General features: G+C 39.8%; 1 pseudogene across 1 annotated transcript; it reads left to right on the forward strand.

Moving 5' to 3' along the window:
• The first annotated feature begins 33284 nt into the window (after positions 1–33284).
• On the forward strand, positions 33285–34608 carry LOC308430416 (tubulin alpha-1C chain-like; annotated as a pseudogene). Its single transcript has one exon. The product of its transcript is annotated as a tubulin alpha-1C chain-like (transcript).
• Positions 34609–72089: the final 37481 nt, after the last annotated feature.

The raw sequence follows: 72089 nt of genomic DNA on the forward strand, positions 1-72089 counted from the left end.
TCTCTCACACACACACAAACATACACACAAACACACACATTAAAAAAACAATTAAATCACTATGTTGAAAGTTCTGAATTCAAACATTCATGGTAACATTAGAAAATAAACAAGATTCAAAGAAACCAGCATCTGTGGACAAATACATAAATATTGTATACACACACACACACACACACACACACATACACACACACACACATATATATACATATATATACACACACACACACACATATATATATACAGTAGACAAGGGTTTATAATTAACATAGAAAGAAATTCTATTACTTACAACAGCATGAATGAACCTAGAGGGTACTTCATTCAGGAAAAGAGGCCAAGCACACAAAAGTTAATGGTCCATTTATACATTTATAGGTAAAATATTAGAAAAGCAAATGTATGGAATGGGTAAAATGATACCGCCTAGAAATGAGGCTGAAAACAGCATGGCAGACTAGTGAAATGTTTACTAAGTGCTACAAAGCTTCTGTTAAATAAGATAATTTAGTTCCGTAGGTTCTTTGCACAATATAGTTGCTCCAGTTAGTAAGAATATATTGTAAACCTGAAAAATTAATGAGATATTAACTCTTACCTGTTAACACCACAAGAGAATGAGGTTACGTGAGATGACAGCCCTGTTCATGAGCTTATTATAACCATTAGCCAGTGTACACTGGAACCAATGTGTTAGGATATACAAAACAAATATATATTTGTATTTGACAATTATACTCCAAAAAAGACAGGAGAAAGCTTTAATGAATAATTAAAAATAAAAATTATTATAATATAATCCAAGCAACAGAGACTATGAAGAGCCTAAACAGACATCATGCAGACCCTAAGAGAGCACAAGTGCCAGCCCGAGCTGCTATACCCAGCAAAACTATCAATCACCATTGATGGAGAGATGAAGATATTCCAAGACAAAATGAAATTTACACAATATATGACCACAAACCCAGCACTACAATGAATTATAGGTGGACAACCCAATACAATGAGGGGAAACAGCTCATAGTAAAACCAAGAAAACTCCTAAGAAAAAAAACCGAAAGAAGAAAGAGATACAGACACAACTCAACCTACAAAAGCAATAATAGCAGGAAACAGCAACGACTATTCCTTAATATCTATTAACATAAATGGATTCAACTCCCAAATAAAAATATATAGACTATCAGACTGGATACATAAACAAAATCTAGCATTTTGCTGCACAGAGGAAATTCATCTCAGAGACAAAGAAAGACACTATCTCAGAGTAAGAGGCTGGGAAAAAACTTCCAAGCAAACAGCCCCAAAAAGCAAGCTGGAGTGGCCATTCTAATATCAAAGGAAGTAAATTTTAAACCAAAAGTTATCAAAAAAGATAAGGAAGGACACTTTTTACTAATTAAAGGGAAAATTTGTCAGGAGTAACTCTGAATCCTTAACATATATGCTCCAAATACAAAAGTACCCATATTCATAAAAAAACCCTACTACAGGTCAAAAAATACATTGCACCCAACACAATAATAGTGGGAGACATTAATACCCCACTCTCACCAATGGACAGATCATGGAAACAGAAACTGAACAAAGACACTGTAAAACAAACAGAGACTATGAACCAAAGGAATTAATATATATCTACAGAACATATTATCCTAAAACAAAAGAATACACCTGCTTCTCAAAACTTCATGGCACCTTCTCGAAAATTGACAAAATAATTGGTCACAAAATGAGCCTCAATTGATATAAGAAGATTGAAATACTCTCATGCGCCCTTTCAGATCACCATGGTCTGAGGATGGTCTTTAATAACAACAAAGACAAAAAAAAGCTCATATACACATGTAAACTAAACAACTCTCTATTAAGCAATAGCAGGGCCAAAAAAGAAATAAAGAAAGAAATTAAGGATTTTCTAGAATTCAATGAAAATGAAAACACGACATACCCAAACCTATGGGATGCAAGAAAAGAAGTATTGAGAGGAAAATTCATACCTCTGAGTGCTTCCAAAAAGAAACTGGAGAGAGCATACACTAGCAACCTCACAGCACAGTTGAAAGCTCTAGAACAAAAGGAAGCAGATACACCCAAAACGAGTAGACTGCAAGAAATCAACTTAGGGCAGAAATAGACCAAATAAAAACAAGAAAAAAAAAATTCAAAGAATCAACAAAACCAAAAGCTGGTTCTTTGAGAAAATTAACAAGATTGATAAACCCTTAGCCAGACTAACTAGAAGGCAAAGGGAGAGGAACCAAATTAACAAAATCAGAAAGGAAAGTGGAGAAATAACACTGAAACTGATAAAATTCAAGAAATCATCAGATCCTACTACAAAAGCCTATTCTCAACAAAGCTGGAAAATCTGGAGGAAATGGATGAATTCCTAGACACATACAAGATACCAAAGCTAAACCAGGATCAGGTAAACCATCTAAATAATCTCATAACACCTAAGGAAATAGAAGCAGTCATCAAAAGCCTCCCAACCAAAAAAAGCCCAGGTCCAGATGGGTTCAGTGCAGAATTTTATCAGACATGTATTGACGACCTAATACCAATACTCTTCAAACGATTCCACAAAATAGAATCCGATGGAACACTACCTAACTCATTTTTTGAGGCTACAATAACCCACATTCCTAAACCACACAAAGACCCTACAAAAAAGAGAACATCAGAACAATCTCACTTATGAACGTTGATGCAAAAATACACAACAAAATCCTTGAAAACAGAATCCAAGAACACATCAAAACAATCATTCACCATGATCAAGTAAGCTTCATCCCTGGGATATTGGGATGGTTTAATATAAGGAAATCCATCAATGTAATCCACCATAAAATCAAACTCAAAGAAAAAAACCACATGGTCATCTCACTAGATGATAAGAAAGCATTTGGCAAAATTCAGCACCCCTTCATTATAAAAGTCTTTGAAAGAACAGCTCTTGGTTTTGCTGATTCTTTCAATGGTTCTTTTTGTTTCTATTTGGTCTATTTCTGCCCTAATTTTGATTATTTCTGCTGTCTACTCCTCTTGGGTGTATCTGCTTTTTTTTGTTCTAGAGGTTTTAGCTATGCTGTCAAGTTGCTGATGTATGCTCTCTCCAGTTTCTTTTTGGAAGGACTCAGGGCTATGAGTTTTCCTCTCAGTACTGCTTTCATTGCATCCCATAGGTTTGGGTATGTTGTGTTTTTGTTTTCATTGAATACTAGAAAATCCTTAATTTCTTTCTTTATTTCTTCTTTGACCCTGCTATCATTTAACAGAGCGTTGTTTAGTTTCCCTGTGTAAGTGTATGTTGTCTTTGTTGTTGTTAAAGCCCAGCCTTAGACCATGGTGATCTGAGAGGATGCATGGGAGTATTTCAATCTTCTTATATCGATTGAGGCTTCTTTTGTGTCCAATAATGTGGTCAATTTTCGAGAAGGTGCCATGGAGTGCTGAGAAGAAGGTGTATTCTTTTACTTTAGGATGATATGTTCTGTAGATATCTATTAATTCCAGTTGGTTCATAGTCTCTGCTAGTTTTACAGTGTCCTTGTTCAGTTTCTGTTTCCATGATCTGTACATTGGTGAGAATGGGGTATTAAAGTCTCCCACAATTATTTTGTTGAGTAAAATGTATTTTTTTTAGCTTTATTAAAGTTTCTTTTATGAATGTGGGTGCTTTTGTAATTGGAGCATATATGTTAAAGATTGAGAGTTCCCCCCGACAGATTTCCCCTGTAATGAGTAAAAAGTGTCCTTCCTTATCTTTTTTGATAACTTTTGGTTGGAAATTTACTTTAATCGATATTAGAATAGCCACTCCAGGTTGCTCCTTGAACCTTTTTCTTTGAAATTTTTTTTTCCAACCTTTTACTCTGAGATAGTGTCTGTCTTTGTCTCTGAAATGAGTTTCCTGTATGCAGCAAAATGCTGGATTTTGTTTATATATCCAGTCTGATAGCCTATGTCTGTATGTTGGGGAGTTGAGTCCATTCATGTTAATAGATATCAAGGAATAGTGGTTTCTGTTTATTTCTATTATTGCTTTTGTAGGTTAACTTGTGTCTGTGTTTCTTTCATCTTTTGGTTTTCATGCTTAGAAGTTTTCTTGTTTTTACTAGGATGTAGTTCCCCTCATTGTATTTTGATTCCACCTATAATTCATTGTAGTGCTGGGTTTGTGGTCAGATATTGTGTAAATTTAGATTTGTCTTGAATTATCTTCATGTCTCCATCTATGGTGATTGATAGTTTTGCTGGGTATAGCAGCTTGGGCTGGCACTTGTGCTCTCTTAGGGTGTGCATGATGTCTGTCCAGGCTCTTCTAGCTTTCATAGTCTCTGTTGAGAAATCGGGTGTGATTCTGATTTGTCTGCCTTTATATGTTACCTGACTATTTTCCCTTATTGCTTTTAGTATTCTTTCTTTGCTTTGGGAACTTGGTGCTTTGACTATTATGTGTTGGGAGGAATTTCTTTTCTGGTTTATCCTATTTGGAGTTCTGAAGGCTTCTTTTATGCTCGGGGTCATCTCATTCTTAAGGGTAGGGAAGTTTTCTTCTACAATTTTGTTGAAGATATTTTCTGTGCCTCTTAGTTGATATTCTTATCCCTCTTCTATTCCTATTATCCTTAGGTTTGGTCTTCTCATTGTGTCCTGGATCTCCTGGACATTTTGGGTTAGGAACTTTTTGGTTTTTGCATCATCCTTGGCTGTTTTGCCTCTGCTTACAATTTTGTCTTCGGCACTGGAGATTCTCTGTTCGATCTCTTGTAGTCTATTGGAACTGCTTGCTTCTGTGACTCCTGATTTCTTTTTTAGGTGTTCTACCTCTAGGGTTATCTATTTTAGTGTTTTCTTTATTGTGTCAATTTCCATTTTAAATTCCTTCTTCCATTTCTGCATCTCTTTGGTTCTGTTTTTCTCTAGTTCTTTGAGTTCTTTGAGTGTTTTTTGTTTCCTCTTTAAATGCTTCTGATTCTTTTTGCTTTTCCTCTGGTTCTTGTTTAAGGACCTTTATCATCATCTTGGAATATAATTTTAGGTCTATGTCTTCTTTTTCTGAAGTGTTTGGCATTCCAATGTTTGCTGTGATGAGAGAACTGGGTACTGGTGTTGCCAGGTTGTCTTGGTTTCCTTGGGATATGCTCTTTTGCTTTCTTTTTGCCATTTTGTTGTCAGTGATATGTTTTTGCCTTTCCGTTGTACCTGGTCTGTGTCCCTGGATCTTTGCTGATCCAAGTGGCAATTGTTCCGAGCCCTGTTCTTCACCCCAAAGCAGCCGGGTGGGAACAGAGGTTTCAAGGCTGGGTTCCTGGTCTTTGGATCAGGCAGGGCAGGGGCGTGCTTTCTGTGTGCACTCAGCAGAGATCTCTCTGCTCCCTGGCTGCTCAGATCTCCTTCTCACCAGGCCTTAACCTTTGGGAACTGGTTGGGAGATTTTGATGACTCCTTCTATTTCTTTAGGTGTTATGAGATTATTTAGATGGTTTACCTAGTCCTGGTTTAACTTTGGTATCTAGTATCTGGCTAGGAAGTCATCCATCTCCTCCAGATTTTCCAGCTTTGATAAGTATAGACTTTTGTAAAAGTATCTGATGATTTCTTGAATATCTTCAGTTTCAGTTGTTATGTGTCCAATTTCCTTCTGATTTTGTTAATTTGGATACTCTCTCTTTGCCCTCTAGTTAGTCTGGCTAGGGGTTTATCAATCTTGTTAATTTTTTCAAACAACCAGCTCTTGGTTTTGTTGATTCTATGAATGGTTCTTTTTGTTCCTATTTGGTCCATTTCTGCTCTGACTTTGATTATTTCCTGTCTTCTACTACTCTTGGGTTTATCTGCTTACCTTCATTTTAGGGCTTTCAACTGTGCTGTCAAGTTGCTAGTGTATGCTCTTTCCAGTTTCTTGTTGGAAGCACTCAGAGGTATGAGTTTTCCTCTCAGTACTGCTTTCCTTGCATTCCATAGGTTTGGGTATGTTGTGTTTTCATTTTCATTAAATTCTAGAAAATCCTTAATTTCTTTCTTTATTTCTTCTTTGACCATGATATCTTTTAATAGAGCATTGTTTAGTTTCCATGTGTATATGGGCTTGTTGTTGTCTTTGTTCTTAATAAAAACCAGCCTTAGACCATAGTGATCTGATAGGATGCATGTGAGTATTTCAATCTTCTTATATCTATTGAGGCTTGGTTTCTCACTGTTTATATTGTCAATTTTGGAGAAGGAGCCGTGAGGTGCTGAGAAGAAGGTGTATTCTTTTGTTTTAGGATGATATGTTCTGTAGATGTCTATTAATTCTGATTGGTTCATAACCTCCCATATTTTCACCCTGTCCTTGTTCATTTTCTGATTCCATAATCTGTCTACTGATGAGAGTTGCATGTTGAGGTCTGCCACTATTATTGTGTTGGCTACAATGTATTTTTTGAGCTTTAGTAGGGTTTCATTTATGAATATGTGTACTCTTGTATTTGGAGCATATATGTTAATGATTGAGAGTTCCTCCTGACAAATTTTCCCTGAAATGATTAAAAAGTGTCCTTCCTTATCCTTTTTGATAACTTTTGCTTGAAAATTTAGTTTATTCGATATTAGAATGGCCACTCCAGCTTGCTTCGTGGGGCCGTTTGCTGGAAGCTTTTTTCACAATCTTTTACTCTGAGATAGTGTCTGTCTTTGTCTCTGAGATGAGTTTACTGTATGCAGCAACTTGCTGGGTTCTGTTTATGGATCCAGTCTGATAGCCTATATTGTTTTATTGGGAAATTGAGTCTATTTATGTTAACAGATATTAAGGAATAGTGGTTGCTGTTTCCTCCTATTTTTCTTTTAGATGTAGAATTGTGTCTGTGTGTCTTTTTTTCTTTTGCTTTTCTTGCTTAGGTATTTTCTTGTTTTTACTAGGATGTAGTTTCCCTCCTTGTATTGTATTTTCCACCTATAATTCATTGTAGTGCTGGGTTTGTGGTTTGATATTGTGTAAATTTAGTTTTGTCCTGGAATATCTTGGTCTCTCCATCTATGATGAGTGAGAGTTTTGCTGGGTATAGCAGCTTGTGCTGGCACTTGTGCTCTCTTATTGTCTGCATAATGTCTATCCAGGATCTTCTAGCTTTCATAGTCTCTGTTGAGAAGTTGGGTGTGATTCTTATTGGTCTGCCTTTATATGTTACATGACCTTTTCCCCTTACTGCTTTTAGTATTCTTTCTTTGCTTTGGGGACTTGGTGTTTTGACTAATATGTGTCGGGAGGTATTTATTTTCTGGTCCAACCTATTTGGAGTTCTGAATGCTTCTTTTATGCTCGTGTTCATCTCATTCTTAAGGGTAGGGAAGTTTTCTTCTATGATTTTGTTGAAGATATTTCCTGTGCCTCTTAGTTGATATTCTTTGCCCTCTTCTATTACAATTTTCTTAGGGTTGGTCTTTTCATTGTGTCCTGGATCTCCTGGATATATTGGGTTAGGGGCTTTTTGGCTTTTGCATCTTCTCTGACTGTTTTGTCTGTGTTTTCCATTTTGTCTTTGACCCATGAGATTCTCTCTTACATCTCTTGTAATGGGTGACTCCTGATTTCTTTTTTAGGTTTTCTATCTCCAGCGTTGTCTCTTTCAGTGTTTTCTTTATTGTTCCCATTTCCATTTTAAATTCCTTCTTCAATTCCTTTATCTCTTTGGTTCCATTTTTCTCTACTCTTTGATTTCTTTGAGTGTTTTTCTTGTTTCATTCTTAAAAGCTTCTATTTCTTTATGCTTTTTGTCCCCTTCTTTTTTCAGATCTTTATCATCATCTTGAGGTATGTTTTCAGGTCTGAGTCTTCTTTTTCTGGAGTGTTTGGCATTCTGCTGTTTGCTGTGATGGAAGAGCTGGGTTCTGGTGTTGCCAGGTTGTCTTGGTTTCCCTTGAGTAAATTCTTTCACTTTCCTTTTGCCATCTTGTTTTCTGTGATTATAAGTAGTCTTGTTGTAGGTGATTAGTTCCTGTCTCTCCCGTGTACCTTACCTTTGTCCCTGGATTTCTGCTGTTCCTAGTGGCAAATGGCCTGAGCGATTGTTCCACAGGCATGGGCCCTCTGGGTCCCTATGGCAGAGTTCCTACTCCCCTTAACTAATCAGGGGTGTTGGGCATGGTTTCTACATGCTCAGCCCAGACCTCTCTGTACCCTGGCTACTAGCAATGCAGTCTCTCCAGGCCTGTTTCCCTGGCTCTCCATTGTTCCTGGTGGCAGATGGTCTGCGGCATTTTTGGTTTTAGTCATATATCTTCCTTATAATTTCAACTCAGTTATAAACTGTGAACTTGGATTGTCTAGGAAAATTTACTTTAAAAATTTGGACCATAGTAACACATTTCCTAGTTCTGCTTGTGTATGAAGAAGGTAATAGAATGTTGATGAGGTGGCATGCTTCTCTGCAGCTTTCTGACTTGAACTGGGGCCTTGAAATATTGGGTAATACAAACCATCACACAATTTGCTTTGGATGTTTGATTACAAGAATACTTTTGCTACAACAGAGCGTGACTCTTGCAATCATGTCCTGGCTTTGTAAGTACAGAAATCATGGTGTGATTGCCATTCAGAAGCAGAGTCAATTACACAGGTTTTGTTCTGAGTTTGTAGATGACACGCTAATCAGGGCTCGATAGAAGATTTGAGGGAGGACTGTTGGAGTGGTAAAGGACCCTAGCTCAGGGACAATGTTCTCACTGGGCGAGTTGCACCTGAAATGTGCAAAACATGAGGGTCCCCATGTATCAGGGACAGCACTCTCACTGGGTGACTTGCACCTCTTGGAAGGAATGGTAGAAAGGTGGAGAATGAAGAGGGAGTATGTTGAATTAATGCCCTGATCATAGGTCGATCATAAAATTTACAAAGCCCCTGGACATTATATGGACCACTGTCTCTGACATGCTTTGTTTAATATCAGAAGTTAAACTACTTGTTTTGAATGCAGTAACCCAATAGTACTGACTTGGGACCAGTTTTTGGTGGAATAGGAAGATATTCTTTGTTGCCATCACTGAGGGCATCCGTTGATGGTAACTGGTACTTAGAGGCCAAGGGTGCTGCTAACAATCCAGGGATGCATAGCACCTTCCCACCGCAAAGAATGGCTTAGTCAATATGATGGTGGTATTGTGAAAAGCACTTCCTCCAACTGTTGGTGCAGAAGTGACTTCAGTAGATGATGTTTTCTGGTCCTGTGTTCCTCCATTTTTTTTTTTTCTTTCCTATGGTGAGAGGCAGCACACCCATAGATTTTGGAGCAGCTGCTCTGTACTGTTGTGCTGTTGTGATCATGAGAACCTGCTGGGGATGGGTACCAGGATTAAATGTGATCAAAGTTGCTAGGGATACAGAGCAAGCATGGGTGCTAGTTACCATTTTAGCAGCCTGGGGACCTTGAAAAGTTAACCTCTACTTTCAGTAGGATAAAATGGACACAATGAGACCTTGTAGAATTTTAGTGCGGATTAAATGTTAAATAGTTCCCCACTTATCTGTCACAATAGGAAATCAGCATGTAATAGCTGGTATTGTTAACTATTGTGACTATTCATGTCCCAAAACATGTTTATGACCACAGTTAAAGACAGATGTCAGAGGAGACAGTATGGACATATAAAAAAATATGGAAACTGAAGCCGTCTGCATCCAAATTGTTAGCCTTTAGAAAACTGGACTTCATTTCCCAGTTGAACTGGTTTCTATTTCTTGAGAGTACTGACTGAGAAATATGAAAGGCTAACTTACGTTCAGTGTTTGGAGAACATTGTTTCACCTTTATCCATCTGTTTGCATTTTCTGAATTAGAATATTATAAAGGAGAATGACTTATAAAAAGGCTTGCATGTGAGTTTTTAAAATGTGATTGCATGTAGCCGAAGCTAAGAAGAGCAGGGTGTGGTTCAGAACTATCCTCCAACAGGAGTAAGGAGCTTGCAGTTCTCCATCTATTTGAGTCTCTCATTGGTCAAGTGGAACCTTTTGGTTCTGGTTTCCCCAGGTGAATGAATGCTTGTGGAATGGTGGTAGAGTTCACATTGGACATTCCATGCAATCTGTGGCAGGATGACATCTCAGTGAGGCTGATAAAAGCTGGGTACCACTCTCTCTCAGAAAGTCTGAAGGACATGATGTAGGCTTGTAAACATGAAGGAGTTCCTGGAGGGTGGATGATGCAATGAATTGACCTGGTGTCTCCCTGTCTAGTGGAACTCATCGGAGAAGATTCGGTGCAAAATTTCCATGGCAAAGTAGTGTCTGAACTGTCCTAGTTTATTTCTGTCCCTAAAGATTTAATGGGAGTCACATAATTGAGGAGAGTTTTACTTCACCTTGCAGGTTCAGCATTTCAGTCATGGTTGTTGGGTCCCATGTGCTTGAACAAGACATCCTGGCAGTGGAAGCATGCTTGAAGACCACAGTCACTTCGTGGCAAATGGGAGAAGAGGGGGCAGGAAAGAGGCAGGGATTCTGAACTCCTTAGGACTAACCCTAATGGCCTATGTCCTCCTGTGAAGCACCACCTTCCAAGGTTTCTGAAATCTTCCAAAATAGTACCACTAGTCCAGGGCTAAGAATTCAAAGCATGAGGCTGAAGGGAACATTTTGTCTTTTACCCACAATATAGAAATTACTATTTAGATTAATTTTAAAAACGAAGCAGCAAAATCTACTTGAGGCAGCTGAGCTCATACAACCAGTATAACACATGTCTGGTAATTTGTCCTGTGATGAATTTAAAATTTTAAAATGACCTATGAAGATGTTGAATCTCTATGTACTTTCCTTTGTTAAAAAATTACTTTTAAAATGTTTGATTATGTGTGTATTCAGTACTAACAGACCCAGGTCCTCTGCAAGAACAATCAGTACTCTAACCCCTGAGCCACCTTTCCAGCCCCATATCCTGATGCACTTTCCATGCTTTGAGTTCTGTGGTGAATTTTAAGTTATTGGCACACATTTTAAACTATATATCTCAATTCAATTATATTTTCAATATGGTGGTTTGACTAAGGATGGTTTCCCTAAACTCCTGTGTTTGAATACTTTGTTCCCACTTGGTGGCACTCTTTGGGTAGTTTTGGGAGGTGTGGTCTTGCTGGAGGAAGTGTAACACTGGAGGCAGCCTTTAGGTTTCAAAAGCCACTTGGTCATTTGAGCTCATTCTCTTGCTTTGTTCTTGAACTCAAGGTGTAAACCCGAGTTCCTTATTCCTGTGGCTGTCTTTACTCTGCCACCATGGACTCTAACTCTCAGGACCATAAGCCAAATAAACCCTTCCTTTTATAAGTTTCCTAGGTCATGGTGTTGTATCACAACAATAGGGAAGTAACTAATATAAGGTAACTTTGTGTGTTTGAAATAAGTTTTTAAAATATTTTCATTTATTCTTTGAGAATTTCATACATTGTATTTTGATCATATTTATTTCCAACTCCTCCCTCAGCTCTTCCCAGATAACCCATAACTCCCCCAGCCAACCTCACATCTTCTTTTTGTTTTTAATATCCCATAAATTAATTTATGCTGCATCCACTAATCCAGGATCAATCTTCCAAGAGGTATACCCTGAAAGACAATTGACAATTCCTTCACAAGAAGTCACGAGTTGTCCATAGCTCCTCATTTAGGGCACAGGGTTCATGGACTCCTTCCCATCCTCACTAGAATGCTGGAGGGCTTTATGTTAAATAGGCAAGGACAGCTGTCGAAACACCTTCCTAACTGAAGGGATGTGGGTTTGAATTGTGCTGTGTATCTTTCTTACTGTGGCAATGTATACTCCCCAATCTGCTACAGTGTTGTTTTTGTCCCTTTTACTCAAGTGAAAATAAAATAGATCTCAGAAAATTAGTCAGTGTGTTCCATATTGTTATGCATAATAGTTGTTTTAGATATAGACAATTCTTTCTTTCTGGTATCTGGTGTCCTAAAACCAGACTCTTGCTTCACCTTCCTTCTTAAAGTGGTCTTTCTGCCTACTGCCCTTTTATTCTTGGATCATACCTTTCAACTCTTTCTATGTGTTAACAATTCTATGATGAGCTATTCAATTTTGTAATTCCTCAAGGCTCAGACCATGTTTATTTAACTTTCTATCTCAATTAATTTAATTTGTATACAAACTCCAGTCCATTTTAGTCTCTTTTTCAATTGCTGGGATAAAATGTCCCAACAAAGGCAGCATATAGAGAAAGCATTGGCTTTAGTTCACAGCTTCATATTATAGTTTTTTATATGATGGAAATCTCATAGGCTAGGAGTTTGAGAGAACTGGTCACATTTCATCCACAGCCAATAAGCAGAGAGAGAAGAAAGCATGCTAAGCTAGTTGTTCTTGCACTATCATATAGTGCACAGTTCCCCACAATCAAGATGAGTCTTCATAGTCAGATAATCCTCCACAGGCATGCCTTGTGTCCCATCTCTCAGATGGTTCTAGAATCTATCAAGTTGACAATTAATGCTAATCACCGGACAGTCAAAACAGTGCCATGCATCAACTGATTCACAAGACCCTTGGATCACTTTTCACTTGATATTTCTATGGATGTATTTCAATGGTATATCAAATAAAGTGCATTCAAAAGTAGTCATGATATATTCCTTTCCCCAAAACTCAGTCATGTTCTTTTGTTCCATCCCTCAGAAAATGCTCTGTCTATGTTATTGTTGCCTTAGCAGATATTTAAAGGCCTTTAAAATTTACTTTTTAATTTTGACAGTTAATGTTATTATCTGACTAACTGATATGACAAATATCAGTTACCCATGGATTCTTATATTTGTCTATTTCTCTGTACATTGTGTTACTGAGAACCAACTCCCTCAATCCTGGATTTTTTTTCTATATCTATTCCAGCATTAAAAAAATAAAAATAAAAATAGAGCTGAGTGCTTCCACTCCATTATGCAGAAAACTGCCAAAAGAGTTTTTTGTTTTTTTTTTTACAAATGCTAATCTGATCATGTCACTGTTCATTTTTACATATGCATGTTACTTAATAAATATTCATTGGAGGAACACCTGGATGCTTTACCTCTTTCTGACATTTAAGGAATCACAGCTAAACATATAATTTTGTGATATAACAAATGGTCTCACAAATAGCAATAATTAATTAAATCAACAATGCTTGTAATTTTAAAAATCAACCTGTAACTAGTCAGGGCCTAGGCCCTAGAGAGAACCTACAGTTATTATTATGATAATTGAATGTAGTACTAATCAACTTCTAATGACTTATTGAGACTTCTAGTGACTTGTTCCCATAAATCAGTTCACCTTTAACCCTCTTCAGAGACACTTCTATTTGGAATAGATGGCGATTGATACCGACAAACACAACTGCTCAGGGTGCAGAGACCAGGGGCCTGCAAAGTGCTCAGTCCCAAGAGAGATGTGTGTCTCATGCCCTTCCTCTCAAGGTTGGGGAATCATTGTGGAAGAGGACATGGGAAGGGTGTAAGAGCCACAGGTGACAGATGACAGCACTGAAACTGTCTTGACACAGATGGGCAGTGAACATAAGAATTCACTGCAGTGTTGAGAGCATGTACAAGAGCTGTGCAAGCCCACAATGAATCAAACCCAAGCCTGGAGAGAAGAGCTGTGCACCAAATCCAGCTATGACTTCTGGGAGAGTTTTATTTACATGTAGAACCTCCATTGCTCTAGCAGAAGGCTGCATGCCCAAATTACCTGAGCTTAATAGTTCTTTTCTTTTTTTTAAGGTCCTAGGGATTTGTGGAGAGAAAAGGGATTGAGATTGGAAACTGTGTGAATATGACCAAAACGAGCTACTTGATATTCTCAAGAAATTAATAAAAATAAATTTAACAGGCGCAGGACAGGGCTCAGGCCATCTGCCACCTGAACCAGCAGCTCCCAAAGGTAAAGGCCTGGTGAGGAGATCCGAGTTGTCAGGGGTCAGAGAGATCTCTGCCAAGTGCACACAGAAAGCACACCCCTGCCCTGCCTGATCCAGGGACCAGGAACCAAACATTGGGACCTCTGTTCCCACCCGGCGCCTGTGGGGCGCAGAACAGGGCTTGGTCCATCTGCCACCTGGACCAGCAGTTCCCAGAGATAAAGGCCTGGTGAGAAGGGGATCCAAATAGCCAGGGGGCAGAGCAATCTCTGCCGAGTGGGCATGGAAAGCTTTCCCCTGCCCTGCCTGATCCAGGGACCAGGAACCCAGCATTGGGACCTATGTTCCCACCCCGCAGCTTTGGGGCGCAGAACAGGGCTCAGCCCGTCTACACCTGTTCCAGCAGTTACCAAAGGTAAAGGCCTGTTGAGAAGGAGATCCGAGTTGCCAGGGGTCAGAGAGATCTCTGCCGAGGGCACACTGAAAGCACTCCACTGCCCTGCCAGACCCAGGGACCAGGAACCAAGCATTGGGACCTCTGTTCCCACCCAGCCGCTTTGAGGTGCAGAACAGGGCTTGGACCATCCGCCACCTGGACCAGCAAAGATCCAGAAACACAGACCAGGTACAAGGGAAAGGCAAGAACATATCACTAACAACAAGATGGCAAAAAGAAAGCAAAAGAGCATATCCCAAGGAAACCAAGACAACCTGGCAACACCAGTACCCAGCTCTCCCATCACAGTAAACAGCAGAATGCCAAACACTCAAGAAAAAGAAGACACAGACCTAAAATCATACCTCAAGACAATGATAGAGATCCTTAAACAAGAACTGGAGGAAAAGCAAAAATAATCAGAAGCTTTTAAAAAGAAAACAAGAACACTCAAAGAACTCAAAGAACTAGAGGAAAACAGAACCAAAGAGATGAAGGAATGGAAGAAAGAATTTAAACGGAAATCAACACAATAGAGAAAACACTAAAATAGATAACACTAGAGGTAGAACACCTAAAAAAGAAATCAGGAGTCACAGAAGCAAGCATTTCCAATAGACTACAAAAGATGGAAGAGAGAATCTCGGGGGCCAAATAAACATTGAAAACATAGACAAAACAGTCGGAGAAGATGCAAAAACCAAAAAGCTCCTAACCCAAAATGTCCAGGAGATCCAAGACACAATGAGAAGACCAAACCTAAGGATAATAGGAATAGAAGAGGGAGAAGAATATCAACTAAGAGGCACAGAAAATATCTTCAACAAAATTGTAGAAGAAAACATACCTACCCTTAAGAATGAGATGACCACGAGCATAAAAGAAGCCATCAGAACTCCAAATAGGATGGACCAGAAAAGAAATTCCTCCCAACACATAATAGTCAAAACACCAAGTGCCCAAAGCAAAGAAAGAATACTAAAAGCAGTAAGGGAAAAAGGTCAGGTAACATATAAAGGCAGACCAATCAGAATCACACCCGATTTCTCAACAGAGACTATGAAAGCTAGAAGAGCCTGGACAGACGTCATGCAGACCCTAAGAGAGCACAAGTGTCAACACAAGCTGCTATACCCAGCAAAACTATTAATCACAATAGATGAAGAGATGAAGATATTTCAGACAAATCTAAATTTACACAATATCTGACCACAAACCAATCACTATAACAAATTATAGGTGGAAAACCCAATACAATGAGGGGAACTACATCCTAGTAAAAACAAGAAAACTCCTAAGCAAGAAAACCAAAAGAAGAAAGAGATACAGACACAACTCAACATACAAAAGCAATAATATTAGGAAACAGAAACCACTATTCCTTGATATCTATTAACATAAGTGGACTCAACTCCCCAATAAAGAGACATAGGCTATCAGACTGGATACATAAACAAAATCCAGCATTTTGCTGCATACAGGAAACTCATCTCAGAGATGAAGACAGACACTATCTCAGAGTAAAAGGTTGGGAAAAAAAACTTCCAAGCAAACATCCCGTAGAAGCAAGCTGGAGTGGCTATTCTAATATCAAATAAAGTAAATTTCCAACAAAAAGTTATCAAAAAAGATAAGGAAGGACACTTTTTACTCATTACAGGGGAAATCTGTCAGGAGGAACTCTCAATCATTAACATATATGCTCCAAATACAAAAGCACCCACATTCATAAAAGAAACCCTACTAAAGCTCAAAAAATACATCTCACCCCACACAATCATAGTGCGAGACTTTAATACCCCACTCTCTCCAATGGACAGATCATGGAAACAGAAACTGAACAAGGACACTATAAAAGTAACAGAGACTATGAACCAATTGAAAATAATAGATATCGACAGAACATATCATCCTAAAGTAAAAGAATACACCTTTTTCTCAGAACCCCATGGCACCTTCTCGAAAATTGACCACATAATTGGACACAGAACGAGCCTCAATCGATATAAGAAGATTGAAATACTCCCATGCATCCTCTCAGATCACCATGGTCTACGTCTGGTCTTTAACAACAACAAAGACATCAAAAAGCCCACATACACATGGAAACTAAACAACGCTCTGTTAAAAGATAGCAGGGTCAAAGAAGAAATAAAGAAATAAATTAAGGATTTTCTAGAATTCAATGAAAATGAAAACACAACATATGCAAACCTACAGGATGCAATGAAAGCAATACTGAGAGGAAAACTCATAGCTCTGAGCGCTTCCGAAAAGGAACTGGAGAGAGCATACATCAGCAACTTGACAGCACAGCTAAAAGCTCTAGAAAAAAAAATCAGATACACACAAGAGGAGTAGATGGCAAGAAGTAATCAAACTTAGGGCAGAAATAGACCAAATAGAAACAAAAAGAACCATTGCAAGAATCAACAAAACCAAAAGCTGTTTCTTTGAGAAAATCAACAAGATTGAAAAACCCCCATCCAATCTAACTATAGGGCAAAGAGAGAGTATACAAATTAATAAAATCAGAAAGGAATGTGGAGACATAGCAACTGAAACTGATGAAATTGATCTCTTAAAAGAGTTATAGAGAGAAATTAAATCATAGAAATAAAAGTGTAACTCTTATTATCCTCTGTAAATTGTGGGGTTTTTAATTTGTTGAACTATCTAAATTTCTCTAAGTATCAGCTAAATGAAATGCACCAAGGGACCTGCCTCAATTTTTTCCCTATTCCCTGACTCTGCCATGAAAATTCTATAACTCATAAGAACAATTCAGACTCAAGAGAAATACTTTACCACACATATATATTATGTTCTGGAGTGACAATAAAAAATAAATTTCTGAAAATCAGTATAGCCATATTATAGCAAACACTAATTTCTTAATTGTCTATCTTCAAACTTTGCTAAAATTGGGCCCAGTTGAGAACTACAGGCTTCTGGTATTTTAACCAAAACATTAATTCTGTGAGTGAACAAAACATACCAGGATTCACAGAAGAACATCACTGTCTTTTCTAGTTAATGATGATTCTCCCTCCCTGCTCCCCCTGCTGTCAGAGACCTCAGAGGTCCTGGTTAGTTGAAATTGTTGGTCTTTTTATGGGGTCACCCCCTCCAGCTTCTTCCAGTCTTCCCCCAATTCAACCAAAAGGGTCCCTGACTTTAGTCCATTGGTTGGCTCTAAGTATCTGCTCATCTCAGTTAGCTGCTTGTTGTCTCAGAGGACAGCCATGCTAGGCTTCTGTCTATAAGCACTCCTATACCAATGAATATGAGGATCTATCCCACTTTCTCTTAATTAGATTCAGTGTATCTGGCTTTATGTTGAGGTCCTTGATCCACTTGGACTTGAGCTTTGTGCAAGTTGACAAATACAAATCTATTTTCATTTTTCTACATACTGATTGCCAGTTAAGCCAGCACTATTTATTGAAAATGATTTCTTTTTTCCATTGTATATATTTTCGCATCTTTGTCCAAGATCAAATGTTCATAAGTGTGTGGTTTTATTCGGGGGTCTTCAATTCTATTCCATTGATCGGCATTTCTGACTCTGTACCAATACCAAGTAGTTTTTATTACTATTGCTCTGTAGTATAGCTTGAGGTGAGGGATGATGATTCTGCCAGAAGTCCTTTTATTGCTGAGAACTGTTTTCATTATCGAGAGTTTTTGTTTTTCCATATGAAATTAAAAATTGCTCTTTTCATGTCTTTGGAAAATTGTGTTAAAGTTTTGACAGGGATTGTGTTGAATCTCTTTATTTCTTTTGGTAGGGTGGCAATTTTTACTATGTTAATCCTACCAATCCATGAACATAGGATTCCATCTCTCCATCTTCTGAGGTCTTCAGCTATTTCTTTCTTGATCTACCCAATTTTTTAAAAAGAGATTCATTTTATTATATTAATTATAGGTTTGTGTGTCTCTGTGTGCATTTTTACATGTGAGTGTGGGTGCCCATGGGAGTGAGAGGAGTCAGGTCCTCTGGAGCTAGAGTTACAGATGTTGTGAGCCAGCTAGCAACATGGATGTTAGGAAATAGACCTATGTCCTCAAGAGGAGCTGCAAGTGCTCTTAATCAATGATCCATTTCTCCAGACCCTCTAGAAGCTCAACTAAACCTACCTGAAGGGGATTTGGTTCTATTTTCTGAGTTTGAGGCAAAGTTTGAGGTACCCTACCAAATAGCTTCTTCCTCTGATCTTTGCATCTATGCTGTGAAATGTCAAAAGCATTGAAGAGACATCCCAAATCCACCCAGGCTTCACCACATGTGGGGGTCACTTCCTGGCTTCTTTGTCTACAGTGGCTGACTACTCCACGTTCTAGGAAACAGCCCATGTCTGATCTGCCTCACTCTACACGTGGCACATGAATTCGGTACAGATGGGAACTCTTCAGTGCTGTCAAAGACAAGGAGGCACCCTTGTTTACTATCTCTCTGTGCCTGGGGATGCTTTCTTCATCATCTGTCTAACAGCCACTTTGTGCACTGCTCCCACATCTTCTTTTTCCCATTTCTATATAGTGACTCCTGTCTACTTGCTACAGATGTTTTTTAATATGTAATTTCTGTTATAAAGGGTTTGAAATAATATGGAATAAGGAGCAAATAGCATTCCTTCCACAGAGCCTGTAACTTCCAAGTCATTATTTTTGTGCATCTGAAGACTGAAGGCCAGCCTCATAACAAGCAAAATTACAGACAAAAATGTTCTCCTGGGGAAGAAGAGGGTAAAATCAAGTCAGAAGATGACAAGAATGATGGTAATAACATTTAATAACTGAAATTTCAAAACTTGGTTTGTATGATGATGCTAAGTGCTTTACATGTACAAAGTACCAACCTAAGGAGGAACTTTGGTGAGAAGAGCCAAAACCAGAAAGCTGCTACAAAAAGGTAACTTCAGAAATTGAAAATCTGGGAAAAGGGAACTAGGACTAAGACCCCATTGCATCGCGAACAGTTTAGGGTCACAGAAGGCATCATCAGGACCTGGAACCCCATTGCTTGTTGTTAGTCACATTAAATGATGTTTTGCCCTGAGCTTTTACATTAGAGAATATGCTTATGACGGGTGGTGATTAATACAGAAACTCATCATTTGTCAAAGGTCAGCTGTAATGCTCAGCTGTAAATGAGCATCTCTATCTCTCCCCTTGGATTGGTGGAGTGGGTAATGTAAGAGCCAGAGTTGAGAAGAAATGCTGCAAAACAGTGCCAAGGCCTTCACACTGCTCAGCTTACTGCAGAAGATGCGCACAAGGTTAGGCCCACTGGCATTTCCTCACCCATCCGGGAGGACCTCAGGAGGCCCCTCTCACTGAGGGCTGTAGGTGGCTAATATACACTAGGAGAGGGCTGTAATCTTCCTCAGGGATATAGCTACTGATAAGTTGTCCTTGTTCCTATAAATATCCTCCCACTCATGCTCATATTAGCAACCACAATTCAATTCCATGTGCAAAATATATCTGCAAAGGCATCATAATAAAAAGGGTGTGACAGAGAGGTACAGTGGGGTAGGGTCGATGAGATAGAGGATTAGAATGAAAATGACCAATATTCTGTATGTATGTATGAAGTTGTCAGAGAATAAAAACTTTAAAAAACTGAATCCTCAATTTTAAAAATTGAATTAGACATTATAATCTTAGAAAAATTGCTATTTCACCTCTAATGTTAAGTCCTGTGAAGACAGGACTATTATATTATTCATAGTGTGATTCCCTGTCCAAGTGCATTACTTGGTCCATAATGTAAATATCTGTGATATTAATGCATATGGTAAAATTAAAAATGATCATATGACCAAAAATAACACAGAACTAGAAGATACCACAAAAAGCACAAATAAAATATTCTAAATCCCAAGAAACATGACCCAACCTAGCACGACAGGCTAATGCAAAAGGTGGTTTAAGATGGAATACAGTGTCAGTTCAGAGAGAAATTTGAAATCTCATGTAAATCAGGGACAAACTGAGACAAACACTGTGCATGGTGCCTGAGCAGTCCAGGCAGGGTAGTGTGGGGCCTATGCTGTAAAGTGATGGGTAATAACTCTGGAAGGTCAGGTTGCCTTTGCAGTACACCGTGAAGACCATGTGAGACATTCATGCCAACTTGAGGGGATGAAGAGCATGCTTCAACTAAACCGTGAGTGATTAGAAACAAAAACCAGAAGAAACTGAAATAAGGAGAAATAAGAGGCAGGCAGAGAATAAGAAGAGGATTGCTGTGCTCGACTCCACCTTGTTTAAAGACAAGGACTGGGGAATGATGCTTGATTTCTAAGATGATGAGGTACGAATTGCAGGGTGCTAAATGGATCTTGGGCATTTCAGGAGTCAGGATAGAAATGAAAACTAACATGCGATTTGTAATACCCCAGATGCTGAGGATGGTTCCTGCTGATGTCAGAGAGAGGATGCAGAGTCCCTGGGTCAGAAATCCTGCTGATGTCAGAGAGAGGATGCAGAGTCCCTGGGTCAGAATTCCTGCTGATGTCAGAGAGAGGATGCAGAGTCCCTGGGTCAGAATTCCTGCTGATGTCACAGAGAGGATGCAGAGTCCCTGGGTCAGAATTCCTGCTGATGTCACAGAGAGGATGCAGAGTCCCTGGGTCAGAATTCCTGATGATGTCAGAGAGAGGATGCAGAGTCCCTGGGTCAGAATTCCTGCTGATGTCAGAGAGAGGATGCAGAGGCCCTGGGTCAGAATTCCTGCTGATGTCACAGAGAGGATGCAGAGGCCCTGGGTCAGAATTCCTGCTGATGTCACAGAGAGGATGCAGAGTCCCTGGGTCAGAATTCCTGCTGATGTCAGAGAGAGGATGCAGAGTCCCTGGGTCAGAATTCCTGCTGATGTCAGAGAGAGGATGCAGAGGCCCTGGGTCAGAATTCCGAGGGGAAGAATGTGGAAGAGATAATGAAGATACAAGCAAACAGCTAACAGAATCAAGGCACAGCCATATTAGCAGACAGGGTAAGGGATTAGGAAAAGAGGTGACCAGGGCTGTGGAATATGGCTAAAAACAGGAGAGATATAAACTCTGAAGGCAAATTACAGACCCAAGCAAATAAGACTCAGATGGGACACGAAGAGACATTTCAGTCAGTGAGGTAAAATGTTTCCCTTGCAAGCATTAGAACCAACATTTCATCCCCAGGACATACGTAAGACAAAATAAACATACAAACAAAAACATACAGTGGCATGCCCTCAATTTCAATGCTGGAGAGGTAGAGACAGGATCTCTGGAGCTGGCCAGCAGTTTGCACAGACTGATCATTAGGCTCCAGGCCAGTGAGAGATTCTTTTCAAAAAACCAAGATGTGTGGCTCTCAAGAAACAACACCTGAGGCCTCTAACACACACACACACACACACACACACACACACACACACACACACACCACAAATGGTCATTTAATCTTTCACATAAAATAGTCAGGTGTCTTAGTTAAGTTGTCTATTGCTTCAATGATACACTATGATAAAAAAGCAAGTTGGGGAGAAAAAGAAAAGGATTTACTTGGCTTACCTGTCCATATTGTTGTTCACTACTGAAGGAAATCGGGATTGGAGAGAGTATGACTCCCGGTCCAGGGTAAGGGTCATGCAAACAGCACTAGCGGGCCTGAGAGTCAGCAGGATCTGTGTTTAAAGACAAAGAAAAGTGAATTTCCTAGCATAAGAAGAGAGAAAAAAATCACCCTTTCTTTGCTTTTTTTTCTTCAAATTTGGCATTCTGAATAGTGTCTTTCTGCATTAATGAGAGTGTGTCTTCATCCTGTGGTCTGCTCACCTATCAGTCTCTTGTAGGCACCCCCCACCCAGACACACTTGGCTTCACTAGCCTCTTGGCATCTCTTAACCAAGTCAAGTTTATAGTGTTGTCTTCAGACACCCTGACCAAGTCAAGTGTACATAGGAAATTAACTATCACAGATATATGATCAATATCAAAAAGATAATGACTGGGGAAAATACAGAATAAACCAAGTTTCTTGTCTTAGGCAATTCACTATGCTTATTAAAATCATAATGGAAGCACCATGTGATAGTTTTAAAAGTCAACCTGACAACCTAGAATCACCAAGGAAGAGCATATCAACTGAGGAATTGACTGGATCAGGTTGGCCTGTTCACAAGTCTGTGAGGACTGTGGTAATTACCATTAATTAGGAGAGGAAGACAAACCCATTGTAGGTGGCACCATTCAATGGTTTTGGCACCTAAACTGTATTAGGACAGAGACCATTAGCTGAGGATGAAGCATGCATACAGCATTTATCTCTGCTCTTGGCTGTGACCTGCCTTGATTTTCTTGTTATTACGGACTCTAACCTGGGATTATAAGCCAAATAAACCCTTTCCTCAGATATGTTGCCTTTTCTGTCGGTATTTGTAATAGCAACAGAAATGAAACTAGAACACTTTATTCAAAAGAAAATAGCTAAATGTTTAGAACATCATGTTAAATTTTAATGCCACTGTAATAGTATTTAGTACTTAAATTTTGAAAGTTAATAATACACTAGGAACAAGGATGGCTTCTACTTAGTAAAACATCCCTTTCCACTGCCATAAAGAAAATACTTTATTGTGTTTGTCTAAGACGATGATTATACAATTTAGTACCTTTTCTGAATGATAAACAGGGTGACAAAAGAGCTCCTGACCTCAAAGAGATCTTCAGTCCCATCACAGTCCCTACTGGTTTTGTAGGCAGTTATAAATTTATAATCATCATAAGTAGGATGCTTATCGTATACACATGCATGCATAATCACTTTCTGGTGTTAGTAAATTCTAAGGCTATTTATTCATTACTGACTAACAGTCGTTACCAAAAATTTTGTCCTGCAGTCCAGCTGACGAGAAAAGCAGTTGACCACCTACAAAGCTTAATGGCTACTGGCCCATTGCTTAAGATAATGGTTTCTGGTCAAGCATAGGCTTTTACTGCAGTCTCCTCTATTGAAATAGGAATCCTGCAATTCCAGTGTTGAAATTAAACATGTGAATTGTGTCACTGCATTGTCACCACAGAGAACTGAGACCCCTCCTATGAGCAAGGCTGATGTTACCCCAAGCACAGAACCAAGCTGTCAGGAAAGACTGGAGCCAAAGTTCTGCCACTCTGTAAGCTCTGTGTCCCAGGAAGGGCATGGTGCTCATCTAATCATGCAGCTTAAAAGGCCCATAGCCTAAGGGTCAGAGGCCCTTTCCTGGAGTCTAACATCTGTACTTGCTAGATCTCTGTGCAGTGCCCAGCAATGCAATGAGCAACAGGGGACTTGTTATTGCTCCTGTATCCATGAGTTTTCCCCATCAACACTGCTCCAGCCGGCCTGTGCCTCTGCTGCTTGGCCACTTGCCTTTGACATACAAGCACCAACGATAAATCAGACACTGGAGATACAGAAGTAAACATAGCAAAAAGTCCCTGCCCTCAAGCTTACATTCTCCTGGGAAGAGAGTGAGCCAATAAACAAACAAATGGATAATGTACCAAGTGGCAACAAAGGACAGAAAGGATAATAAAGCCATGGAAGGAGATACAGCAATAGTCCGCATGCTCCAGGGAGTCAGCAGCCACAGTTCTTTTTAAGGTGGGGTCTGAGCTGCGACCTGAAAGAAGCAAGGGATTAGGCTGTGAGCTTAGACAGGGAGAAGTATTCCTGGCAAAGACAGCAGAGTTTAGAATCTGAGGCTGGAGAGTACTCGGTGTGCTCAAAGATGGAAACGGGCTGTTCCTGGAGAGACTGGATGTAGGAGAGAGTGACAGGGTAGAGCTGTTAAGTCCACGGCAGAAGCCTTGCATTTGACTTTGAGTCGGATGGAAAGCTACTAGAAGGAACTGCCTCAATTTCCAGACAGATTCCTTGGGCTCTCTGAGTCAACGTGGCACTAGCAGCAGAGGTATCAAATGGAATGTGGGAGCAGGAGATGGCGGTGAGACAGACTATGTAACCTCCGCAAGAGAAGTGATGGCCTAGGGTAGAGCAGAGTGCAGACTCTAAGCATCATAAGAAGGTGGATTTGGGGACTGTTTTCAAGATAGTCCTGACACAGCACTGAACAGAGAGTAAAAGTGATGCGATCTTTCCGTTTTTAGGTTTGCCATCGTACTGTTCTCTGTTTAGGTTTGGTTTTTTGGCTCAAATAACTGGAAGCTGTTCATGGACACAGATGACCAAGTTTAGGAGAACAAGTTGAGTTCAACTTGAGACATATAAAGTTGGAAGTATCCTTTAGACCAAGGATGCTACATCCATGACATGTGTAAATCTGGCACCCAGAGCATTGCCTTTGGGAATCACTATCATATCATGGGAAGAGTCAACCAAACACATATAGAAAATATATATATATGGGGACAAGGATACAGTTTTGTGAATAAAGTGAGCACCAGTCATGTGAAAAACCAGAATTCAAATCCCAGAAGCCACGTAAGAGCTGAGCAGCCAGTGGCTGACCATAATCCTTATGCTCAGGAGGGAGAGACAAGATCCACAAGGAAGATGAAGAGCTATACTGGTTCCATCAGCAAGCTCTGGAATTAGCAAGAGACCTTGCCTCAGTAAATAGAGTAAAAGGAAATTAAGGAAGACAATTGATATCAACCTCTGTACTAAAAACTCCACACACACACACACACACACACACACACACACACACACACACATACAAAGGTACATGCATGCTCACATACACATGCGTACACACACTTATATATACACATAAACACATACATTCACAGCACACAGTGAAAGAGAGGAAGAGAGAGATGGAGGGGAGTGAGAGAGAGAGTGGGGAGAGAGAGAACTAGAAATTTCTTTATTTACAAACTAACTAAATAATAGAATTTTAAAAAGAAGAAGAGTTTGAACAGAAGTTCCCTTCATGGCTGGATATTGCTGCATTCAGAAGCCACAAATAATTACACAAAAATCACAATGCCAGATGTGTGATGCTTTCCTATAAGCTGCTGGCCAAGACATCCCCAGAAGCTCCCAAAACAACACAAGATATTGTCATTATTTTTGATTGGACAACTGAACTACATGTTAAAAACCTCTCAACAACATTGAAAGCACTACATACTTTAGGGAAAATACACAAAGAAATCAAGCAGGACCTGAACTAGAAACTTCCTCTGTGGCAGCTAGCTGTCCAGTGTATTGTAAAGTGCTTTCAGGTCACTGAAGGGGGGAAAAAAGATAACAACAATCTTAGCCCTGTCATCAACCTTGAACCTGTCAGGCAAGATAGCCTTCGTTGGTTAAATATAGGTATAACTGTTTGGAGGCTAACCAACCACTTTTTTATTGGACTTAAGACACATTCAATGGACACCCTGGTATAATAACTCTGTCCAAAAGCCTATGACTGACTGGAGATCACAGGTCATATCAGATATTTATGTTCATACCCATATGTATAAATATTTATGTCCATACCCATAGATCAATTAGTGCTGTTCCTAGACTGAATAAGAAAAGCTCCTTTCTATAGTGAGTGACAGTAAATGCAGACAATTCTGGCTAGAAGTGGTCTAAGTTCTGGGAATAAATGTGTTTTGAGTATTCACTCTAAATAGGATATCTCTATTCCCCCCTCCTCCAAGCTATGGGGCATATGGCAAAAAAGGATATGAAAAGTCCATATGAGTCATAGACTGGAATGAACTGAAAAAAAAGTCTTCTACACATGACATAGCTACTACAGTACAGAAAAAAAGCAGGAACATGAGGGAAATAAGAGAGAGTAATGGAGGGTAGGATGTGCTCAAAATACATTACACACTGTCTTAGGGTTTTACTACTGTGAACAGACATCATGACCAAGGCAAGTCTTATAAAGGACAGCATTTAATTTGGCTGGCTTACAGGTTCAGAGGTTCAGACCATCATCATCAAGGTGGGAGCCTGGCAGCATCCAGGCAGGCATGGTGCAGGCAGAGTCGAGAGTTCTCCATCTTCATCTGAAGACCGCCAATGGAAGACTGCCTTCCAGTAATAATAGAAATAAGCAGGTTTACCACAAGATCATTTTTAAGCATTAACAATATACAGAATTCTAAGACCAAAGTTTGTGAATGTCTAGGAAGTATAAAGAGGTGAGAAAGAAAGCTAACCTAAGAAATAAAGTGAGGTGGCTGAGGTGGAATTAACAGGCAGAGCAAGGAGAAGCTGTTGTTGAGCGAGGGGAAAAGCTCTCATGCCAGAAGCCATGTAAGAAAAGCTTGTCAACTATAGGCTATAATTTGTCAAAACCTACTTTAAAAAGAGATCTTAATCGATCTCCCTTCTATCCCACTGACCAAAGATGAGGAGGAAGGTGGCTAATAGGACAAGAGAGACATGAACCTGTTTAGAAATAGTTTTATTTTTGTGAAAAGTCCAGTCTTCATTGTCTGTAGTCCAGCCCACTGGCAAAACACCAAACACAAATCCGCAGTTAGCAGCCCAATCCAGAAGAAACCCCAAGGCTCTGATGATCAGCATAAGTTGTCCAAAGTAGTAAGAAGATTTCTGAACACCACCGGAAGTTCTATGGTGCATTTCTGTCTCTGAAGCAATGACAAAGATTAGAGAAGAAGGCAAACCAATACCAGAGTATTGTCCATTGTATTTTGGGTTATACTTATACTCTTTCCAAGTGTCACTTAATCCTCTTAATTATCTGCTCCATCAAAATGTCATATGCCCTTTCATCAGGCAACTTCCTGAAAAATGCCTCATGTCTGCTTCAGGAAAATATTCTTTCATAAGACACTTTCCAGAAAAATATAACATGACACAATTTGGTCTCCAACAAAACCAGAAATTTCCATCGGTCAACTCTATCACATGCTTCAGAAACTGAAGAAGGTAAAAACCAAATCTTGAACTTGACAATAGAGAGGTCACACATTATTTGGTAAGACTGTTTTATAGGGGTCTTGGGAGATTGCTCAGCAGTTAAGAGCACTGACTACTCCTCCAGAGGTCCTGAGTTCAAATTCCAGCAATTGTATAGTGGCTTATAACCATTGTAATGAGATCTGATACCCTCTTCTGGTGTGTCTAAAGACAGCTACAGTGTACTCATATCTTATAAATAAATAAATTTTTAAAAAAATTGTTTTTTACACATGACAAACTTTAAAAAGAGTTAAAGGGATTATTAGAGAAAAGGAAGAAGGAAGTACAACCACATGCAAGCTAGGTAACACCAGAAGAAGGCTTCCCAGAAGAAGACTATAATGATGTATTTTGCTTTGGAAAGAGTCATCCAAAAATGTCAGAGTGGTAGAATTTAGTGATGAATGAGACAGGTGTGCAGTAGAACTCGTGTAAAATACAGAAAAGGGATCCAGTGCATTGAAAAGCTGCATGTTTGGTTCTTTTACTCTTACTGATCAGAAAGAATAAGCACATTTACAGCTGTGATAGGTTTGATGGGTGTCTTAGGGTTTGCATTGCTGTGAATAGACGTCGTGAGCAAGGCAACTCTTATAAAGGATAACATTTAGTTGGGACTGGCTTACAGGTGCAGACGTTCAGTCCATTATCATCAAGGCAAGAACAGGACAATTTCCAGGCAGGCATGGTGCAGGAAGAGCTGAAAGTTCTACATCTTCATCTAAAGGAAGTCAGGAGCAGACTGTCTGCCATGTGGCTAGGAGAAGGGTATCAAAGTCCATCTCCATGGTGACAAACTTCCTCCAACAAAGTCACACCTACTTCAACAAGTAGTACCACCCCCTTGGCCAAGCATATTCAAACCACCACATTTTATTCCTTGGCCCCCATAAGCTTGTTCAAACACATGAGCCTATAAGAGTCATATCTAGCTATAGCATAATGCAAAATAGATTTATTCCAACTCCAAAGTCCCACTGTTTATAACAGTCTCAATGGTGTTAAAAGTTCAGAGTCTCTTCTGAGATTCACCTAGTCTTTTATCTGTAATCCCTTTAGAAGTCAACATAAAAAGGTAGATTACACACATCCAATATCATGCAGGACATACATGGAACAATAATATATTATTATTATTATTCTAAAATGTCATGGTGAGGAAATACTAAACTAAAGCAAGACAGAAAACCACCTGGACAAATTCCAAACTCCACATCTCCATGTCCGATGTCAAAGCACTCTGTAGACCTCCAATTCCTTTCATCCTTGTTGACTGTTGTTGGCAGCTATAGCATTCAGCAGCAACAAACTTAATTCCCTTGGGCTGGTTCTACTACTTAGCAGACATCCCATGACTATAAAATCTCTAACACAAAGGCAGAATCAATTTTACAGCTTCTTGTCACCAATAACCTCTCATAGGCTCCTTTCATCGTGCCAAACCTCAACTTCTTTGCATGACCCCTTCAAAACTGTACCATCAACTGCAACTGAGGCTGCACCTTTGCCAATGGCCTCCCATGGCCACTCACAATGCCAAGCTCAGCTGTTCTCCATGACCCCATCATGCCTACAAACCAGTACCACGTGGGTGATTCTTACACATTACCAAGTCCTGGTGCTGCATGAGGTAACCCTTGGCAACCTCTGAAACGCAGCTTCTTTATGCATTCAGAAAGCACTTCCAGGAATATTTCACTTCAGTTATTCTGGTTTCTTCTTAATCCTGGCAATTTCTTAGCTCCAGCTAACCAGCATCAACTGTCCCAATATTCCCTTCTATTCTTGACTCTAACGCCAGAGCCATATGGTTTAAGGTTCTGAGCTCTGCTTCTTACTGGAGCTGCAACATGGTCTAGTTACTCCAGCTTTCTGCTTGCCAACTCTTTCATTGACTAAGTTTGACTGTCCTAGAACTTGCTCTATACTTTACCTTGAACACATAGATCTGCATGGCTCTGTCTCCTAAATGCTGGGATTCAAGGAAGGTGCTACCAATGGCTGGATTTTAACCTTCCTTCACCTAGAACCTGCTCTGCCCCAGGCTGACCTTGAATTCACAGATCTGCTTGCCTTTGTCTCCTGGGATTAAAGGTATGTACCAACATGCCTGGGTCTAACATTCATGGCCACCATTCCTCAAGGCCCATATCAAAAAATGTATATGTGTCCTCCATTTCTAGATTGTAGTTCATTTCAGATTAAAATTCCAAATAACCAAATAATAATAATGCCTAGATATGATTATCCCTGGTTCAACTGCAAAAGCATAAATAGTAAACTTAGCTGGGTGGGTTCTTGACCTCAGGTCACCACTCCCTCAATCTGTTTTTCCAACTAAGCTACACCTGTTCCATCAAGGCCACACCTAATAGTGCCACTCCCTGTACCAAGCATATTCAAACCACCACATTAGGTATGGAAACAGAAATGTACAGCAGCTTCTTCTAGATGCTTTCTATTTTCTATGTATAAAGTAGACTCTTAACAGCACAGGAAATAAGGGAGAGAAGATGTGAGCACAAAAGAGACATTATGAAAAGCATTCATATAGGAAAGCATGAGAATGAGCTGGGGCTGGTGATGCAGGCATGTAATCCCAGTTATGCAGGAGCCTGGGGTGGAAGGGTGAGAAGCTCAAGGCCTTTCTGGGCTCCAGATAGTTCACAACTGCCCTGCTCAACTTAATGAGATTCTACCTCAAAACAGAAAGTGAAAGAAAGAGGTTGAGATTTAGCTAGTGGAGTGCATAACATATGGGGATTCAATCCTGAATTGGGGGGGAGGGGCGGGGGAGGGCAGGAATAGGTACTAGTATGAATCCCCAGAGAAGACAAAGTGCTTATGAATTTGAAGTGATGCCAGTTGGAAAATGGGTCCTAATCACATTTAACTAGCAATACTCATCGATGACCACACATCTCAAATCATCAACTTGAATTTGCTCTGAGGTTATTTTGAACCCATTATTCTATGTGTTGCATGATTCTCTGTCTGCCTTTCTCTTTCTTCACTTTGTAAAGCAACCTGAATTTTGATCTACCTAAAGGATGGCAACATTTGGTTGGGATTAAGCAGTCAAGCAGTAAGACTGTGTCTCTGCTCCTAAACCACAGATACGATAAAGAATAAAACCTAAGCACTATTAGAAAGTCATGTTTCATGGGTCTGAAAGGATAAAGTATCAATATTCCAATCTCACTAGGATATCTCCCTCTTACCCCACCACACCCCACTGACTCAAATGTGTGCAATCTAAAACAATTCACCCTCAACACTACAATCCCAGACAATTATGCCCTAGGTTAAACATTCATTCTGTCTTCCGGGTGTTGTGTGTAGCAATGATGATAATTAGAACAACAGAGGTCATATCTATATTCTCTTAGCTCCCAGCCATTCAGTTTATTATCATAACTGACAGCTCTGGCCAGAAGCACTAGCTAAGATCAGCTGAATGCTGTAATGCCGATGTTCAAGAGAAAGAAAATGTGCTGGTCATATTTCTTCACCTCCCCATTGACGACTGTGACTAACTATTTGAGTTTTTGAAAAAGCATCTGAGTTCCAGACCTAATCAAAATCTTCACACCACAGTGCTAGAGGTAATCAGGGATTCTGTTTCCCTGAAACACAGATGATATCTGAACATCTGTTGTCAACGAACATGATGTGATTCTCTGTACCTTCTTCATTTTGGAAATGTACAGCACCAGTCTTAATCTGCTGGTGAGTCTGATAATGAATTTGTTTCTAAGGAAAACTGTCTTTTGAAAATAAGCAATAAGGTGGTTTCTGAACCCTTGTCCAGTGAGGCTGCTTCCAGCCGGTCCTCGGAGTTAATATGTGTTGGTCGGCACCTCTACCCCTCCTCTGCACATGGGCTTACACAACAGTCACTAGGAAATCTAGTGCTCAGAGGCAGGGTTGGCAATGAGGAATGTAGATCTAGTGTCCAATAGGTTTGGTAAGATAATCCTATTCTGGAGGTGGATGGGGGTGAGAGACACAAACTAATGAGGACGCACTCAATGCAATGAAACTGTATGCTTCAAAATGGGTAAGATGGCCGTGTTTATTACAGTTTTACTACCATTTTTAAACAGCAGACATTGAACATCTTGAGAGTTATTTCTCCCTATCCTGTTCATAGAAACCTCCATTTATCTGGCTCGTACTGAGTACTTGTCACTTGTCTGAGTGGCCAGCATGCCTAAGACAAGCTACTTGTATGTGGGAGGAGTTCTGCTGTATGATTCCTTCTCAAGGTACAAGGCAGCTGGTGCTGGTACCTGCTGCTCCAGTACCATCACCGGAAGCTCTATGTCAGCCCTCCAGTGGAGCCTTCCAAGGGACTGGGCAACTAGATGGAGTCAAACTGTGGTGGCATCCTTTCTCTGGCTATGGGGATTACCTTCACAGTAAGTCATAATGGACTTTCTAGCATTTGGAGACCTAGATTGGAGAGATGAGCTCACATGTTAGAGACAGTAGTGGGATTCAAACTGAGCATAGTGTTTTTATAGTTGTTCCAGACTGCATAATGTCCATGACCGTTGCTAGCTGTCCAATGTCAGGGCAGCGATAGCTTTTAGAATAGTGTTTTCAAATACTGTTCATAACCCATTTGGTTATAAAGTTAATTTAGAGAGTTGTAGCCTGTTCTTTAAGAAGAAACAGAATAGAAACACATGTCTAAGTCTCCTAGTATAAAAATAAAAACATTTTGTTTCATTTATATATTAAGTCATACAGATATATGTGAAAACTAGAATAGGTTTGTCATAACTGAGAATACTAGTCAACGCTTCATTTAACAAACCCTACCATGGACTCTGTTGTTTGCAACTAAAAACCTTTGTATTATTTTGACGTGGAATCAATGAAATGGTACAGTCACATCCTCATTTCCAACCTTTTCCAACTCTACTGAATCACCGTCTGGTGGCATGAGGGTAATCACTAACCACACACCACACAGAATAATAGTTCATTTGTAAAATGTGTGTCACAGGCTATACCAAGGACAACTAAAGTAAAAACAGCATAATGCTCAAATATATAACTCATATAGACATTTATATCTGTAATGTCAGTTACACCTGCTCTAAGTTTACTCTTATTGCATTTATTTTGTATATGTGTGCGTGCATGTGTGTCTACTGTCATGGCACATGGGTGAAGGTCAGAGGGCAACTTGCAAAAAAAAAAAAAAAATCCGATTGTCTCTCTCCTCCATGGGCATACAGAATATTGAACTCAGGTCATCAGGCTGGGTGGCAAGTGCCTTTACTTACTCACTGAGCTGTCTCACTGACCTGTTTTAAGATTTTTCTAAACTCAACTTATATGAATTTGGAATTGGAGTCCATTATAACTAATTGTGTGTGTGTGTGTGTTTCTTTGTAAATGAAATTCCCTTTCTCTTTCTAGAGTATGCTAAACACCCAAGTGAGTTGGGGTGGGCTAGGTAGGTATCTATCCTTGTGAGCTTTCCAACTGAACCTACTCCTAGCCAGCTGAACTTAATAAGGTATGTGTTTCTGGTTTCTTGTATAGCCAGTAAATCACTCGTTATAACTGTGACTCTTATAACGTGAACATATTGCCATGAAATATTTATCAAACAGTACAAGCTTTGGAATGACTAAACAACGTATATATATTAGACTCACCCTACATTATGCCAAGTTAGCAGGGTTGTATCTATACAGTGTTCATATTGTTCCTTTATTGGATTGTTTTGTATATGAGTAGGATACCTTGCACCTTAGGAATTAACCCAGGTTCTCTTTAGTTACCCTAGTGCAATCTTTTTTTAAATTTTTTGTATATTGTTTCTTTACGTCTTGCAAAGTGCCTTAAGGCATTTTTGAAATAGAATAAATCAAAAACAAAGAGGCAAATAAATGACACAGCTTCTCCCCCAGACTCCTTGTTAGTCGCTAGTGAGAGATCTTCCGCACCCTCCCTAACCTTCCTCAGTTTTCATGGACCACTCCAAGGAGTAAATATGTGTGAGTGCATCTCCATCTACGTTGGCCAGGCTGGTGTCCAGATCGGCAGTGCCTGCTGGGAGCTCTACTGCCTGGAGCACGGCATCCAGCCTGATGGCCAGATGCCAGGAGACAAGACCATTGGGGGAGGAGACGACTCCTTCAACACCTTCTTCAGTGAGAGAGGAGCTGGCAAGCATGTGCCCCGGGCAGTGTTCATAGACCTGGAACCCAGTTATTGATGAAGTTTGCACTGGCACCTACCACCAGCTCTTCCACCCTGAGCAGCTCATCACAGGCAAGGAAGATGCTGCCAATAACGATACCTGTGGCCACTACACCATTGGCAAGGAGATCGTTGACCTTGTCTTGGACAGAGTTCGAAAACTGGCTGATCAGTGCAACGGTCTCCAGGGCTTCTTGGTTTTTCACAGCTTCGGTGAGGAAACTGGCTCTGGGTTCACCTCCCTGCTGATGGAGCGACCCTCTGTTCATTATGGAAAGAAGTCCAAGCTGGAATTCTCCATTTGCCCAGACCCCAGGTTTCCACTGCTGTGGTTGAGCCCTACAAGTCCATCCTCACCACCCACACTACCCTGGAGCACTCTGATTGTGCCTTTGTGGTAGACAATGAGGCCATCTAAGGTATCTGTCGTAGAAACCTCTGCATCAAGCGCCCAACCTACACTAACCTTAACCATCTTATTAGCCAGATTGTGTCTTTCATCACAACTTCTCTCAGATTGGATGAGGCCCTGAATGTTGATCTGACAGGAGTCCAGACCAACCTGGTACCCTACCCTCAAATCCACTTCTTTATGGCCATTTATGCCCTGTCATCTCTGCTGAGAAAGCCTACCATGAGCAACTTACTATAGCAGAGATCACCAATGCCTACTTTGAGCCATCCAACCAGATGGTAAATACATGGCTTGCTGCCTGCTGTACTGTGGTGATGTGGTCCCCAAAAATGTCAATGCCACCATTGCCACCATCAAGACCAAGCATAGCATTCATTTTGGGAAACTGGTGTCCCACTGGCTTCAATGTTGGCATTAATTACCAGCCTCCCACTGTGGTGCCTGGTAGCAACCTGGTCAGGGTCCAGAGAACTGAGTGCATGCTGAATAACACCACAGTCATTGCTGAGGCCTGGGCTTGCCTAGATCACAAATTTGATCAGATATATGTCAAGCATGCTTTTGTGCACTGGTATGTGGGTGAGGACATGAAGGGGGGGAGTTTTCTGAGGTCCGTGAAGACATGGCTGCCCTAGAGAAAGATTATGAAGAGGTTGGGATAGATAGTGCTGAAGGAGATGATGAGGATAAAGAATATTAAGTCATGTATTGCCATTTTACACTTCTGTGGTCTTGTCTTTGTCTTTGTGTGTGTTTAACTGTCATAAACTAACAGTAAAGGTGTTTCCAGTTTAAGTGGTGTCTTAATCGGGGTTTCTATTTCTGCATAAACATCATGACCAAGAAGCAAATTGGGGAGGAAAGGGTTTATTCAGCTTACACTTCATATTGCTGTTCATCACCAAAGGAAGTCGGGACTGGAACCCAAGCAGGTCAGGAAGCAGGAGCTGATGCAGAGGCCATGGAGGGATGTTACTTACTGGCTTGCTTCCCCTGGCTTGCTCAGCTTGCTTTCTTATAGAACCCAGGTCTACCAGCCTAGGGATGGCACCACCCACAATGGGCTGGGCCCTTCCCCATTGATCACTAGTTGAGAAAATGCCTTACAGCTGGATCTCATGAAGGCATTTCCTCAACTGAGGCTCCTTTCTCTGTGATAACTCCAGCTTGTGTCAAGTTGACACAAAACTAGCCAGTATAAGTTGGGGGGAGAACAAAAACAAAAAAAAACAAAAAAACAAAAAAAGAAGCAAATAAGCCCCTTTTTTCCTCCGGTCTACAGACACTGCACATAAAGGCTGGATTTAACATGTGCCTCGATTACTGTAAAAGCCTTCTGGCTGGTTTCCCTATTTTCTCCCCTCACAAATGTTGAATTTCTTTTCTTCAATATTGTTTTCATCACTCCACCCAGCTGCTCAGAATGCTCGGTTGCTTGGCAATGCCACTGTCGGTAGGTACTGTCTTCAGGCTGACATTCTGGATCCTCCATCAGTTGCCCACACATTTCCAATTTTATCTCCCATTTGACTAACAAGGTGGGTTTTGCTCACATAGTACAAAATAATTGCCATTGTCTCTACCTGTGGCTTGCAACTGGGTCATGCCCAACTCTAACAACTACTATTTGTTCCTTTTCTGAACTTCAGTGTCTTCAACTGGAAATATGAGAATAACCCTTTCATGGATTTTATGCACTGAGATAGCACAGGGAAGTGCCTATATTAGCTAATGGGGGAATTGCATAGCTCTTAACATGTGCATCAAACAACTGCCACTCAATTGACTGCAATTCGGAGTAGTCTGTCCTATTGTTGCTTCTGCTATTTGCACAGCCCTAAAAAGTTCTGTCCTTCAGCATTTGTATTGCTCAGACTCTCAGGGGTTTTAATCCTTAGTCATCTGCCTCCACGTTTCAAGGCAGATGGGTCTGGTAAAGAGAGATGCTCATCTCATGGTGCCAGGAAGCCGACAGAGACAGAATCATGGGTAGCCAAAGCAAGATACATCTCCCAAGCACAGATATGTGCCTCTGTTGACCAATTTCCCCTAAACAGACTCCACTTTCCAATTTTGTTCATTAAACTTATCAGAAGATTCATTCATTGATTAAGTTAGTGCCTTTATAATCCAGTGCTTCTCAATGATTGGCTTCACCAGCTGGGACAAAGCTGTCAACACAGGGCTTCTTTGAAAAGCACATCATGTACAAGTCAAAACACCTTCTTATAACCTTCTCATATTACCTTTGTGTATTCAAAATGTAGCTAGAACTTGAAATAATTCTGAGTTTACTAGTCGGCTGAATACAAGCTTTGCAATTATTAAACTTGCATGTAAAAATGATTTTATGGAGAATTCCCTATAATGTTAGTAAAACATATCTCTGAGTATGTTATATCTAAGATAGGATTCTCAAAAGAATTGTAGGTGGCACCATTTCATAAGGCTGGAGGCCAAGAAGGAATAAGGGGGAAGCAGGAAGACTCCAGTGAATGCCCTGATCCTTTCTCTATGCTTTCTGGCTGCGGTGATGGGAGCAGCTCTACCCCAGCACCTCTTCGCCATCAGAAGGAATCCTTCAACCTTCCTGTCATTTTTCTGAAGTATTTGTCAGTCTCAAAAATTTAAAAACAAAAAATTTAATTTAATTAAAAAATTACATACTACAAATTATAAAGGCACTCCTCTCTGCGATACAGCAGTCTCGTAGGGAGCTTTTCTTGTTCATCAGCAGCAAGGACACTCCATGAAAACAATTTCCACTGGCAAGATCTCCACTTACAGATCCTGTTAATTCTGATACCATATCCCCTATAGTTCCTAATTAAATCCCCGCCTACAGTTGACACTGAAAAAAAATTTCAAAGCACCACTGCATCATTTTGTATTATAGTGCAATACTATAGGTTGGCAATTTAAAATGAACAAAAACAATATTGGCTTATAGTTCTATTGACTGGAAAGTCTGAAATGAGAGTCCTGGAATTTGTGTTCTGTCTTGCTTATAGTCCCACAGAAGGCAAAAAAAAAAAAAAAAAAAAAAAAAAAAAAAGGTAGACAAAGGTAGATAAACAAGAGTGAACTAATCATGTCATTTCATCTTCACAACCTCATTACATCCTCATAGACCCGACCTCTAACAGTGTTACACTGGGGGCTTTGTTTCCAGTACTTTTGTGGGTGACACTGTCAATCCATAGCAGTTCATTGTAAAGTTTCCAACCAACTGTAAACTCAACATGAATAAATATTAATTCATTCTTGCTATTCTCAGGACTCTGTCCTCAATTTACCATGCCTATTTTTGTCTTAGATAGGGTTTCTATTCCTGTGATGAAAGATCATAACCAAACACAGTTCGGGACAAAAGTGTTTACCTTGCTTATACTTCCCCATCAAAGTTCATCATCAAAGTAAGTCAAGACATGAACCTGAGGCTGTACCTAATGCAGAAACTGTAAAGGGCACTGCTTACTGGCTTGCTTCTTGTAGCTCGCTCAGCTTGCTTTCTTTCACACTTGCTTTCAACACTCAGGACCACTTGCCCAAGGGTAGCACCTCCCACATTAAGCTGGGCCCTCCCACATAAAACTCAACCAAGAAAATGTACCACAGGTTTGCCCATAGGCCAATCCATGGATAGTACTATCTCCATTGATAGTCCCTCTTCCAAAATGACTCTAGCTTGTGTCCAATTGATGTAAAACTATCCAGCTCAGCTCTAGCTTACATGATATTGTGACTTATTGAAGGAATCATACCCAAAACCTATGCTGTACTTTTATTCTCCGTACATATACAGCAACCGCTCACAATAAAACCTTATTGTAAAACAAAGTGGTTGCAGATGCATTTAGTTATGGTGAAGTTACACTACAGGAAGATAGCCCCTTGGTCTGCCTTATACCTATTTGAGTGAGGAGACAAAGAGATGAGCACTGTAAAGACAGTGAGTTAAAAAGATAACCATTTGAAAACGGAAAACAGAGATAGGAGGTGTTCCAGAAAGAACGCAAGACCCCCAGAAATTGAAAGAAACAAAAAGACTTCTCTGGATGAGTTAGAGGGTGCAGAAAAACTCTAGTGAGAGTCTTAATTTCCTTGATGCTTCCTGGTTGCTGTGATGGGAGCAGCTCTACCACAGCACCTCTTCCTCACCAAAAGAAATTCTTCAACCTTCCTGTCGTTTTTCTCATGTATTCGTCACCGTCTCAAAAACTTGCCATGGAAACATGTAGATATTGTACTCTTTATCTTCAAAACTGTAAAGCAATCCAACCATCATGTTTAAAGCCTCCCAGTGTTTATTGTTTTGTTTTGTTTTTTATGGAAGGCCTGGAAAACTACTGCACAGAAGAGCTAAGTGTAAAATCCCAGAAACGTGCAGAAATTGGCCGCACCCTCTTTCCCTAACATGACAGTGAGCAGTCTTCCCTGAACCATTTTCTACATCCTTAGGTTTCCTGCCTCCTGACATACAAAAAGTGCCAATGAACTGATGGTTGGTTGCTTTTCTTTTTTCTTTTTTTTTTTTTAAATGGATATTCTCTGAATTTACATATCAAATGCTATCCCCTTTCCCACCTCTCCTATTCACCCTTCCCCTTCCTCTAAGAGGATGCTCACCGACCCACTCTCAACTCACCACCCTGGCATTCTCCTACACTGGGAAAATGTGCCTTCACTGGACCAAAGACCTCTCCTCCCATTGATGCCCAACAAGTCCATCCTCGGCTACATATGTGTCTGGAGCCCTGGATCCCTCCATGTGTACTCTTTGGTTGGTGGTTTAGTCCCTGGGAGCTCTGGGGGTCTGGTTGGTTGATATTGTTCTTCTTCCTATGGGGTTACACTCCCCAATTTTCTTTCCCACCAGCCAAGAAGCGATGGGCCAGTGTGTGGCATTTCACAGCAGGGATGCCCAGTCAGTGCACAGAGGCTACAGTAAATTCTCTTCTCATCATCTCTAGATGTCATCTTCTGGAGTGACTGACTCAAATACTCCCAATACTGTCAGGGAAAAAAAAAGTAAACAAATTCAGCAGGCCCAGACTCCAGAGAACTTACCTAAGCTTATCTGTCCTGGTTAATTCAAAGAGTGACTAGTAACTGATCATCCTCCTCTTCTGCAAAAGGGGAGCTGGGAAAACAAAAGCCATCTAAGATCTGCTCCTTTCCAGGTGACCTGCTCCCACTCAGGTGAGGCAAGAAGCCTGGGAATACAAGAGCTAGGAACCCTAAGCTTTCAAGTTTTCCTTGTTTATATTTTTAATTATAGTCCAATTAAGTAAAAGGCAGCACATACAAAATGCAGATATAACTTTTTAAAACCCAGATGTCAGAACAGTTCCTGCCTGCCTTTTAAATTAATGGAGGCAAACAATGCTGTTTCCCTGTTAACAAAGAACATCCTCTCCTCAGTATTTGGTGCTTCTTTTAGACACTTTGGGTTAATAGCCTGATCCACCAGACACATTTTCTCAGGATAGAACCAGTGCAAGTCAGCCAGTTCCTTTATGGGAAATGACATTCAGTAGCCAGGCCCAGATTTCTGTAAGCTCCACATACTGTTGAAGCAGCTCGGAGAATGTGTGTGGATCAGTCAGATGGTACCCACAGCTGCTATCAGTTCTGTGAAGTGTTCTGACCTCCTGTGTCTGATGTTCCTTGTAAAATTCCGTCCTGTGGCCCCATGTTTGCACTAATAAGATGTTCTCTGACAACCCTTGGTCAGGAATAAAAATTGTAACAATAAGCCTTCAGGGAACATATTAATGGAAAAGAGAATGAGATATATTTTGCTGGGATTTTTTTTTTTTTTTGATAGAAAGGACTTTTTTTCCTTTCTTCTTCTTCTTCTTCTTCTTCTTCTTCTTCTTCTTCTTCTTCTTCTTCTTCTTCTTCTTCTTCTTCTTCTTCTTCTTCTTCTTCTCCTCCTCCTCCTCCTCCTCCTCCTCCTCCTCCTCCTCCTCCTCCTCCTCCTCCTCCTCCTCCTCCTCCTCCTCTTCTTCTTCTTTTGAAATCTCAAGGTTCAATACTGTGATTAGCATCTGGCACTGGGGAGGATCTATCAGAGCAAACAGTTGGTCTCAAGGCAGCTTTCCACTTGTTTTTTCCCACCTGGCAAGCAAGATCATGAAAAGGTTTGGTGGGTTGGGGCTTAGAAAAAAATCGGTGCTCAGTGCAAAGCCGTCAGAGTATTCAGTACTCAGTTTAGGGTTGCTTTGTTTACTTTTGTTTTTTAGGTTGAAGACCTGTAGCCACACCAAAGGTGGAGCAAGATGAGGTGGAGTTAACTTATGCATGGTTGTTTTACCATGCCATCTTGTAGCAGTTATTCTGAGGACTTTGAGTGAGTTTGTTGACAAGGGAAAAAAATGGGTCAGAATAGTTTCACACTCTACCATGACAGTCCTATTTTTTATAGACTTTAATTTAGGTGAATCATGTATCATGCTTCAAAACAATGACACAAAAAAATTGGCTATCCTATGTGCTCTCTCTCTCTCTCTCTCTCTCTCTCTCTCTCTCTCTCTCTCTCTCCTTTATCATGACTATTACCAATGATTTTGTCATACCAGATCATTTCTATTTTGCCAGAAATTGATTGTATTGAGAAAAGATTCTGTATTGGAAAAGTTTATTAAGCCTTTGATGAAACTTTTAAGTGGATTCAAGACTTTCCCAAACACACATAGTTATATCATTTATAGTTAAAAGGAATTGAGAATATTAAAATTCTGACTCTGAAGAGTCGTGTCATAGAATGCATGGATTGACTCTACAGTCTTGTAATCTAGGGTTGAGAGAGGAGGGAAGTGGTGTAATATGCTACCACAAAATGATAGGTTCAAGCACATTTTTTATAATCCTTGAAGAAAATGACAATTGTGCCTGAAAATGCAAAAGACAAACAATTCAATGAAGCATGCAAATCCTGAAATCAGCGTTGTCTTTAAAGGTGATTGTAATATACTATCAGATATTATACAGTGGGGATAAAAGAGAACTTGGCTTACTTATTGTGTGCCATATGACATCATGGTATAAGTTTAAAACAGATAGTGGCCATTGCTGCATATGAGGTATGGTGTAGATGTGTTCTACAACTCTTTTGCCATATTCAAAGTTTCTCCAGCTCTGCTTTAAAAAATCATTTTTATGACACTGGTTCACTTTGTTTCCCTGGCTAGCCTATAAACTCAGTCTCCTGAGCTGTGCAATTTCAGATATGCACTAGTGTACCTGGATCTAGTCCCTTAATCATGAGCTGCAGAATACAGTAGTATTCAATTCACTTCATAGAACTGTTATGAGCATAATCTGGGGGCATTCAGGATAAAGTACTGTTCTACCCCATTCCTGGCACCAACGACTTTCTTAGTTATGGTTTCCATTGCTACAAAGAGACACCATTACCAAGGCAACTCTTATAAGGAAAACATTAAATTGGGGCTGGTTTACAGGTTCAGAGGTTTGGTCCATTTTCACCAAGATGGGAAGTATGGTGGGTGTCCAGGGAGGCATGGTTCTGGAGAAGGAGCTGAGATTTCTACATCTTGTTTGAAATGGTATTATGAGAAGACTATCATCCTCAGGCAGCTAGGAGGAAGCTATCTTTGCTCATTTGAACAGTGACACACTTTGTCCAACAAGACCACACCTACTCCAACAAGGCCACAGTTACTAATAGTGACACTCCCTGGGCCAAGCATATTCAAACCACCACATTCCACTTCCCCCTAGGCTTGTTCAGACACATGAATCTATGGGGGCCATACCTAGCCATACCATAATGCAAAATACATTTAGTCCTATTTCAGATTTCTCCATAGTTTATCACAGTCTCATCAATGTTTAACAGGCCAAAATTCAAAGTCTCTTCTGAGATTCATGTAATTTTTTTAACCTTAATCCCCTATAAAATCAAAATCAAAAAGATCACATATTTCCAACATATCATGGCACAGTATAGATATATATATGTATGTGTGTGTGTATGGATGTATGTATGTATGTATGTATATGTTCCAAAACATCACAGTAAGGAAATACTGGACCAAAGCAAGAGCAAAAACCAGCTGGACAAACTCTAAACTCTGAGCCTTCATGTCTGATGTCAAAGTTCTCTTCAGATCTTTAACTCCTTTCAACCTTGTTGACTGATGTTGACAGATCTGACATTAGGCAGCAAAAAAACCTCCCTTCTTTTAGCTGGTTCGACTCCCCATTTACAGTTTTCTTCAGCAGATATTTCATAGCTCTGACATCTTTTAACATTTTGTGGTTATACTAGGTAACTTTGACTTTACAGCTTGATGGTCCAAAGTCTGGGATCCACACATGACCTTCTGGACTCCTCTATAGTACACTATGGTCTGGTTGACCTACTCCATTGCTGTTGCTGTTCTTGGTGGTCATTTCATGGTACTGGCATCTGAATATGCTGTAGTCTTCCAATGCAACTAGACTTCGCCAACAGGCTTTCATAGGTTCCTTTCATGCTGCTAAGCGTAACCACTTTGCATTATCCCTTCAACCTGGGCTGTCAACTGCAAATTTTGGTCATTCAGAATCAAGGCCCTTGTCTTATTTAAAAATCCTTCAGAAACAGAAAACAAAGAGAATAAGCGTACGTGTTCTCCCTTGTTCTAGGTCCAGAAGACATTATATTAATACACCTACCATGCAAGATGCTAACATTCAAATGGCCTCTACTATATAATCTCTCTCTTAAAGTGATTTTGCGGCAGTATTCGTGGTATAAACAAGACCTGATCTGACTAGTCCCTACAGTGTCCCTCCAACTATTTTCTGAGAAGCAACCTCATGCATGATATATGGATTCATTTCATTGACTAAATGAAAGGATGCAGAATCATCATGGAAACACAGTCCTGGGTATGTATATGTATATTTGTATGTGTATGTATGTGATGTATGTGTATGTATGTGATGTATGTGTATGTATGTAATGTATGTGTGTATGTGTATGTATGTGATGTACGTATATGTGCATGTATATGATGTATGTGTGTTTGTGTATATATGTGATGTGTGTGTGGATGTGTATGTGTGTGTGGATGTGGATGTGCATGTGCATGTGCATGTGCATGTGCATGTGTACATACATATATGTATAGGGAGGATCACCCTGAGTATGAGTTGCCCCATTCCATGGACTAGGGCCCATGACCGATTAAAAAATAAAAATAGAAATTAAAAAACGAAAGAAAAAGAAAACTGCCCTGAGCACCAGCTTTCCCTTCTATCTGCTTCCCTGCTGCAGACACAGTGTGACCAGCTGCCTCAGACTCAGCTGCCATGACGATGATAAGCCCCACAACGATGCCCTCAAGCTGTGAGCCAAAATGAACCCTGCCTTCTCCCATGCACGTGTTTTACTGGGCATTTTGTCATAGCTACAACCAGCACGATGAATGCATGTTACAGGTCTTTCCCCCATCACCCTAACTCCTCCAGTTTCTCAGATTCTTAGGCCTTTAAGCCCCACCTTCCCTCCTACTTCAGACCAGAGAATGGAGAATACCAGAGGAGTTTAATTTTGTGCTCATTGAACAGCCTCAAAAAAAAAAAAAGGTGCTTGTCAGCAGGACCTTATAAATTACCAACACATTTATTCTTGTTACTTCAGAAGATCTCCTCTGATGTGAAGATTATACCAAGGAACTCTAGCAACCTACAACGTGCTACCCAAGAGCCATGACAACAGAAGCAGGTCTTCTCCCTACTCTCATCCCATATGGATCACCTATCTAGAGCCCACTAGGTTTTCATGTTAATGGTTTTCATCTTAATTCAGGAATAACCTGGATGCCCATCAGGCTGGGGTGTGGACACTGGCACAGTCCTGGTAAACTCTCTTAAACCTGCCTCTGCTGGGAACAAAACACCTCAAAGCACGTTTGTTACACATCACAACAATGTGTCTAAAGGTTGTCCAGGGTATATGTAAAAAATCTAATGAAAATATCTGATAAATCATGATGATAGCGTCCATATTTCTTTGTTTAATTCTCAGTTTTCTTATGAGCCCTTCTTGAAGTTTGGTTGTAATGGATCATTACATCCATAATGTGCTCAGTGTTGGAGTGAATTTTGAACAGTTTTTAGGCTGCATACTGTTTTCTTCCAGATAATTTACTGGATTAAAATTAGCAGTGTGAAAAGCTGTAGAGAAATCTAAATGTCTGCCAAATCAAAGAAATAATCACATTTTTATGAATATTTAATATCATAGTCATGGCAAATAAGGCAAGTAATTAGTACTTACCATAAATTTGCAAAGTATTATTTTATGTAAATGTTACATTCTACTAGTTTGATATGAATTATTCATTGTATACCCAGACACTGACACAAACCAGTAAACATTTAAATCTATGTGCTATTAGCTTGGTTACCTTCAATGATTCTGCACAAGATATGTACATATTGTTTGTCAGAAATTCATGTCTCCCCTCATGTGCCCCTCAAAAGGACATAAGACAATAAAAAATATGTCCAAAGGCATCTACTGCATACTCAATAGTGAAGATGCTTACAATGTACATGTCAAATATGTGGGCTCAAATATGTCATATTTGTGTACAGATGTGGCATCCCAGCTCTGTGCCTGCCTCTTCGTTTATCACATGCATTCGTAGAGTGTTACGAAGTGTGAACATTGATAAAATCATTGCAGTGTTGTGAAAAATTAAGCCTGTACAAGGGAGAGGAGGATTTTGCCCTTGCTCTTGTTCCAAGAGGTGAACTTTGGGCTCACTGAAGGTCAGGATTCACAGGATCATATTTGTTTTCTAGGAGGAATTGGCCACCAGACATTCTGACAATGGAAATTACAATGTGTAACATAGTATCTGCTACTCTTTGAAGAAATGGGAGCTGCCTAACTTCCAGGATTAGATACTGAAGGAAAGCCACATAAACAGCATGTCAGTGGATACCTGAGCTAGATGAACTGCCTGTGTCTAGCGCTGCTTGTGTGGTCACATATGACTGGCAGGAGGAGGTAGCTCTGTCCACCACAGGGAATGAGACAGGCTCACTGCTTAGACTTCCAAATTCTGCCCTCTATGTCTGTTTCCTTGGTGCTCTTATTCTGAAGCCTTTTCTTGGAATAAATCACAGCCATGAATACAACAGTGAGTCCGTGTCAATGTTATTTCTACTGTAACTAAACGCCTGACAAAAGAAAGTGTTTGCTTATATCTTGATGGCATAGACCATCATGCCAGGGAAGGCATGGCAGCAGAGTCATTGGTCATATCGCCTCCACAGTTAGAATGCAGAGAGTTGAATGTTGATGCTCTACTCTTCTTCCATGCAGTTCTTAAACATGGAGCCATGCAACATCCCATGGTGCACCCATATTTAGGGAAGGTCTTTCTGTGGGACAGTGGAGTTGGCCAGGAATCTTGGCAAGGTAGAGCAGGGCTGAGTCCCTGGAAACACCAAGTACACACCTGAGATGGTAGGCAGCTCCCCGCTCTCTGTTTAGATTACTGGCCTGAAACACTTGTCACAATTCCCACGCAAAGAACTGACCTGTGGTCATGTGGGCCCAGAGCAGAGTTCTCCATGCTAATGAGATACCTAGAGGCACCGAGTTTAGCCAATAAGCTCCCCTTCCCAGACATTCCTCCCTGCAATAGGTAATCTCTGTCCACCCTGAGAAGTTAGTACACATCCATTTGACACAATGAACAACCAATAAACACTTTGGAACCAAAGACTGTCTTATCTACCACCACCATAGGAAGCTTGGAGAAGGGCTTTACCTACATAGCTTCAGTCTCCATTGGAAGGCCTCTCTGCACTTTGAGACAACCACAGCTGCCTTTGCTGATGAGCTAAGCCACCCTGACCCCGAGCTAGATGCTGTTCTCAGCCCATGGGTCCCCAATGGCCTTAGCTTCATTTCTGGCCTGTGGGGCCCAGATACTTTGTTCCTGGCTTCTCTGTGTGGGTTTACTAGTGGCGACTACATGACCTGGCGTCAGGGACTACCATCTTCAGCTTTCCCACATATCAGTCTGCATTTTTCTACTCCCAAAGCAGTGTTTCGGTTCAACTGACTTCTTGGTCTCTTTCAAGCCAGCTCAAGAATCACCTTTCCATCTTGGCCTTGTTGAGATGATCCATGGATGTAACTGTAAAGACCACTGGGATTATTCAGGTGGTCAGTTTCACATTTACCTTTTCCTGTATTTAGAGAGCTAACAAAACATGGTTACATGGAGCCCGTCCCAGGTCTGTAAGTATTAATCTGAGTAAAGAGATTCTTACTTGGCTGCTAAGAAGGGAGCTTCAGACTTTACATTATATGGAAGATTTTTTTTAAGATCTCTTGGGGTGGAGTAATACATAATTTAGCACTCCCCTTTTGTCCAATACCTCTATGGAAATAGGATAAGGTCATTAAAGTGGCCTATCATGTCACATCGCTGGCCAAGCAAGCCTGAGTCCCACCCTGGGACCCTGTTAATATGTGGAAGAATACGTGGAAGAAAAAAGTCAACTCCACAAAGTTGTTCTTTTACCTCCAAATACATGATGTGTCCATACACATTAAACAGAACAAGTGTACATGCACAATAATAATAAATATTTTAATTAAAGTAAATAAAGAACATAAAACACCTAACATGAAGTCATAAGAATGAGACAGCATTGAAAATTCTACATCTACTGTTTTGCCGGACTTGCCATCACTCTTCTATGTGGTTTTGGTCTTACTAAAGAAGTAAACTATGAACTGTAAATTCTATAGAAAAATATACTCTAGAACCTAAATCTGTATGAACTTGAATATGTGCTAAAATCTCATCAGATAAAAATAATAATGTCAACTGCTACACATACAACTCCAGCACACGTACACACCAGGTATTCAAATACACACATGGAAATGTGTGCACATGCACATATACTCACACAATGTTATCAACAAGGACCCTCTGGCCTCTTCCAATCAGTACTCAGCACAACACTTGAAGCAGCATAGATTGTTCCATAAGTGTCAGCTATTTAAATGTTGGTATCTTACTTCTTCCATTTTTTTCTTCTTTATATTTTTAATGTATTCTTCTCTCATACATTATACCTCAACCTCAGTTTCCCCTCCTTTCAATCCTCTCAGTTTCACCCACCTCCTCACTCCCCCAGATCCATGCCACCTCCATTTCTCTTCAGAAAAAGCAGGGCTCCTAAGGATTTCAACCACACATAGCATAACAAGTCATAAGATTAGGCACAAAACCTCATACCAAGACTGAACAATGCAACCCAGTAGAAACAAAGGGTCACAAGAGCAGGTTAAAGAGTCAGAGACACTACCAAATGGCACTCTCACAAGAGCATCAAGTTATACAACCATAGAGCATAGATAGATAGATGATACATAGATAGATAGATAGATAGATAGATAGATAGATAGATAGATAGATAGATAGATAGATAGATAGAGATTAGAGTGGGAAGAGGAGCAAGAGGGGAGGGAGATGGGACCTAACTCAGATCCATGCAGGCTCCCTGATTACCACCTTTGTTTTTGTGAACCCCCATGAGCCCTGCTTAGTTAATTCTGTTGGCCATGTTCTATAGTGTCCTTAACCCCTCTCGCTTCTACAGTCTTTTCTCCCCTTCTTCCACAGGGTTCCCTGAGCTACTTCTTTTTTTATGTAATTTTTTGTTAAAGACCATCCAACCTGTCTTAGTTAGGGTTTTACTGCTGTGAACAGATACCATGACCAAGACAACTCTGGTAAGGACAACATTGAATTGGGGCTGGCTTACAGGCTCAGAGGTTTAGTCCATAATCATCAAGGCAGGGGCACAGTAATGTCCAGGCAGTCATGGTGCAAGCTTATCTGAGAGTTCTACATCTTCATCTGAAGGCTGTTCAGAGAATACTGGCTTCCAGACAGTTAGGGTCTTATAGCCCCTACACACAGTGACACATCTACTCCAACAAGACCACACATTCTTTTTTTTCAAACTTTATTTTAAAAAACAGAGATACGTGTACAGATTTTTAAAAGCATTTTGGCATAAAACTATATGAATATATTTTTGTCAGTACTTGATTTTTTAAAGGTTTGATAGTATGCATTGAAATCTTACTAGTTACAATGAGCATAAAGTACATGAAAAACAAAACGTAACATGGAAATAGCCAAAGGTTTCTTGGTGTGTAAAGATTAAATATAATGATTATTAAATACCAAAAATTGCCACAAGGCTATCTTCTTAGCTCTTGAGTTATTAATGATTTAAGATCTAAGTGTACCCCACTGTGAGAGGGTGCTATACACTTATTGTTTTTATTCTAAGAAGGACTGAGGCTTCCAATTTTGGTCTTTCATTTTTTGAGCTTCACATGGTCTATGAGTTGTTTCTTGGGCATTCAGAGCTTTCTGGGGCTAGTATCCAATTATCAGTGACAGCATATTATGTCTGTTCGTTTGTGATTGGGTTACCTCACTCAGGATGATATTCTCTAAATGCACCCATTTTCCTAGAGATTTTGTAAATGCATTGTTTCTAATAGCTATGTAGTACTCCATTGTGTAAATATACCACGATTTCTCTATCTATTCATTTACTGAAGGACATCTGGGTTCTTTCCAGCTTCTGGCTATTATAAATAAGACTGCTATGAACATGGTGGAGCATGTATCCTTATTGGATGTTAGAGCATCATTGGGGTATATGCCCAAAATTGAAATAACTGGGTCTTCAGGTAGGACTATGTCCAATTTTCTGAGGAACTGCCAGACTGATTTTCATAGTGGTTGTACCAGCTTACAACCCCACCAAGAGTGGAGGAGAGTTCTTCTTTCTCTGAATCCTCACCAGCATCTGCTGTCATTTGAGTTCTTGATCTTAGCCATTCTGACTGGAGTAAGGTGGAATCTCAGGGTTGTTTTGATTTGCATTTTCCTAATGACTAGGAATGTTGAGCATTTTCTTAGGTGCTTCTCACCCATTTGATATTCCTTAATTGAGAATTCTTTGTTTAGCCCTGTACCCCATTTTTAATAGGATTGTTTGATTCTCTGGAGTCTAACTTCTTGAGATCTTTGTATATATTGGATATTACACCTTTATCAGATGTGGGATTGGTAAATATTTTTTCCTAATCTGATGGCTGCCATTTTGTATTCTTGACAGTGTCCTTAGCCTTACAGAAACTATGTAATCTCATGAAGTCCCGTATATCGATTCTTGATCTTAGAACACAAGCCATTGGTGTTGTGTTCAGGAAAATTTCCCCTATGTTCTAAGGTTTTCCCCACTTTCTCTTCTAATAGTTTCAGTATACCTGGTTTTATGTGGAGATCTTTTATCCACTTGGACTTGAGTTTTGTACGAGGAGATCAGAAAGGGTCAATTTTCATTCTTCTGCATGCTGAGTGCCAGTTGAGCCAACACCATTTGTTGAAGAGGCTGTCCTTTTGCCATTGAAAGTTTTCAACTCCTTTGTCAAAAATCAAGTGACCATATATGTGAGAGTTCATTTCTGGATCTTCTATTTTGTTCCATTGAGCTACCTGCCTATCTCTGTACCAGTACCATGCCATGTGGTATTTAACACAATTGCTTTGTAATATAACTTGAGAAGACCACACCCTCTGATAGTGACACTCCCTGGACTGAATCTATACAAACTATTACACGACTGAAGGAGTGTTCAAGTATTCTTTCATTTATCTCTTAAGATTCTCTTAAAATTTTCCCAATTATGCTGTCTAGTTAAACAAGCAGTAAAACAGCACTGGCTTTGTTAAAAGATTATTTTTCCACAGGCTCTTAATTCAAGGTTATGTGTAATTAAAAAGGAAGCAGAAGATGTCCATTGAGGGTGCGTGGATAATCACATCTCTCTGTCTCTCTGTCTCTCTCTGTCTCTCTCTCTCTTTCTCTCTCACACTCTCTCTATCTCACTCTCTCTCTCTGTGTGTGTCTCTCTCTGTCTCTCTCTCTGTCTCTCTCTGTCTGTCTCTCTGTCTCTCTGTCTCTCTCTCACCCCTCCCATTTCTCCCTGCCCCAATTCCCTCTTAAATTCATGGCCTCTCTTTTTGTTGTTACATAAAAATAAGCAAAAATAAATACAAATATAAATGCAAACTACTGATTCTATTTAATGTTGATTTTTATGTATGATTTTTAGCTAACAACTTGCTATTAAAACTTAGCTGTTTGATTTCATGTAACCAATGTTAATTAAAACATTCTGACCTTAATTATCATAGTTTCCAGGGGGGAAAAGTATCCCAAGTTTTCAGCATTCTACTAATGACCCTCCCACATTAAAAAGGATTAGATGGAATAGGAGAAATAATTATGTATTCAAACAGAACCTTGAGGGCAGCTCTTGGGGCCTGTCCCTTAAGATTAAGGAACATGCAGATGTAACTTGGTGTCTGCCTCCTCCCTTTGAATATAAGAGAAAAACTTTGATGCCCCTTGGAACACTTGGCTTGTGTTATCTAGATGGGGTGTCCCATGTGACACTGTAAAGCAGTGTGCTGGGTAGTATTTATGTCAATTTGGCACAAGGTGCAGTCACACAGAAGAAAAATCTTAATTGGGAAAATGTATCTAGAAAAGTTTGTAGGCTATTTTTCTTGATTGAAGACTGATGTAGGAAGGCCTAGACCATTGTGGGAGGTGTCATGCCTAGGCAGATAGTCCTGGGGTGTATAAAAAAACTGAGGGGCCTGGAGAAGCAAACCAGTAACCAACACTTTTCTGTGGCCTCTGCATTTGTTCCTGCCTCAAGGTTCCTGCTTTGAGTTCCTGTCCTGACTTCCCTGGAGGACTAACTATAGGTCATAAAATAAAACCTTTTTCTCCCCAAGTTGCTTTGGTCATGAGGTTTATATCACACCAACAGAAAACTTAAGGAAGACAACTGCTATCTGATGATATTTTCACATTGAGGAAACTACCAAGTGATCTCCTCTGACACTGACAAAGGATGGTTGTAGTGGGCCTCCATGCTCATAGCATTTGATGAGGCAAAGGTTAGCTGAGTCCTGTCCAGTGACCTCTTGTATGAAAAGCTAACATAGATTCAGCTTGTGAGCCAATGGATAATGAGGTGACCCCCAAGAAATGGGGAAAGAAATTAATATGACCATCAAGTGCAATCACATAAAAAAGGGGGAAACCTTCCCTCTTTTAGTGGTAACGGTAGAGAGAGAAAGGTGCAGTACATCATGAATTTGTTAGTCCATTTGAGGTGCTGTATTAAATATCAACTGAGTGACTTATAAGCAACATTTAAGTGTGTCTTCTTATAGCTCTAGAAATTAGAAGTCCAATAGCATCAACAGCTATGGTGTCTGGCAGGGTCTCTAAGTCCCTGATGCATATGCCCTTATATGATAGAAAGGAAAACAAATTTTTTAGGCCTCTTTTCTATAGGCTCTTAATCTCATTCAAGAGGATCCCACATCCACAGTCGAATTACTTCCAAAAGCTCCACTTCTACATACCATCCATGCCTTGAGAGTTGGCATTTCAACCTGGACTTACAGTCTCAAACATGCAGCCTGGATCAATGTTCTATGTAAGCAAAGTCATCTCAAAAATGTTCAGGGTCCAGAAAGAACCCACACCAACTGTGAGGTCTTCCTGTCTTTCTCTTCTTCCCTACCAATCACCACTAATTCTGGTGCTATAGGACACTAAACAGCCGACTCAAAATTGAGAGTCTGGCCTTTGGGACTAGAGCAAAGCAAACATAAGGACAATGAATGGAGAGATTTTTCTGAGTATGCCTCATGAGCCCTGCTTGCTCAACATGATGACTACAATATTAAACAGTGTCCCTGCCAAGCTTACTAAGACAGCTCGTCCATATGCTTTCCATACATTGATAAAGCACAAGCACCTGCCCACAGAGCCACTTGGAGTGGCCCTGTCTTAGGATGACTACGGCAGTGCCCACACTTCTGAATATACCAGCTTCACAACCTGAAAGCTTTCAGCCAGACAGAGGCAGAGGTAGGAGGAGTCCCATAAAGTGTAGGCTCAGTGCCCCATCTTTCAGAAGCCTTATTTCTGGTCCAAGCCCAAATGCTAAACAGAAAAGTGATAACGGAAATAACTCCTGTCCAGTGCAAATGGAGCGGCCAAACTATACCCTGCAGTGTACCCAGAGAGATCCCATGAGCAACTTTCCTTCCTGTGACCAATACTTTTTTTGTAATAGGCCAAAGTCCCATCTCCTGGTGAGACCCATATGGCAGGGTGGTGATCTTTATGGGTATACTCAGGTTTTCCCCACACCCCACCCCAGCTCAGCCTTGCTTCTTCCTAGCAATGAAAGAAGGATCCGTCAGATTTAGAGCTGAATCAAAAATGTGTCACTTCTAAACCTAGAATAAAACTTGAAACATTTGGAATTTTGTGTTTCATTTGGCTCTGGTAGAAAATACAAGTTTGAAGCCTCCACAGATTTTGTGATCTCTTTTCGTGGGGAGTCTTAGAAGCTTGGAAGATAAACCCAAGTGTGATTCCTGATAGAATCTAGAGACTGTAATATTTTGAAATTCTTGAAATACACGGGCGACAAAGGATTATTTCCAAACACTTATGCAGTCACTGTTAACTACTGAGTGCATGCCCATATAAGCTGGGGAGTGAGCTGTTAAGCGAGCCGGTATATAACCCTGGAGAAAAATCCCCTCCACAACCAGCAGTTCTCCTTTAGCACACCAGAACTCAAGCCCAGCTTTCCCCCTTTTCGGGGTTAACAATGTGGATAGTGCTAAAATTCCCATGTGTCCCCAGTGATACACAGACACCCACACACCGAATGAACCCAAGCACAGAAAAATATGTCTGGCAAACACAAAGAGCAAAAAAGGGCTGGTTAGTGGAGTACTCCATAGGATTTTTCTTGGCTTGGCAGGCCCTGTCTGTGCTTGCAAGCCACATGCTGCAAATGAGGAAGTCCACCGTGGAGTTGACAGGTAAGATGCAGACAGTGCCTATCAGAAGTCAACTCACAAAACCAAGCCTTTGACAGCACACTGTGACACTCGGTGGGAAACATAAAATTTGCCAGCTGGCCCAACAACAAGGAAAACTTCATCCAGGAAGCTCAGCTTCCTCTCTCCTGCAGAAAGTGGGCAGCCCCTTTTGATTTTGGGTTGGCATACCTAAACGATGCGAAAGAGAGACAATAATTGCTAGTGATCAAAAGGCTGTGAAGAAGAAAATAAAGCAGTGGCAATCATTCCGTTAATCGAACTCCTCTGAACCCTCAGCAACACAAAGTGAGTGTTTAAGATGGAATCAAGGCCTGGGAACATTAGAATAGAAAACAGGAGCCTACCCACGCAGACAAAAAGACAGAATGCATGTAAATGTTTGCCTTTCATTTATTTTGAGCAAACATTTCCTTCCACGTAACAGACTCATCCCGACCAGAGACTTCCACCTGGTGTTCTTTCAGCCAGATGGAAGTGTAAATTATTCAAATACATGATCTTCCATTAGCTGTTGAGCTTAAGTGCCTCAAAAAAAAATGTTTTAAATGCCTTTCCAGGATTCTAGAAAGCATTTGCACTAAGATAGATAAACATATTTTCAAGACACAACTCCAATGACAGAAATTTTTAGATTTTCAAATACAGTCAGCATTAGCATTTATAAGTAATTATGAATTCTGCAAAAGTCTGTTTACACTGTAAAAACTAAAATCAGAGTTACTGATATAATTAAAGAATTTTTCCCCTCCACATGGCCCATTCCATAAAAACCAGTCCCCGTGCTCATGACACATTGAGGCGCTATAATGACCTTGAGGAGCTATAATGACCTTGAGGAGCTATAATGACCTTGAACATATAAACACTTCCATCATGGATCAGAGTATGTTTTTTTTTTAAGAATATGTTTTTAAATGAAGAAATAAAAAGTTTTTTTTAATTTAATCAGTTTCCTGAGGAGAAATTGTCTCCACTCCCAGGAATACAATAACAGCCTTATCCACGTGTGCATACAGTAAGAAATAGATGGGTTCAGAGGAGGAGAGATGTCTGAGATGACTTCCAGGACCATAATTACCCACTTGATTGTAGAATTATAAGAGGAATACATTAGAGCTAAATGTTTAAAACTCATAAAACATTGAAGCTTGAAGGGATGCGGTATTAGTACTTAACAAATTGATTTTGGTAAACAACAAATTCCATCACTGGCTCTGAGATGTTCCCAGGGAGTCTTCATTTTTAACATGTTCAGATGATTCTGTTAGAGCTCACCTATGGACCCCTCTCATAACCAAGTTCTATTTGCTCGGTATGCTTCATCGTCCCCTTGTGGGTGGCACATCTTGAGAGGACGGGCATCAGATTTCACAAAATGGGAGAAAAAAAGTCACTGCTTTGCCCTCGTGTGTCTTTTCACATCTAACATTCAGTCAATATCAAATGTCAAAATAAAGGCTACAGTGATGTATGGTATATTGATTCATTTTCTGTTGCTATAACACAATGGTAGTAGAAGATGAAAACTCTATGAAGAAGTTCACTTAGCAGTTCCAAAGGCTGAAAATATCCACAACTGTTTGGTTTCTGATAAGAGCAAGGAGAAAGCATATTATTCAGGACATCACAAAGGTGGCAGGAAACTGGAACTCAGACACTGATATTTCCTATAACTCCCGCAATAGCCATGCCCCGGTTAGGATGATTAACCATCAATCATTGCTGAGGGCAGGTTATCCCAACGGTCTGACTTTTCTCCACGGGGCCCCACCTACTACAGGTTCTACCACCTCAGAATCACCCTCTAAGGATCACACCTCTAGCACATAACCTTTGAGAGATACATGCAGACTGGAACCAAACTGTCCCACACAATGATTTTTAAACTTGGTTAGCATCAGAAATTAATCTTCTGTGAGATACTCACTTACTAGTCTGGTTTAAAAGAAAAATAAAGCAGAGTGTTTAAGTTAACTGTGTGTCTTTGCTCTGGCCCCCTCCCTTCTCAGCCTGAATTCTCTCAACCACCATAACTAGCTCAGATGGCAGAACTCTTCAACTGTGGTGAAAGAGTTGACATTTGTGACCTTGTTTAGTTATCTTTTTGTTCCTAAGTCACTTTTCTTCTTTATCTATGTTTTGATCCAAGCATCTCAAAGTAGTCCCAATGTAACAAACGCTTGGACTGGAAATCTTGTCAGCATTCAAGGTTTCACTTCTCACTCCCCTCCTCCTCCTTCCCTCCTCTCTTCCCTTCCTTCTTTCTTTCATTTCATTTTTTTTTTTTTTTGCATGACCTAATTTCTTTTGGACAGTGTGTATATGGTATGGCTTTCATCACTTCTGTTACTGTGGTAAAGTATCTACCAGAAAGGGCTGAAAAAAAAAATCTGCTTTTTCTCTCAGATTCAAAAACTTCTATCTGTGTTGTGAGGATCCATCACTCCTGGGCCTATATGTGGTAAGGTGCTTATCACAGCAGGAAATACACGATGGAGCAAGATGACCAGAAACCAGAAAGTTGAGTGCAACTGAAAAGGACCCAGAAATAAGATATGCCCTTTAAAATCCTTCTCCCAGTAACCATCCTCTAAGCAGGTGCCTCCCTGTGGAAGTACATCTAACCATAAAGTGTTGATGGGTTAAGCATGAAGGTTAAGGCCCTGCGATTCATTCTCTTCTCAGAGGTGTATCAACTGGCAGCCAAACATTCAGAGGACAGATTAGATTCAAGTTATAAGAATGTCTCTTCTTGCCCAAAAACTCAGGCAATCTGCCACCAGGAACAGCAGAGATCCAGCGACACAGTCTGGTAAGACTGCACTGCGAGTAGACGGGGTGCAGAGAGGTCTGGGCTGAGCGCCATGAAAGCATCCCCCCCCCCACCCACTGGTTCAGGGAGCAGGAACTCTGCTGTAAGGACTCGATTTCCACCTGGAGGGCCCAGGCATGCTGACAAAATGCTCAGCCCATCTGCCACCAGGAACATAGAGATCCAAGAATACAGGCCAGGTACACAAAAGAGATGGGAACCAATCACTGACAACAAGACCACATATAATCACAGACAACAAGATGGCAAGAGGAAAGCAAAAGAACTTACCAAAGGGAAACAAAGACAACCTGGCAACACCAGAACCCAGCTCTCCCATCACAGCAAACAGCAGAATGCCAAACACTCCAGAAAAAGAAGATTCAGACCCAAAATCATACCTCAAGATGAAGATAGAGATCCTTAAACAAGAACGGGAGGAAAAGCATAAAATAATAGAAGCTTTTAAAGAGGAAGCAAGAAAAGCACTCAAAGAAATCAAAGTACTAGAGGAAAACAGAACCAAAGAGATGAAAGAATTTAAAATGGAAATAGAAACAATAAAGAAAACATTAAAAGAGACAACCCTGGAGGTAGAAACCCTAAAAAAAGAAATCAGTAGTCACAGATGCAAGCATCTCCATCAGACTACAAGAGATGGAAGACAGAAACTCAGGGGCCGAAAACAACATGGAAAACATAGACAAAACAGTCATAAGATGCAAAAGCCAAAAAGCTCCTAACCCAAAATATCCAGGAGATCTAGAACACAATGAGAAGACCAAACCTAAGGATAATAGGAAAAGAAGAGGGCAAATATCAAGTAAGAGGCAAAGTAAATATTTTCAACAAAATTATAGAAGAAAACTTCCCTACCCTTAAGAATGAGATGAGAATGAGGATAAAAGAAGCCTACACACTCCAAATAGAGTAGGCCAGAAAAGAAACTTCCTCCCGACACATAATAGTCAAAGGGCAAGTGCCCAAAGCAAAGAAAGAATACTAAAAGCAGTAAGGAAAAAAGGTGATGTAACATATAAAGGCAGACCAATGAGAATCACACCTGATTTCTCAACAGAAACTATGAAAGGTAGAAGATCCTAGACAGACAGAAGATTGAAATACTCCCATGCATCCTATCAGATCAACATGGTCTAAGGCTGGTCTTTAATAACAACAAAGACAACAAGAAGCCCATATACACATGGAAACTAAACAATGCACTATTAAACAATAGCATGGTCAGAGAAGAAATAAAGAAAGAAATTAAGGATTTTCTAGAATTTGAGGAAAAGAAAAAGACAACATACCCAACCCTATGGGATGCAATGAAAGCAGCAGTGAGAAGAAAACTCATAGCTCTGATTGTTTCAAAAAAAAAAAATTGAAGAGAGCATACACTAGCAACTTGACAGCACAGTAGAAAGCTCTAGAGCAAAAGGAAGCAGATACACCTAAGAGGAGTAGACAGCAAGAAATAATCAAACTCAGAACAGAAATTGACCAAATAGAAACAAAAAGAACCATTGAAAGAATCAACAAAACCAAGAGCTGGTTCTTTGAGAAAATTAACAAGATTGATGAACCCTTAGCCAGACTAACTAGAGAGAAAAGAGAGAGTATCCAAGTTAACAAAATCAGAAAGGAAAGTGGAGAAATAACGACTGAAACTGAGAAAATTCAAGAAATCATCAGATCGTACTACAAAAGCCTATACTCAACAAAGCTGGAAAATCTGGAGGTAATGGATGAATTCCTAGACAAATAACAGATACTGAAGTTAAAACAGGACCAGGTAAACCATCTAAATAATCCCATAACACCTAAAGAAATAGAAGCAGTCATCAAAACTCTCCAAACCCAAAAAAAAAAAAAAAAAAAAAAAAAAAAAAAAAAAAAAGCCTATGTCCAGAGGGATTCAGTGCAGAATTCTATCAGACATTTATTGATGACCTAATACCAATACTCTCCAAACTATTCCACAAAATAGAGTCAGATGGAACACTACCTAAATCATTTTTCTAGGCCACAATAACCCTCATTCCTAAACCACACAGAGACCTTACAAGGAAAGAGAACCTCAGACAAATCTCACTTACGAACATTGATGCAAAAATACTCAACAAAATCATGCAAACTAAATCTGAGAACATATCAAAACTTCATTCAACATGATCAAGTAGCCTTCATCCCTGGGATGCAGGGATGGTATAATATACGGAAATCCATCAATGTAATCCACCATATAAACAAACCCAAAGAAAAAAACCACATGGTCATCTCACTTAATGCTGAGAGAGCATTTGACAAATTCAACAAGCCTTCATGTTGAAAGTCTTGGAAAGAACAGGAATCCAAGGCCCATACTTAAACATAATAAAAGCAATATACAGCAAACCAATAGCCAACATCAAACTTAATGGAGAGAAACTTGAAGCAAACCCACTAAAATCAGGGACCCGACAAGGCTGCCCACTCTCCCCCTACTTATTCAACATAGTACTGGAAGTACTGGTAGGAGCAATTAGACAGCGAAAGAAAATCAAAGGAATAAAAATTGGAAAGGAAAAAGTAAAAACATCATTGTTTGCAGGTGACATTATAGAGTCCGTAAGTGACCCCAACAATTCTACCAGAGAACTTCTACAGCTGATAAACAAGTTCAGCAAATTGGCTGGATATACAATTAGCTCAAACAAATCAGTAGCCTTCCTCTACTCAACGGACAAATATGCAGAAAAAGAAATTAGGGAACAATATGAAACATCTTGGTGTGACTCTAACTAAGCAAGTGAAGGACCTGTATGACAAGAACTTCAAATCTCTAAAGAAGGAAATCAAGGTAGATCTCAGAAAATGGAAAGATCTCCCATGCTTATGGATTGTAAAGATCAACATTGTAAAAATGGCCATCTTACCAAAAGCAATCTACGTATTCAATGCAATCCCCATCAAAATTCCAAACCAGTTCTTCATAGAGTTGGAAAGATCAATGTGCAATTTCATCTGGAATAACAAATGACCGAGAATAGCAAAATCCATCCTCAACAACAAGAAAACATCTGCGGGAATCACCATTCCTGACCTCAAGCTACATTACAAGGCAATTTTGTTAAACACTGCATGATACTGGTACAGAGATAGGCACACAGATCAATGGAATACAATAGAAGATCCAGAAATGAGCCCTCACATATATGATCACATGATTTTTGACAAAGGAGCTATAAACATTCAGTGAAAAAAGAATAGCCTCTTCAACAAATGGTGTTGGTCCAACTGGCACTCAGCATGCAGAAGAATGAAAATAGACCCTTTCTTATCTCCTTAGACAAAGCTCAAGTGCAAGTGAATCAAAAATCTCCACATTAAACCAGGTACACTGAAACTGTTAGAAGAGAAAGTAGGGAAAACCTTAGAACACATAGGCATAGGAGAAAATTTCCTGAACAGAACCCCAATGGCTCATGCACCAAGGTCAAATATCAACAAATGGGACTTAATGAGATTGCAAACTTTTTGTAAGGCTAAGAACACTGTTAAGAAAACAAAATGGAAGTAAACAGATTGATCTTTACCAACCCCACATCTGATAGAGGCCTAACATCCAAGGTATACAAAGAACTCAAGAAGTTAGACACCAGAGAATCAAACAACCCTATTAAAAAATGGCGTACAGGGCTAAACAAAAAGTTCTCAATTGAGGAATATCGAATGGCAGAGAAGCATCTAAGAAAGTGCTTGACATACTTAGCCATCAGGGAAATGCAAATCAAAACAACCCTGAGATTCCATCTCACATAAGTCAGAATGGCTAAGATCAAAAATTCAGATGACAGCAGATGCTGCTGAGGATGCGGAAAAGAGAAACACTTCTCCACTGTTAGAGGGTTTGTAAACTGGTACAACCACTTTCGAAATCAGTCTGGTGGTTCCTCAGAAAATTGGACATAGTACTACCTAAAAACGCAGTTATTCCACTTCTGGGCATATACCCCAGAGAAGCTCCAACATACAACAAAGACACATGTACCACAATGTTTATAGCAGCCCTATTTATAATAGCCACAAGCTGTAAAGAATCCAGATGTCCTTCAGTATATGAATGGATACAAAAAGTATGGTATATTTACACAACGGAGTACTACTCAGCTATTAAAACAATGACCTTATGAAATTCTTAAGAAAATGGATGCATCTAGAGAATATGAGTGAGGTAACCCAGTCACAAAAGAACAGACATAATATGCAGTCACTGCTAATTGCATACTAACCCCAGAAAGCTCTGAACATCCCGAAACACCTTACAGGCTATATGAAGTTCAAGAAAAACAAAGGCCAAAAAGAAAAGAAAAGTAAAGAAAAATCATTATGCTTAATTGTTACACACCAAGAAAACTTTGACTATTTCCAGGTTACATCTTGTTTTACATGTACTTTCTAGCTCATTGTAGCTAGTAAGATTTTAAGGCACACTATCAAACCTTAAAAAAAAAATCAAGTACTGGCAAAAATGTATTCGTATACTTTTATGCAAAAATGCATAAAAATAAAATTGTTCAATTAAAAAAAATGAATGTCTCTTCTCCTTCCCTGTCATGGCTGTTGTTTAGTCCCATGGCTCCTTTGGTGCATCTCATTTCCATTGGCTTCACTCTCCTATTGTCCCTCCCACACTGGCAGATGCCTAGAAATGACCACCATACCCTCACAGCTCTGCTTCGGTATCCACCAGCACCATCTCTAGCATAGAGAAAAATCACACTCGGTGAGTATCTGTGACAATTTCCACTACAGCAGCTCAGCTGAGATTTCTGTTTTTAACAACACTAACTCTGGAAGTTCAGTTCTTAGTAACCCTGCCTTTCCAATGTCATAAAAATAGTGATCTTCTGTGCCTTGTCCAGTCACCTGTCGTCAGAGAAATGTCCTGCAGCGGTTGATGGGAACAGCCAAACATAAGCCAGAGAGAGCCCAGGTTGATGATCTCCACCAGAACCCTCCCTTTGGAGCTCAGAAAGCACTGCAGAAGAGCGAGAGGAGGAATTGTGGCAGCCAGAGGTGTTGAGAACTTGGCCCATGGAACTAATTAAATGTAGAGACTCACAGAGTTTGAAGTGAGAATCACAGAGCCCGCATGGGTCTACACTTGGTTCTTTGTATATTCATTATGGTTGCGGTGTTGTTGTTCTTGTTCTTTGGGGGACTCCTGGCAATGGCAATGGGGATGTCTCTGATTATTTTGCCAGTTCTTGGTAGCCTTTTACTCCTACTGGGACCCCTTGCCCAGCCTCAATGTGAGAGTTTGCGCCTGGTCTTAATTCTCATGCTGTGCCATGTTCCAGTGCTAGCCCTGGGAGGCATGCTCTTTTCTGGAGGGAGATGGGGAGGAGGTGTTGTTTAGGGGACAGCGGTAGTGGGGCGGTTGGGAGGAATGAATGAAAGGGAAGCCGTGGTCAGGATGCATCGTAGGAGAAAAAAATAAAATTTTGTTTTAAAAGGGATGATCTTAAAACTGGATTCCTTTACAGATTTGATGTTTGAAAGCTTACAAATAACACACTTCCTTTCCCCAGCTCAGCTCGGAAATGAGACGCACACAGAACCAGGTTGGTAAAAGTGACATGAAGTCCTCGTTTTTAATAAAGCTGTTAGGAAATTCTGAGGAAGGTGAGAAGGATAAATGCTCCCTCTAAGGATTGCTCAATTGTCTTAAAATCACAGACTGTGTCCAAGAAGTGCTCACCGCTATCACTGCCAGTCCCGCAGCCTCGTTAGCACGTTTCACCTTCCAGATCCTGGGCAGAACCAGTTCTGCGTAGTTTACTGCACAGCCAGGAGCTGATATTTCTTTTTCAAATGTGTCTTTCGGATTTTTCTTTTCTCTGCTCATTCTCCCTCCAGAAATGCTTGGTAAAGGATAGTAAGGGCGGCAGTGACTTCAATATGAGCTCACAGATGGACATAGATGGGCAATTTAATATCATTTGCTGGCTCTCTCCCTGTATCTACGCATCCTTGCCAATGTGGGCACAATGGAATCTCTATTTTATTGGCCTGCCCTTACTGTTTGAATGAAAATGGGTCTCATAGGCTCATAGATATGAATACTTGCTTCTCAGTTAGTAGAACTGTTTGGGAAGAATTACAAGGTGTGGTGTATTGACTATGTTTGGCCCAGGGAGTGACACTATTAGGAGGTGTGGCCTTGTTGGAGTAGGTGTGGCCTTGTTGGAGGAAGTGTGTCACTGTATGTGGTGGGCTTTGAGACTCTACTCATAGCCATATGAGAGTCAGTCTCCTCCAAGAGGCCTTAAGATGAAGATGTAGAACCCTCAGCTCCTCTTGTACCATGTCTACCTATATGCTTCTGCCTTGATGATATAATGAACTGTATCTCTGAACCTGTAAGCCATCCCAGATTAAATGTTGTCCTTATAAGAGTTGCCTTGGTCATGGTGACTGTTCACAGCACCCTAACAGGTGTGGCTAAGTTGGAAGAAGTATGTCACTGAGGGGAGGGCTTTGAGGTTTTAAAAGCCTATCCATTCTCTGTCTCCTCCCTGAGGATAAAGATGTAAGTTCTCGGCTCAGGTACATGAGTACTATGTCTATGCCTAATGCCTTGCTCCTTGTCATGATGGTCATGGACTAACTCTCTAAAATGATAAACCTCTTCTATAAGTTTGATTGGTCATAGTACTTTTTAATAATAATTAAAAAGAAATTAAGGCAATTATCAAGTTTCCAATCACATTTTACTGACTAGATAACTTATCAGGCAGGCACTGTGCCAATACTTACGAGGGCACTGAAGAAAAAGGCACTGTTTGTGCACTCCAGACGTTTAATAGTTTAGCAGTAGTAGTGACCATATCAGGCTCCTGTGAATGGTCCCAATCCAATGGTCACAATGATGGTCCCGGGTCATACAACAAAACCCAAGAATCTAGAGAGGAATGCAAAGAAAACAAAGAGGATACAGGAAGAGAAAGAAACCAGAGCATATTACATACATGTAGAAAATTTCCAAAGAACTAAATTTAATTTTTAAAAATCTGGTTAGAGACACAGCCTTGGATGAGTAAATGCATATTTTAAATAGCAATTCATGATGATAGTTTGGAAAATATCACATATCCACAGATAAGATGCTTCTAAAACAATTCAAAGTAAAATAAAAATCTAGAAGAGAAGAAATTTTGATGGTTTACATGTGGAATCTACATATTACATAGAAGGGTTTGAATACAAGTATGTGCTGTCTGATAAGCAGATCTGCCTGACCCCTCAAAACTCACTCTCAACAGACATCAGTGTTTCCTCTGGTAATTCTGCTTCTACTTCCACGTCTTCATACGTGCATATATGACTTTGTACATGAGAGCTGATTTTAATGCTTATTTATTTTTATACGTATGACTATTTTGCCTGCATGTAAATACATGTACTATATGTATGACTGATGTATGTCAGGGTCCAAAGAGGGCAACAGATCCCTCATACCTGGAGTTATAGACAGTTATGAGCCAACATGTGCATTCTGGGAACCAAACCCAGGTACTCTGTAAGAGCAGTAATTATAGCTAACCACTGAGGCATTGCTTCACTCCCTAAATCTGATTATTTTATCTAAGCCCTAATAACTATAAATCTTTGTCTTAGAACTGTTTTGTTCTGCTCCAAAGATTCTGATAAATTATAATTTTTTTTTCATTTGATTCTAGAAATTTATTAATTTTTATTTCTTTTTTTAGTTTTTCAATGACTCTCTGGTCACTCAAGGGTGTCCCATCTCTAAGTATTTGTGAGGCTTCTGTAATTTCTCTTGTTAATTATTTCTGGTTTATCACACTACATCATAAGAACAAAGAAACTATTTTTTTTCCTTCTGCATTTGTTAAAACTTACTTTATGGCTTAGAATGTGATTAACTTTATAGAGAAGAAAGTGCATTAAAGATATGTTAGATGAAATATTCTACAGATATTTGGTTAAGTCAACTTGGGTTATAATATAGATTAACTTTGAGGTTTTGTGGTCGCACATTCTGCCTCTCCACTAGTGTCAGGGCAAAGTCCGGAGCATGAAATCAGCAGTCTGAGCTGTTCTCTTCAGGGCCTCAGAGCAGAGCTGCACACCAGACTAGAAGGGGAAGTTGGGGGTCTGGGAATAATGCTGTGGTTCCAAGATCTCCTCTGGGAGTGCTCAGGCACCACCAATGCACCAACCCAGAGAGGAAGTCAGGAACGGGGGTCTATGGTCTGCACACCAGACTGAAAGAGAATAGCGCCCTGAGATGAACAGGATCCAGTCTAAGTGTGAGTGAGTGCTGAGTGTCTGGAGGTCAGGAGAAGAGAGGCAGCCTTCTTTAGGAGTCAGTGTCATGACTTGTTTAGGTGAAGGCTTTCCTTGCAGCAACCTTTGATGAAGCATCTGAAACAATCTTAGCTTGCTCATATTTCTTTATTGGTGGTGGATTTTAACGCTTACTCTTTATTCGGGGTGAACCAGAGATTACATAACGTGGGGGGGAGGGTGTGAAACTATTCAAGAAATGAAAGTCATGGGTTGAAGGTTAAGGCTACTGATACTGAGGTATTAGCATGGTGAGGCCTTTCATGACTCAGGACCCATGATCTCCTCAGTCAAAGGTCATGATTACCACCTGTTCAAAAACAGGCTTGGGGGTTCAGTTGGGAGTGATCCACTCCTGGCATCTAAGATCTCTGAGATTCCCAGGGCTTCAGCTCACTCCAGCTCACCAGTTCGTATGCCCTCCTGGTGGGACATCCCAGTGCCCTACAAAGTTTCTTTTTGAGTTTATGTTTGGATTGCTGTCTAAAGACTAAGGTCAAGTACTGAAGGTCACTCATTTTGTACCAGTTCTTATCATGATTTTTTATGTTTTAATTTTGATTTCTTGAAACTAGGGGCTTCAACATTTGTTACTTATCTATTTATCTGTTTACCTATCCATTTATTAGACCTTCTTGACAAAATCTTTATATAGTGATATTTATCCTCAATATTTCGTCTGAAATCTTCTTTATCAGATATTATTAGAACAACTACACCAGCTTATTGGGACTTCAATTGGTTGACTTTTAGCCTTTGACTCTCAGTCTCTAGGTAACTGCCTGTGGGATGTTTTTTTGGGACAACAGAAAGCTGGGTCTTGTTTGTTAGACCAGCCATGGCCTCTGTGCCTCTTTATTGGTGAGTTAAGGTTATTTCCATTTGATGATATTACTGAAGGATTTTAACTAATTGCTATGCTTTTGTTAGTTGTCTTTCTGGTTAGCTGGATTCCTGCTTTTTCTTTACTTTCTCCTCTCTTGGTCATGTCTGCTTGTTTAGTTGAGGGGATAGTGAATTCTTTTTCTTTATCTCTTATGTTTCTTTTTCCTCTGTGCACAGTATTCTTTTCAGTGTCATCTATGGTTTAGTGGTCACTAACTCCCACCCTGGGTGCTTATCTTGGAATATTCTTATTTCGTCATCAAATCTAGAAGATAGTGTTTCTGAAAATAGCAATCTTGGCAGTTGTTAGCTAACATGACCTCGATATATGGTTCCATGGTTTCTGGGTTTGAAGGTTACTAATGAGTATCTGTTGGTGGACTAAAGTGTGTTGCTGTGGTGACTTTTAGCTGTTTCCCTCATGCCTTCTAATGTTTCTTTGCTTTGTTTTTATCATTCTACCTGGGGTTGTAAATGGCTATTGTTCAGTTTCCCCTTTCCTTCTCTAAGTCAGGAAAGTTCTCACCATAATTTCACATTAAACATCAAGAACAGTGAGAAATTATCTCATAACTGTCAATCACATTTTCACTTTCAAGTCACATGTTGCTCACCAGCTAAATCTCTAATGAGTCCTGGACCATTTGCTCGTTGTGCTATTTAATATATAATAGACTTTGGTTCTCATACTCTAGCAGCACTAAGTACCACGTAAAGGGGAAGAGCAAACAAAATCAAAACAGGCTGAGGTTGTAGCTCAGTGGTAAAGCATATGTCTGACATGCCTGAGGCCCCATGTTCAATTTTCAGCATAACAAAATAAACTTTATTATTTAAAACTTTAACTATTTATCATAGGACAGTATATGTAACTTTGACCCAGAGTCAGTCATTTTAAGCTTATGATCAATTTACAGTATAATCTACATGCTGCCCAGACTCTTTGCAAGTGAATATCAGATGTCATATCATTCCATCTTATGTTTCAGAATACTTTTGTAAAAGCCTAATAACACAGCCATATACCATTACCACACCTAAAATCTGTCTATATATCCAAATAACACGTGTAAGCTTTACCCAAATGATTCCAAAAAACCTTTTTATTTAAGACAGATTCTAAATGAATTCATATGTTCTAATATTATATGTGATAATAGGTCCTAAGGCTTTTTGATGGCTTGGTTTGGTTTGTGTTTTGTCCTGAGCCACAATCACTATCTTTTTCCTTGGGGGAATGGGAAAGAAAGGCTATTCCTCAAAATATATATTCTTAAAATGCCAGTTTGTCCTGTAGAGATTTTTTTCTATTTACTCTTACTAATAGCACATGTGATGGTGAGTTAATGTACTCCTCTGTCCCCTATTTTTTCTGGCAATTAGTGCTAGGAGCCTCATCAGACTCTGACTCACGTTTTGGCACAAGTCCCTCTTAGGTGAAGCCTCTACTCCTATCAGGGATGCTAATGTACTATTAGGTTTTGCACATTAGCAGCTATCTCATATCATTGCCTAGACCAATGTTTCATTATTTCCAAACTAGTCATTTTCTTTTATTTTAATCCATCTAGTATTTCTATTTGATTAGCTTGAAATGTTTATAAAAAGAAATCTCCATCATCAATAATTCCATTACCTGAGTATCTGGTTTACATAAGGGGAAAGGAGTAAATACTTGATCTTTCAAAGTAATGAGTTGATTCCCTAGCATTCTTCACAAGTCATCATTGAGGACGGTTTTTGCTTTGGCTAACATTTAAAATTCAAATTTAACTGACTTTGGGAAAGCATTGTTTCACTAGTACTACCCTCGCTGGTCCTCAGATTACTCCACTGTTTGTCTGTAGATGTGAGCTGGCCCTTTGTGCCTTGGCTGCCTCTTCAGTAGCTTTTGATGGCTCCAAGTTCTGCAGTACAGAGGGCTGCAGCAGCATCCCTTCTGAAGACTTTCCCCCTGTTCTGAGGAATTGTGCTCCTCTAGGAAGGAAATGATGCTACAGAAAGGCTTGAACGCCAGCTTTGCTGATTGTTTCTTCATTGGAAATGTTTTCCTTTAATGAACACAACTAGTTATGCCTTGTCCCTTTAAAGTCAGATATATCATAAACCGAGTTCTATTTCTGTTTCACACTTCAGCCTCTAAGGTTTGTGACCTAGTGTGACCTAACCCCATAATGTTAACATGTTTGGTCCAATGATGTGCACCCTAACTCACTTGTTTCATCTAAAAAGTACACATTGAACAGTCCTAAAATAGTTATGCCAACACTACCACCTACTACATAATTACTGAAAACAGTTTCCACTCTATTTTGTTTAAAATATATCCCACTAGAAAAAATATGGCTAAAGAAGTCTGTTTTAAAGTCATAAAAAGTAGTTTTATGTAGGTATTAAAGTGTCATAAAGAAACCTGTCATTTCATATGTTAATGGAAAAATAACATAAAATTTAAAACTAAAATTAAATAAAATAACATCTTCATAATATGCCACATACCCAATATTCTATGCTTTATTTCATTTTAATTTTATTTTTGAGAACTTTATATTTCATTTTGTTAGATCATTATATAAATATTTACATGATTTCAAATTTAAAATAATGTTTACTCTGAGTAGCATAAGCCTCTTTTACATATGTATGTTTTTGTAGCCTCTGTTAAGGGTTGAATAATGTTTCTAAAAAGATATGCTAGAAACAGTTCCTTTGCAGCTATAACCAAACTAAGTGATAATACAGTGAAGACGGACATTCGAATGTGGAGCCAGAAGTTGACGAGGTATAATTACAATCCATGAAGCACCAAAGCCAGGCAGCCAACCAGCAAACGCCAGGAAGACACTACTTAGGATCCTCCATTTGCCCTACTAAGGGAGCATTTCCCTAACAACATTTTGGTTCTGTGCCACTGGCATCCAGAACTTTGAGAGATGAAAGTTGCATTAATGGTCATTGCATGACCTTGCACTACATTACAATTCAGCTCAAAGTGGCTGATAGTACACACCTGTCAGATGGGTCCCAACCTTGGTGCCCTTAGGGTACTGAAGTCATAGAACACATTGTTTCTTTCAAGGTATTTTTTTTTTTTACTTAATATGTGTATATTGAAAATTAGTGCATAACCCAGTGGTTCTCATCCTTCCTAATGCTAAAACCCATAGTACCTTTCCTTGTGTTGTTGGTAACTCCCAACCATAAAATAATTTTTGTCATTGTTTTATAACTCTAATTTTGCAGTTATTATGTATCTTAATATAAATATCTGATATGAAGAATATCTAATATGTGACCCCTATGAAAGGATCATTTGACACCCCCCCAAAAGGGTCACCGCCCACACAGGTAGGAAACCACTGGACTAGCTTAATTTTGACTCAATAGTAAGTGTTTATGTTGTGGTTGTTTTGGGGTTTTGCTTGTTTGTCTATATAGAATTCCAGCTTGGGCATACAACATAGTTTGTTTTTGTTTTTAAATTTTTCTCATATATTTTGAATATATTCTTTCCCCTTCCCCAACTTCCTCCACATCCAGTCCATTAATTCATTCATTTTCTCTTTCTCTAGCATTCACTCCATCATGTTAAATCTATCATCTCTCAAAAAACATAAAATAAAAAACATACAAAAAACCCCAATAAGACAAAAATACCAAAAGTCCACAGAACTAATACATTTAAAAAAATGGGATTCATTGTGTGTTGGACAATTACTTTTTGAACACGGGGAATGACTTAGAATGTGGGTAATATACCCAGTGACATTACACTGAAGAAAAAGTTTATCTTTCCCAGAAAGTGTCAATTCCAGATAGCTTTTTGGTTTTGGGTGGTATTTGTGTCCACTTATCATTCTCAGTCCCAGGATGTTGTCTTGTTTAAACTTGTACAGGTCTGTGGACAGCCTCTCTGAGTTCCTATGTGAATTAGTCTTGTTGCAGCTGGAAGATGCTGTTTTCTTGGAGTCATCCACCACCTCTGGCTCCTATAATCTTCCTGCCCCCACTTGTACATCAATCCCTGAGCCTGGAGGAAAGGGGTTGGAAGAACACATCCATCCCATTTAGGGCTGAGTGGTCCAAAGTCTCTCATTCTCTGTACTTTGTCCAGCTGTGGGTCTCTGTGTTAGTTCCCATCTACGTTACCTGTGAGTATATCAATGTGTCATTAGGAGCAATTTTGTTACTATGTTTCTTTAGAAGAATAAGAGTAGCAGGCTCCCCCCTCCCCCCCCAGCCCATTACCAGACTAGTCTCAACTTCTTGGTCACTTTAGTAGTGTCAGACAAGAGTTCCATCTTATGAAGTTATTCTGACTGGAAAACACATGCCCAAGGTTTAATCACTATCATTGACAAATAAGAGGAAATATACTATGTTAGTCTTTTTCGGTGTGGATTGCCTCACTCAGAATGATTGCTTCTAACTCCATACTCTTACTGGCAAATGACATGATTTTATTTTTCTTAACATTTAAATGACATTCCATTGTGCCAATGTCCCATATTTCCATTGTCCATTCTTCCACTGGTGGACAGCTAGGCCTTTTCCAATTAGTGGCTATTGTCAATGCAGCAGTAATGAACATTGACAGGCAAATGCCTCTGGAGTAAGATGTATATGCTTGAGAATGATATAGCTGAATCTTAAAGTAGATCAATGTTCATCTTTGTGAGGAACTACCACACTAAGTTCCATAATGGCGGTATAGGTTAGTATTCCCACCAACAATGGAGAAGTGTTCCCCTTTTTCTGCATCTTAAGGAAATATGCCACTCCCAGGCATATACAGAAAAGATGTTCCAATATATAACAAGGTCACATGCTCCACTGTGTTCATAGCAGCCTTAATTATAATAGCCAGAAGCTGGAAAGAACCCAGATGTCCTTCAACAGAGGAATGAATACAGAAATTATAATACATTTACACAATGGAGTACTACTAAGTTATTACAAACAATGACTTCATGAAATTCTTAGGCAAATGGGTGGAACTAGAAAATATCATCCTGAGTGAGGTAACTCAATCACAAAACACTCAGGGTATGCACTCACTGATAAGTGGGTATTAACCCAAAAGCTCAGAATACTCAAGATAGAATCTGCAGACTATATGAAGCTCAAGAAGGAAGACCAAAGCATGGATGCTTCAGTTCTTCTTAGAAGGGAAAACAAAATATTCACAGGAGGAAATACAGAGACAAAGTGTGGAGCAGAGACTGAAGCAAAGGCCATCCACAGACTATTCCACCTGGGGATCTATCTCATATACAGACACCAAGCACAGACACTATTGTGGAGGTCAAGAAGTGCATGCTGACAGGATCCTGATATAGCTGTCTCCTGAGAGGCTCTTCCAGAACCTGACAAATACAGAGGCAGATGCTCACAGCCAACCATTGGACTGAGCATAGGGACTCCAGTGGAGGAGTTAGAGGAAGGACTGAAGGAACTGAAGGGGTTTGCAACCCCATAAGAACCCCAGTTTAAAAACTGCCCCCCAGAGAGATCTTATGTTGGCAATTTTGCTGATTAAGGTAACCTCTTTTCAGATGATTCTAGCTCATGTCAAGTTGACATAAAACTAGACATCACAAATGCTAGGTGTTTTTTTTGTTTTTGTTTTGTTTTGTTTTGTTTTGTTTTGTTTTAGTGTTTCTCAGCATATGCATTTCTTGTTTTGATTAATTCTCTTTACTTCTATACACCAATTTTAATTGGGTTTTTTCTTGATATTCCAAATACAAACTTTCTGTTAGTTACTATTCTACGGCTGTAAAGAGACACTACAATCAAGCCAACTTATGAAAGAAATTATTTAATTAAGGACTTCCTTAGTTTCAGAGGGTAAGTCCAGAACCATCATGGCAGAAAGCATGACAGAGGCCAGGCAGGTATGGAAATGGAGCCATAGCTGACAGCTTACTTACCTCTTGGTTCGTAAATTAGAAGCAAACAGAATGGAAGGGACTAGTTCTGGCATGGGATTTGTTAAAGACCAAAGACTACTACATGAAAATACCTCCTCCAAGAAGATAATACCTCCTAATCTTTCCTAAACCACTGACTAACTGGAAGCCAAACATTCAGATTTATAAGATGATAAACACTAAAGATTTTTTTCCTATTCTTTAGGTTGTTGCTTTGACCAAGCGCTTTTGCTTTACAGAAGCTTTTTAGCTTCATTAATTTTTTGTAAGTTTTAAATGTCTGTGCTATCAGTGTCCTGTTCAGAAAGTCCTTTCCTGTACCAGTGAGTTAAAGTCTAATAGCCATTTCCTCTTTTATGAGATATCCATGATCTATTTGGGATAGAGTTTTATGCAGGGTGATAGATTTGGATCTATTTTCATTCTTCTACATAATGATTCAGTTTAACCAGCACCATTTGTTAAAGATGCTATTTTTTTTTCTCTAGTGAGTATTCTAAGGTTCTTTGGGGGGAGGGAGGATCAGGTGTCTATGGGTTTGTGGAATGCTATCTGCAGCTTCAATTCCATTGTTCAATGGGTTTATTCTTATGCAAATGCTCTGCTGCTTTTATGGCTATAGCTCTGTAGTACAACTTGAAATCCCAGATGAAACATCCACCAATTGCTTAATTATTCAGGATTATTTTATCCATCTTGGTTTTGTGTATGTGTGTGTGTCTGTTACCACTTTTCAATTTCCATGAATAACTGTAAATTAACTGTGCTAATTTAATGGAGATTGAGGTGAAATCTGTAGATTGCTTTGGGAGGGCATTTTCACTATAAATCCTATTGATCAGTCTATGAGCATGTGAGACGTTTAGCTTCTTATTTTTTTTGAATTTAATACTTTTATTTTTTTAACTTTATTTTAAAAACAAAGATAAAAGAAAAAATTTAAACATTTTTGCATAAATGTATACAAATATATTTTTGTACGTGCTTGACTTTTTTTTTCTTAAGGTTTGCTACTCTGCATTAAGGTCTTACTACTTACAATAAGCAAAAAGTACATGTAAAACAGGATGTAGCCTGGAATTAGCCAACGTTTTCTTGGTGTGTAAGGATTGAGCATAATGGTTTTTTTGTTTATTTGTTTTGTTTTGTTTTGTTTTTTTCT

This window comes from Micromys minutus (genome assembly GCF_963924665.1).
Source record: "Micromys minutus genome assembly, chromosome: 15".
Taxonomy (NCBI): Eukaryota; Metazoa; Chordata; class Mammalia; order Rodentia; family Muridae; genus Micromys; species Micromys minutus.